This window comes from Pongo abelii, chromosome Y, assembly GCF_028885655.2.
Source record: "Pongo abelii isolate AG06213 chromosome Y, NHGRI_mPonAbe1-v2.0_pri, whole genome shotgun sequence".
In the NCBI taxonomy this organism is placed as follows: domain Eukaryota; kingdom Metazoa; phylum Chordata; class Mammalia; order Primates; family Hominidae; genus Pongo; species Pongo abelii.
The window spans coordinates 48715036-48787124 of record NC_072009.2 but is presented as its reverse complement, the minus strand read 5'-3'; the positions used below and the strand labels follow the sequence as shown (position 1 = coordinate 48787124).

General features: G+C 37.9%; 1 protein-coding gene and 1 pseudogene across 1 annotated transcript; both read right to left on the bottom strand.

The window, feature by feature from the left end:
* Positions 1-34689: 34689 nt before the first annotated feature.
* LOC129053486 (ras-related protein Rab-9A-like) lies at positions 34690-35259 on the bottom strand (annotated as a pseudogene).
* Positions 35260-48158: 12899 nt separating this feature from the next.
* Positions 48159-49205, bottom strand: LOC134760954 (endogenous retrovirus group K member 19 Env polyprotein-like). Its single transcript, XM_063721477.1, has one exon. The coding sequence runs from the start codon at positions 49203-49205 to the stop codon at positions 48159-48161; it is 1047 nt and encodes a 348-aa protein (XP_063577547.1).
* Positions 49206-72089: the final 22884 nt, after the last annotated feature.

Below are 72089 nucleotides of genomic sequence, written 5' to 3'. Positions count from 1 at the left end.
CCTGGTTCACGTCATGTAAGTTTTGCACTGGCTTATGTTTACCAGATCCTGGATTTTGTATTGGTAGGAGTAGAGTGTTCCAGGTTGACTGGCACCAGAATAAGATTCTGTGTTTGAAGAGTCACTTTAAATGTTTGTGAATGCCCGTGTGTCTTCTCAGGGAAATGGGTATTGGTAAACCTCAAGTGTAGTTGCTCCCGGTTTTAGCTTTACTATTACCGATGCCTGATTTACGGCCAGCCCCAGTGGGTTATTCTTAGCCCATACTCCAAAAGTTTTACTAGGTAGCCTAAATAACTGGCTTATGAGACAGTTCTGGTGATTGTTATGTGTATATTCTTTATTCCTCAGCCTGAGTAACGATGAGGGTTAACGCCATGACCTTTGGGTGAGTTAGGTGTAAAGTTATATCCTAGTGTGTCCCAAAAGCAATCTGTGCTTGCAGTTTCTGGAGCAGGTCCCTTCCAAGTAGGGGAACTCCACAATTTGGGAGGTATAGGAATTCATGTTGGAGTTCTTGTCCCCCTATGACACACCTCCTTGGCCAGAAAAATGGCCTCTTTTCTGGGACCTCTGTAGCCCCAATAACATTTGCATCATGTTTAGATAGTGGCTCTATGGGCTGTGTCACTGCTGAGTGTTTAGCGCTAGTGTTCACCATAAAGTCCATCCGTTGCTCCCCTACTTCTTCTGTGATCATGGGCTCCTGGGGTCCTTGGGAGATGGAGTCCAGTCTTGCATTGTCTTCATGTATTTCAGTCTCTGCCAGCCTGATCGAGTTGATGCCTGGCCCCCTTAGGGTGTGGTGGTCCTTGGCTGGCCGTTTTATAGATTTATGTCCACTGTTATTTCTTTTATTGCCCTCTAAACACTTATTTTTCCAGTGTCCCCTCTTTTTGCATTGTGTACATTGATTCCTATCTAGTCTCAGCTGACTTTTGAGTCTCTGCCCTATTTGGCCCCTTCCACATCTGCATCTGCATCTGCGTCTGCTTGTGATGAGAGCATCCCTTTCCATGAGGGCTGCCACTAGCAGATTGGTCTTCTTCCTGAGTCTCCAATCAGCCTCCTTTGTGCCTCCTGGTCACAATTAACGTACACCTTGGTGGCCACTTCTAAAAGCTGGATTGCATTTATTCTTGCAAAACCATCTAGCTTTTGCAGTTTTTACCTGATATCCCCTTGGGCTTGTCCTACCAATGCTGTATTTACCAACTGCTGATTCTTAGTATCCTCAGGGTCAAATGGAGTGTAAAGCCAGAATGCCTCACAGAGTTTCTAATAAAATTTGCTAGGGCTCTCATCAGTTTCCGGAAGCACTTTTGAGATTTTTCCTATATCGACTGTCTGTTTTCTGCCTTCCTTTAGACTTTGCAGGAGTGCTTCTCAGTACCTCTGCAGGTGCTGAAACTGGGTCAAAGCATGTGTGTCCCATTGAGGGTCTTCTTCCGGGAACCAGACCTGAGCATATGCCTGGAATAGCACTTTGGCTTCTAGCCAGTGGAGGGTTGACTGAGCCATCCATCGGTGCTCTTTGGTGTTAAACAGCAGCAAGAGAAGCTGTTCACTATCTGGCCAAGTTGGACTATGTGTCTGGAAAACAGACTGCATCAGATCTAAGAGGGCCCGGGGCTTCTCCGTGTAAGAGGGAATCTGGGGTTGCCAGTTTAGGGGATCAGTGTTTGAAATAGGCTGGTAGATGGAGGTCCATTGCCCCCCTTGAATATGGCCATGTTCTTCATAGTAGAGGGGTCCCCAAGTCTCCTTGAGAGGCATCTGCAGAACCAGGGCATGGCCAGACCAGAGGCAGCTCTCTTGATTATTTCGACAGTCCTCCTTGACCCCTTGAGGCAGGGGCTCTGATTTCTCCCTTTGGGGTGAAACCTGGGGTGTGTCATCTTCTGAACTGACTCCCCAGATGCCATTGGCCTTGGTAAAAGGAGGCAGATAGGGGTATAGGGAGGAGGGATTTCTGTCTCCTCTTGTGGTTTCTGTAAAGCCAGTTTTTCTTGCCCTTCTGGTGGCTTTTCCTTTTTCTCCATAGCTGCTGGTGAAGCTGATTCCTCTTTTACTTTAGGCTCAGCTCGAGCCACAAGTGTTTTGCAACAAGCCATCAGGCAGGACCGCAGCCATCCTGCTGGAGTTTGGAGGATATTTAGCCATGAGTGAAGATAAGAAAATTAGTCTAGATGCCCTGGCTGTCCTCCGACCCCAGTCACCACTCGATGTACATGGCCAATTGTTCCCCTATCTACTGTTCTTTCAGCTGGCCACATGACACTAAAAGAGGGATACTCTATTTCACAAAGAGTCTTGTATCTCTGGGGAGTCAACTTGATCCTATAATTCCCTTCTTAAACTTTTTAACACACATTATAATGGGGTAGGTTTTGACGACTTCCCTCCCATTTCCTCGCAGTTATGGTGCCATGCACTTACACTTTTACTTTTTCTTCAGACTTATTAGACAGGCTCCCTTGCAGGAGTATTTCAGGTGCTGCTTAACTTTAACGGAGGGTTTGTATAAACCCTGCACCACCACAATCACTAAATTGTGGGGTGCCTCACTAAACCATATGTGCTAGTTCCAGAGGACATTTGCCAGTAGTTCTGGTCAGTCCCACACTTCACTCAGGATGTACGTTCTATGCTAAGAGGCCAGCAACCCCACACATATCACCCTACTCTTGCACACGCATTCACACACTTTCCCACTCTCAGTTCCTCTTCATAGGTTGGGGTATAGGTTTCATTTGAATTAGTGAGCAAATCTTGCTTCCTGGGTCAGATAACTAGACACACGCTGGGAGGTGATCAGGCTCCCATACCATCTTTATGGGATGGGTCCTTCCTTGGGCCCGAAACCTTCCCATGGTTCAGCAGCATGCTGTGCGTGGCATAGTCCTGTAACCCCTTAGGTTCCATTGTTCTGGAATAGCTTCATTATTCCTTCTAGAAGTGTTTTTTGGATTTGTGTATTGGGAAAGTCATACTCTCCTGGTATTTTGACTGGGAGAGAACAGGATTTCCTTGAAGCGCTTTTTATCTTTGCCTATTGGAGATTCTCGATTAAAAGCTCCCACAGTCCATCATCTGGGATATACGGAAGACCTAAAAGGATCCAGTAAATTTATCGTACTATCACACTTCAAGTCGTGAAGTCCTGAGAGAAATTGTCTTCCTCTTTCTACGTTTCAGAGTCTGTCTTTGTTTTCTTTTTTTTTTATTTTTTATTTTTTATTTTATTATTATTATACTTTAAGTTTTAGGGTACATGTGCACAATGTGCAGGTTAGTTACATATGTATACATGTGCCATGCTGGTGTGCTGCACCCATTAACTCATCACTTAGCATTAGGTATATGTCCTAAAGCTATCCCTCCTCCTTCCCCCCACCCCACAACAGTCCCCAGAGTGTGATGTTCCCCTTCCTGCGTCCATGTGTTCTCATTGTTCAGTTCCTACCTATGAGTGAGAATATGCAGTGTTTGTCTTTTTGTTCTTGTGATAGTTTACTGAGAATGATGATTTCCAATTTCATCCATGTCTCTACAAAGGACATGAACTCATCATTTTTTATGGCTGCATAGTATTCCATGGTGTATATGTGCCACATTTTCTTAATCCAGTCTGTCATTGTTGGACATTTGGGTTGGTTCCAAGTCTTTGCTATTGTGAATAGTGCCGCAATAAACACACATGTGCATGTGCCTTATAGCAGCATGATTTATAGTCCTTTGGGTATATACCCAGTAATGGGATGGCTGGGTCAAATGGTATTTCTAGTTCTAGATCTCTGAGGAATCACCACACTGACTTCCCCAAGGGTTGAACTAGTTTACAGTACCACCTACAGTGTAAAAGTATTCCTATTTCTCCACATCTTCTCCAGCACCTGTTGTTTCCTGACTTTTTAATGATTGCCATTCTAACTGGTGTGAGATGGTATCTCACTGTGGTTTTGATTTGCATTTCTCTGATGGCCAGTGATGGTGAGCATTTTTTCATGTGTTTTTTGGCTGCATAAATATCTGCTTTTGAGAATTGTCTGTTCATGTACTTTGCCCACTTTTTGATGGGGTTGTTTGTTTTTTTCTTGTAAATTTGTTGGAGTTCATTGGAGATTCTGGATATTAGCCGTTTGTCAGATGAGTAGGTTGTGAAAATTTTCTCCCATTCTGTAGGTTGCCTGTTCACTCTGATGGAAGTTTCTTTTGCTGTGCAGAAGCTCTTTAGTTTAATTACATCCCCTTTCTCAATTTTGGGTTTTGTTGCCATTGCTTTTGGTGTTTTAGACATGAAGTCGTTGCCCATGCCTATGTCCTGAATGGTAACGCCTAGGTTTTCTTCTAGGGTTTTTATGGTTTTAGGTCTAACGTTTGAGTCTTTAATCCATCTTGAATTAATTTTTGTGTAAGGTGTAAGGAAGGGATCCAGTTTCAGCTTTCTACATATGGCTAGCCAGTTTTCTCAGCACCATTTATTAAATAGGGAATCCTTTCCCCATTGCTTGCTTTTCTCAGGTTTGTCAAAGATCAGATAGTTGTAGATATGTGGTGTTATTTCTGAGGGCTCTGTTCTGTTCCATTGATCTATATCTCTGTTTTGGTACCAGTACCATGCTGTTTTAGTTACTGTAGCCTTGTAGTATAGTTTGAAGTCAGGTAGCGTGATGCCTCCAGCTTTGTTCTTTTGGCTTAACATTGACTTGGTGACGCAGGCTCTTTTTTGGTTCCATATGAACTTTAAAGTAGATTTTTCCAGTTCTGTGAAGGAAGTCATTGGTAGCTTGATGGGGATGGCATTGAATCTATAAATTACGTTGGGCAGTATGGCCATTTTCACGATATTGATTCTTCCTACTCATGAGCATGGAATGTTCTTCCATTTGTTGGTATCCTCTTTTATTTCATTGAGCAGTGGTTTGTAGTTCTCCTTGAAGAGGTCTTTCATGTCCCTTGTAAGTTGGATTCCTAGGTATTTCATTCTCTTTGAAGCAATTGTGAATGAGCGTTCACTCATGATTTGGCTCTCTGTTTGTCTGTTATTGGTGTGTATCAGAATGCTTGTGATTTTTGTGCACTGATTTTGTATCCTGAGACTTTGCTGAACTTGCTTATCAGCTTAAGGAGATTTTGGGCTGAGACAATGGGGTTTTCTAGATGTACAATCATGTCATCTGCAAACAGGGACAATTTGGCTTCCTCTTTTCCTAATTGAATACACTTTATTTCCTTCTCCTGCCTAATTGCCGTGGCCAGAACTTCCAACACTATGTTGAATAGGAGTGGTGAGAGAGGGCATCCTTGTCTTGTGCCAGTTTTCAAAGGGAATGCTTCCAGTTTTTGCCCATTCAGTGTGATATTGGCTGTGGATTTGTCATAGATATCTCTTATTATTTTGAGATACATCCCATCAATACCTAATTTATTGAGAGTTTTTAGCATGAAGTGTTGTTGAATTTTGTCAAAGGCCTTTTCTGCATCTGTTGAGATAATCATGTGGTTTTTGTCTTTGGTTCTGTTTATATGCTGGATTACATTTATTGATTTGCATATATTGAGCCAGCCTTGCATCCCAGGGATGAAGCCCACTTGATCATGGTGGGTAAGCTTTTTGATGTGGTGCTGAGTTTGGTTTGCCAGTATTTTATTGAGGATTTTTGCATCAATATTCATCAAGGATATTGGTCTAAAATTCTCTTTTTTGGTTGTGTCTCTGCCCGACTTTGTTGTCAGGATGATGCTGGCCTCATAAAATGAGTTAGGGAGGATTCTCTGTCTTTCTACTGATTGGATTAGTTTCAGAAAGAATGGTGCCAGTCCCTCCTTGTACCTCTGGTAGAATTAGGCTGTGAATCCATCTGGTCCTGGACCCTTTTTGGTTGGTAAGCTATTGATTATTGCCACAATTTCACAGCCTGTTATTGGTCTATTCAGAGAGTTAACTTCTTCCTGGTTTAGTCTTGGGAGGGTGTATGTGTTGAGGAATTTATCCATTTCTTCTAGATTTTCTAGTTTATTTGCATAGAGGTGTTTGTAGTATTCGCTGACAGTAGTTTGCATTTCTGTGGGATTGGTGGTGACATGCTCTTTATCATTTTTTATTGGGTCTATTTGATTCTTCTCTCTTTTCTTCTTTATTGGTCTTGCTAACGGTCTGTCAATTTTGTTGTTCCTTTCAAAAAATCAGCTCCTGGATTCACTAATTTTTTGGAAGGGCTTTTTGTGTCTCTATTTCCTTCAGTTCTGCTCTGATTTTAGTTATTTCTTGCCTTCTGTGAGCTTTTGAATGTGTTTGCTCTTGCTTTTCTAGTTCTTTTAATTGTGATGTTAGGGTGTCAATTTTGGATCTTTCCTGCTTTCTCTTGTGGGCATTTAGTACTATAAATTTCCCTCTGCACACGGCTTTGAATGTGTCCCAGAGATTCTGGTATGTTGTGTCTTTGTTCTCATTGGTTTCAAAAACATCTTTATTTCTGCCTTCATTTCATTATGTACCCAGTATGGCATGTTGCATTCTAACTGGAAATTCTAAAAAGTGAAAGTTATACAAAGGCTTTTAAAGTACCATGGATAACAAATCTAATGCAAATCATGGGAAGATATTATTACAGAGAATGACATGATGTGATTTACCTAGTATAAAATGATTGTATAAAATAAAGTCTTCACCAAAATTATATAATCTCAAAGAAGTCTTTATAATATATGTGAAATAGCCAATGATTGATAGCATATATATAATGTAGGTCAAGGAAGAAAAGATAGAATACCTGCCATACACTTGGGAAGATAATATATTTGGCAATGCTTCCAGAAAATATAAGCAAAATATGTCTTGCCACAATTGCTGAAAAGATATAGTCATAACGCCTTTGTAAGAGGTTTTATTTCTTAAGTAATGAGTGATTTAAAAGAAGTCAAGCACTTCTTTCTAGATCTCTGGAGCAAAGTGAAAATTTGCAAAAGCAACGCTTACGAAAGCAAGAGATTATAAGTGTAAGACAAAATTATTTTCAATATAAACCCAATATCAAGAAAGAAATCATTTCTGAGGTTTGGACTCCAATAATATTAGTTTGAGATCAACATTGGTAGTTTGTTGAAATAGTCAATTGAGGAGTAATGTTGGATATACTCCCAGGAAAGAGACCATTTCTTTGTTTAGTGGGGCTGGACACCCTTCCTAAATAATTAGTGAAAGTAGGGGTTGTTCAGACATTTAGTGGGAACATTTGAGTCAATACCAAAAGCCATGCCCACAGATACTAGGATCTAACACAGAATGAGGTTTTTATTCAAAGACATGGGAGAAAAAATTCATATCTCAACCTCTATCCTGTGTGATCTTCTAGACTGAGGAGAGGATTTTCACATTACCTAAAATATATAACTTACTCAAAATCAGAAACTGGTATAAAATACTAGATATGAACAATTAAGTTCTTAAAAACCTGGAAAGATTAATGTAAAACCGCCCCCCCCAAGAATAACTTTACATTCAAGAACTTAAGATTGCTTTACCACTTCAAAGGCAGCATTGCTAATTCAATGGTGGACATTCCATGCCCTATGGGCTAGTCTAGGAAGACACTTAGGCATCACACTCAAAAATAAAAAGTTAAATCAAGAGTCTTCATAATAAGTAGGCTTAGGTATTGTTTGAGATGAAGAAATAGAATCTAAAGGCAAAAACAGGTGGGTAGCAGGACACAAATAAATGTTTTAAATAGACAATTATTCATCATTGAAAAGTGAAGCACATGCTAAAGGAAATCAAAGAATTTTTTGTTTGTTTCTTAAACAGTAGATTCAGCATAAATGTAGCAAGAATAAGTAGTTTCCTAAGTAGATCTCAAAGTAAGGTTGCCACATTTAGGGGGGAAATACAGGAATTTAAATGTCACATTTTAATTTGAAATTTGACAATTTATTGACAAACAGCTAATAATTATTTTTAGTATAAGTCTGTCCACGCAATATTGAGAATATTACTAAACTATAAGAACATTGAGAATTATACTAAAATGCTTTCTGTTGTTTATTTAAAATGAAAAGGTAACTGGGAAGCCTTCATTTTATCCGGTGACCATATATGAAAGAGAAGTTATGAAAGTCAAGCTCAGAGTAGGAAGTTTTCATCTGCATTTATAAAAAACACCATAAGACAAAAATGTGTAGAAAGGGCAATAGGCAGAATACAAAAATAATCTCTACACAGAATATGATTCCACATACATTATTGGTATTTAAAAATAAGTTTTCAACTCACAAAGACTATGCAAATATCAAAGACTTATCAAAAAACCAAGGGAAAGAAGAATAACAGTTTCCTTCTTTCTTGTTTTAGAAGGAAGGAAAATAAACCTCCGAGTGAAGGAGGTATTACAATATTTTTTTTTTTTTTTTCCCATGGGGCTAATCAATGTTTTACTTTGTTAGAAAAAAGTCAGCTAACTGGGTCCTACTGACTAACTACAGAAAAAGTAGAAATATCATGATTAATGTCAAAAGCAGGAAAATAAATAAATATGAGTAAGAAAATTAAATCAACACAGTTAGGGAAAACAGGTGGTGGGTGGGGAGAGGAAGAGAAAAACTAAGGCAAACACGAGGCAAAGGCAGAGACAAAGAAAATCTAGGGTAGAACAACTGTCTAATCAGATATTGGTTATGTAGATAATAGAGTAACCATATTAGATGTAAACTGTTTAAATTTCTGTGTTAAAATATAAAATACTCATATTAGATTGAGAAAAAAATGATTTTACCTAGAAATAAACACACTGAAATATTGAAAATAAAGCTTTAGAGAAAATTAACAAGTATTTATCAAAAAAGTAAGGCCACTGATATTATACGAGGCAAATGAGATTTTTTAAGAAAAATGCAAGCAATAAAGAGGGGTAATAATATAAAACTTGTAAGGTGACAGACAAAATAAAAAAATCAACATATGAAAAAACTTTTAAAGATAATATAACAGTCAGAAATTTAAATGCCTCAGTAGCACTGACTCAGTATACACCTGAGGCAAATTTTATGAAGATCTATTTAGGTAGACAAATCCCAATTGCAGTGACAGGTGTTTATTATATTACTCACCTAGACTGATGAGTATACAGACATGTAAGAGTTAATAGAAATACTTTGCAATGTTTGTGTACTTACTTTTCTTCAGTTTTTTAATGTGAAGCCAAGTAGTAGAGCACACTTTTAGGATTCTACTAGCTCTGCTAGCAGAGCAAGTATTCATACAGAATAACCCTCTTCCCTTTAACATCAAGTACATCTAACTAGCACTTTGTTTTGCCTTCTCACATGCTCACTAGACATCATGCTCACCCTTCTCTTCCAGATCCACTTTCTGATGATACTGTTTTCTGACTGGGCTTACTTGGATGTCAGCAAAATGCAGGCTTACCAGGATATCAAAGCAAAGAAAGAACAGGAACTACAATATATCCAGTTTCAGTAAAAGAAGTAACTCAATTCTTACACATAAATGTTTGCCGGGGTGTTTCAGCCAATGCATTTACAGCTCTGACAAATTATGAGACAGCTGCTCTGCATTACAGATGAGTATTCCACCAAACTAATGTAGACATTCAAACACCTCACTTTCTGTCTCAAGCTGCTGGGATGTAGCACCTGGAGTACCTTCCAGTGAGTAAATCTTTTTCTTTAGAGCAAATATTGGAAGTTTTATGTTAGCCATTTTAAAAGGCAACACTTTGACAAAATGACCTTTCATTCTTTGGAAATTTGGGGCGCATTCACATTTACTGCTAGAACGTATCTCCCGAGACACTCAATGAAATATGTGATACTCTTTGACACGGACTGGTGACATGCCAGCGTCAAAAGATGAGACCATAAATTTACATATATGCCATCTATTCCCAAATAAGTTGTTCTCTACATAGGAAGTAAAGTGAAATTGGTGTGAAGTTTCAATTCTGACAGCTGACATTTATTAAACTTTGGCTCAAAGGTAGTGTGATTTGCCTCATGACTGACTTTTTAAATTAGCTTTCTCTCCCAAGTCAATGTTCCATTAATTTCCTCAGCCAATAAGAAAATATTTTTCAGTAATGCTAAAATTAGCTCAATCTGCTGACTCTACTACTAAAGAATCTGGATTCAGATTCATTGACAAGAATTCCAGAAGCACTTTTATAATAGGTTTTATTTCAACAAAATACTGATCCAGTTTTTATTATCTTTGAGAATTAAATGTCAGCTCTGCCTTAAGGAGTATTTGGTATATACATTTTTCAGAATTTATATCATAACCAGAGACCCAAATATCTTTCATAGAATTTTGTTCTATATTTTTTTATATTAAGAATTGTTACCTTACCAAAATGACCACCTTTTTAAACCATCTTTCAGTGGTCTGCGTAAACAGTTTCATAGCAATTATCTGAAACCTAATTTAAAATTGGCCACAGACATCTAACCTCCTACTGTTACAGACTTGAAGCTGTAGATAATTTAAATTAGGGTTGGCATTTCATTTTTTCTTTCCTATATCTTAATTTCTTGGAATAATAAAGTTTGATGTTCCACAAGAAAACTACTTGAGTTTAAGTCATTTTCAAAAGAAACTTGCCATCTGCATTATTGTGTTCCAGACATTAGGTGACTATAGGTACTGGGTGTTAGTGATGGTAAACTCTGTGCAGTTCTTTATGAAATAGTATATATAATTGTTAGGTATATCAGTGCTTTTCAAATGGGTTGCTTAATATAGGATCCACTATGTATATTTATGTTAAAAGGTAACTTGTGATTTGGCTGTTTCCTGGATTTTAGAATACCACAATGCAGAAATGTATTCAAAATTAAGAAAAGAAGTAAACTTTTATCTGGATGCTATTAAATTTGAACATCAGGTGCCATATATCAGTAGATATTTTCTTTGTTTTCTTTTTTTTTTTTTTTTTTGGTTACTTCATAAAAACGCCTGTTTGGGATATTTTCTTTTAACTGGGAGAAGCACTCTTCTGTACAGAATGGCTATTCTAAAATAGCTACGTGTTTTATTTTCCTGTTGCATGACAGATTTAACTATTCTTTCCAGCAATGGTGGTGCCTTCAGAGTCTAGTATTCCAGAAGAGTTAGTGTCTCGAGCGTAATTTTACATTTCTAATTCTGGTAGCTATTATCAGAAACTTTTGAAAGTTTTGTTTATGTAGCCTAGTATTTTTATTGTAAACAGAATTAAATTTTGCTATGTAGAAATTTTTGTAACCTAACAGTGAATCCATATTTTCAATCAGTGTCAAAGGCTTCCTATAGTTCTACTAAAGTGTTACAATAAATAATTGTAGATAATAGTCGATATTTGGGTATGCTTAAAGATCTATACTTGTGAAAATTGTAGTGGATGTATTAAGAGAAATGAAATAAAAGTATAGCTTCATTCACTTGCCTTTTTACCATATATAAATTGCTTGCCTTTTTACCATATATAAATCCATATATGAAAATAGTAGTGGATGTTTTAAGAGAAATGAAATAAAAGTATAGCTTCATTCACTTGCCTTTTTACCATATATAAATCCAATCTTTCTTTGTCCTCAGTGTGGTGTCACTTTTGAATAATGTGCATAGTAAAGATTGCACATTGGTATGGAAATCAAGTCTGTGAGTGCTACTTTGTTGATTTCTGGCAAAAATCTCTTCAGCAATTTAAGAAAATATTATAGCCTACTGGGCTGTATTGGACATAAAAGTGCCACTAGCACTTCTGTAGTTTTCTGTAGAAAGTAATAGCTTTTCTGATTAGTTTTGAAACAAATAAATGCCACCTACCTATGAGCTTAACAAGGCTTGAACTTTTGCAAATTGCAAATGATCAAGGCCAGTGTGTAGTTGTTTATTTTTCAAATCAAAGGTATAAAAATAGAAAGATTTACTCAGAAATATATAGAAAACCAGTTCTAATTGTTACTCTCTAGAGTTGCCGAGCTAAATAAGTTACTCAGAATTTTATTATATAATCTGTTTGAACTCCTTGTCTGTCAACATAATTCTGAATTTGGGTTCTCTGCATCTGACCTTTTTTAGTGAGGCCTAGCATTTGTCACTACTGACACATGGCAACTCCTAATTGAGGTGCTGACTCTGGATCATCACCCTTTATTCTGGCATGACAGAAAAACAGTCAGCAGTTCAATTAGTGTGCTATTTGTCACACTGCTTACTGCCTATTGTTTCAGTAGCATTTTGTGCAATTATTTGTCACATGAATAGAGGAAACTGTAAATAATACACAGATGAGATCACAAGTGCCTATAAATTATCCACAGTGATTCTGCCACAAAAGCTAGGACACTCTACAGGTTTGAGTAGAGATTTCTTTTGCAGTTCTACGTGGTAAAAGCTAACTTTTAAAAAATAAAAATAAAATCAATTGTAAAGGAGGAGCCCAGTTTTAAAAAACTAATGAAATACTTGAAGCCCATTCATTAAGTATGAGGACCAAAATTTCCACAATAGATATGCTATCTGAGTATGTTCCTGCTGCTATAACACAGTACCTTGGACTGGGTAACTTATAAAACTGGAAAGAAATCAATTTCTTACAGTTTTAGACATTGGGAAGTCCAAGATCAAGGCACTGATAGGTCCAATGTCTGGTGAAGGTCGGTCTCTTCTTCCAAGAAGGCACCTTGTTGCTGTGTTCTCCAGAGAGGACAAATACAGTGTTCTCTAATGGTGGAAGGGCTAAAAAGCCTAGTTACTTCCATTGAGTTATTTTATAAGGTCTCTAATTGAACTCTTAATCTCCTCCCAAAATCCCCACTTTTTAAGTCTATCACACAGGGGCAGTTAAATTCCAACATATAAATTCTGGAGCGAAACATATATTCAAGCCACAGGTGTCAAATGGAAAGACCAGAGGCAATATTGTACTATTTCTAATGCCTATAAAAATGTATATTTTAATGTTCAGATAGAAAACAGGAATGTGCTTGGAAAAAATGACCTCTTGTTTTAAAGATTACAGCCCCACTCTTTGGCAGGAAAGAACACAGCTTACCCTTCTCAAATGTAAGGCTAGATTTGACCAATATAATTGGTTATACTTATCTAAAAATTCAGTAGAAAAATAAGAAGGCTTTTTAAAAAAGACCAGCTCTTTTTAGTATAATGAAAGAGACATTTTATGACTGGAAAAGGGGGTATCACTTGACTTGCTTATTCTCGGTTCGTATACTATAGTACCAAATACAATTAGGAAAAACAAATACACTGGATTACACACCGATTTTTATTCAGAGTTCTGTCTGATGACAGAGAAACCTTTACCAAGGAGTAAATGTTATGTAACTTCTCATCATATTAAAATTAGAAGCTGGGGAGCAAACCTGGTTACCAAGAGTCATCTGGTTCTTCATGAGAAAAGCCTGATTACATTAATAAAGCAAAGACAAAAATTAAAATGTAAAAATTTTGAAAATCTGTGTTAGATTTATTTGGTATCTTTATAATGTTCTCAACTTATATCCTGGGGAGTTTCTGGCCTAGCTTACAAATTATATTAAGAACAATTTCACAAGTTAAAAACCTCAATCCATTCTTTTTATAGTCAGTAATTCTGACTGATTCAATAACTTCTTACAGGCAACCTCAAATTTCTAACCATTTCTTTTAGCTGACACAATGAGCAATTAACTGTTCACATACAAAACACAATACGTGGGGAAACCAAGTCCGTTCAACTTCGTCACTAGATTGAAGCATGTCTATAGGAAGCCTTCCTGAACCATCTTTCTTGAGCTCTGATTACATGGGGAAAGGGAAGAATTTTGAAATTAGGTATGCATTAATTTTATGATATACATTTCTCTAAGAAGCATTTTTGAAACATATATGTCATTTAAAAGCCTAAAAAAGTCGTGACTTATAAACATGAAATTTAGCAAGCACATCAAAATAAACCATCAGATATGCATTTAACACCATGATACTTCAGACTTATATAAAATATTAATGTCAGTACTAATGTACTTGTTATATGATAATAGTTGTTTTCCTTCTTGTTCCTAAAAAACATGAAAAACCCTACCTTTACAAACGTTGATAAATGAAAATCTATTAAATATTTTGTCTTAAGAAAAAAAAATGTATAATTTTTTTTCAAAACAGTAGTACCTTTAAATGACTCAAAGTTCCATGTGAAATTTAGATTTCACCTTTTTGTCTTCAATGGAAGAGAAAGATTACTCGGATGTGGATTCCTGTTCCAAGAAGTTAAAATAAACCACAGAAGCCCTGTGTGTCCCCCGCCCACAGCGTGTATGCCACTGAACTAATTTTTTATAATGGAAGTCATTGCTGTCATCATTGGAAAACAAATAGGTCATCTAAATGCTGGAAGCGATGAATTTCCCTCAAGCGTCCTGTGCTTTAGACCTGAATTAACCAGGAATCCAGGGAACATCCATATGTTACGGTAATTCAAGGAAGACTTAACAAGTGTGTTAAGTGGACAGAGTAATCCCTCTGATAGGACAAGAATCAGAACACAGAAGGGAAGAAGAGAACCTGAGGAAAAAGGGAGGCACCAAATGCCCCTGGAAGCAGCCTTGGACTGGCAGCCATCTCTGCCCTTGGGCTCTTCTGGTGCCAGCTAGCTGACCCTGACAGCCTCTTCCTTAAAGTCTGTTTTCAAAGCAATGTTCTGAAGCAAAGAACAGTCTACATTTTTTACAGCCTTATTTAAGGATCAGATGAGAATGCACAAAAATTACCTTCAAAAACAATCATATACTATTAAACTCCTAAGCTGCATATTCTATGCAGCCTTTCTCATGGCTTGTAAGACAAGAAGAGGACAGGGGTGACTTTCAGGGCACCTGCCACTCCTCTGACTTTGGACACTAATTGACTCCCTTCCCTGACCTCAATGTATTTACGAAAGGTGTACAATGCAGGAACTTGTACAGAGAAACAACTCATACTTATTACCCTTTTGTGATCCAGATTTTCTAGCTCCCTTTGTTTCCTTGCTAAAATGTAGATTACTCTGCCTTTTTTCTTCTCTGCCTTTGTTCTTTCACTTGCTGTTTCCATATTTTTTTCTTCTTGCTTTTGTTCCTCGATTGGTTTCTGGTCTACACCTAATAGTTCAGAAAATGAAGAGTGGCTGCCCGCATCAGATTGTTCAAATGAATGCGGGACCAGTCTGCAGGAGTCCTTGCCAAGACCCGGGGGGATCCTGCTTGGCTTTTGTTTGACATGTGACCTGCTTCAAGTTGCTGTTCCGTGTTCATCAACTTCAAGCCCCCAATCCCACTCCTTGCCTCTGCATCCCACTTCAATTGGCTGAGATGAATTGTACTCATCTCAGGGTGACTTGTAGTCACCCTCATCGTGACCAACTGCAACTGACATATCTTCCCTCCATGTCACAAGTTCTTGTCCTTTGCACGTATCTCCTTTCTCTTTTTGAAAGCAAAGCCTACATTTCTGCCTCTGCCTTTGATTATAATCCCTCTCCTAACTTTAGGACCCTGACTGAGCCACTGATCCCTATTTCTGTACAGAGCAGTTTTATAACTCTTACTCCCATAAAGGTGTTCAATTCTGTTCTCCCCTGAAGAAACAGAACAGACATCACACCCCTGCACTCCCCCAGCCATTCTAGCCAACTCACTGTTCATTCCCCACTTCCACCAAATGGACGGCAGCCCTTCCTGAGGTTTTCACGATTACTCAGATGTGGATCCTTTCCATATCTTTTCTTCCACTGCTGGTCTCTCTACCTGCCCTCACATCCACAGTTCTGACAGTTTCCTGCCATATACATGTGAAATCCTCACAGCACCAGCTTCGTCCTGGGTAGGATCATCCCAGTTTTTTTTGTTTTTTTTTTTTTCATGCTCTTTCTATCCTCCATCCACCCAGCAACCAGTGCTGGCATGTTCACATTCCCTGTTGTTCAGCTGCAACAGGGGCCTTTCTCACCATCTCCCTGGAATACTTAAACAGCCCAGTCAAGACTCTCCCTGAAGTCAGTCTCTGCCTTCTAGTAACTTGTGGTCATTTGCACCAGGCATTTCCTGAGGGGAATGTGTGTATCTTCTGTGCAGTGTCTCTGCTCTGGTAGAGTTCAACACCATGGTAGTCTGGGCTCCAAAAATCTACCTTTATCTTTCCATATTGATTTCCTATAACACCACCAGCTTTGACCTACAAATATTTCATCTATGTCAACTCACTCACTGGGGCCTGGCCATGGATATGTCTTCCTTGCTTGGTATTTGCCTTTACTGTGTCCTCAGCCTGCAGCCCTCCCACACTGTCATAAAGCCTGATATACTATTCAAAACCCAACTGAAATGCCATATCCTCCTTATTTCTAAAGGGACAAGTAACCAAACCACTCCAGCAGCTTACTTACACAATATCTTGCACCTGCTTCTTGAAAACCTACACATACTTCTTTTGTTCACTTCTATATTTTTCCAATCAAGGCCCATATTTTAGTAAATCGTCTGTTCTCTCTGCATCTTGGCACAGATCCCTACATCTCAAATGTTTCATTAGACATCATTCTCAGAAACAATTATGCTGACCTTTCTCTTACAGTTCTGACTCATAACCTATGTTTTTAAAGCTAGAAATGCTAATAAGAAGAAAAATTCATAGGTTTACCAGAGGACTCTGAACCCTCTTGCTCTGCCTTGTTTTAAACTCATCAGCAGTGACCGAGTTAATTTCATGAATAAGAGAGAAGCAACACAGTTTTTCCTCTCTCTCCACCCCCCATCTCTTCTCAGTCCCTCTCATGAAATTAAAATACCCAAAGAGACACTTGATCATTTCTGCAGTCAGAAAGGCAACTTTCTCTTTGCTAGAACAAGAAATGAAAGTTACTCTAAAATGAGATTGCTTTCTTTTATCGAATAGTAATCTAAAAATAGCGGTGTTGTTTAAGCACCTCTATATTTAGAAATAAAGAGGAAGAACAAACTGCTTTTCTGCTCTGATGTATATTTTGCCCCTGCACGGCAGAATACAGAAACCTCTTTGGACACAAAGGCAGAGGAATAAAGTATGTTTTTTGGGCACCTCATATCAGAGACACCAAATTGCTTCCTTTTCCATTCCATTTGTGCCCAGATGAGGAGGTGAAATGATGAATATAAAAATTTCTCAATCATAACAATGTTACTCACTATGCTCCTTAAAAATTTTAAAGCCAGTATGATAATGTACATTCTCTCTTAGAGGCAGAACCATTGCCAGAAGGGGAAAAATGAGCTAAGGAATAAAAAACAAAGAAAAATTCAGGACCTTCTTGGGGGCAGCGAGGCATCTGCCCTGAGTCCAGAGTTGTGGCTGGGAATTAAGCCTGATAAAGTGTCTAAGTCCTGTGAGGACAAATTGGATTAGTGTCAGCTTTGTACACAGCATTGAAGAAGTGTACAACAAGTTTTGATCTGTGGCTGTGAAAAACTTAAAGTCTTTAAGACGCAGTAAGTAAGAGTGACAGGACTTCTTAGGGAATAGAGAAACTATAGGTTTTTGCTGGAAATAGTCAAGGAGGAGGATAGACTTAGTTGGATTTTAAAGATAGGGAGGGGTTGCAGGCAGAATCAGGGAGAACATTCCAGTAATGACCAGAGAAATAATAGTAACCTGAAACGAGTAAAGCTAACATAAACTTGGGGGAAAATATAAGCAAACAACTGAACTCTAGCAAAGATGGAAAATACGGCTGAAGAAAAAATGTGTTTTCAATTTGGGAGTCCGTTTTGAATACCAATACATAATCCTGTAGCTGAGACACAGCCATATTTTTGAGTGGAATAATGGAATGATGAAAACAATGTTCTAAAAATAGGCTGATAGGTTGTAAGTGTTGTTAGATAGAATCAACATTCCACTGTTTAAAAAGAAAAAAGAAATCTGTGTCTGAAAACCACCTTACTCCCACCCCCACCCATGCCTTTTGTCTCACATTTGAATAGATAGATAGACAGATAGATAGATAGATAGATAAATAGATAGATAGATAGATAGATAGATAGATAGATAGATAAAATGTTATCTAAAAACTAGCACAACTACTCCTAAAGGTGGGAGAATTGCTTATAATATTAATAGGAAAATGTCACATTAAAGACCTACCTATAGAGGTCGAACTGCCCCTCCACATTTCAATAGACATGTCCCATGCTACACTAGTTTAGACTCATGAAACCAGGTCTATGGAATGACTGAAATCACTGCTGTCAGAAGCACTGGGCAGTTTTTCTAGAAGACCTTCTCTAGAGGGTACAAAGAGGCTTGCTACAAAAGGGGATGTCTTTGGAGCTAGAGTCCATGAGTTTTATTGTCTATTTGCCTGCAACTTAAAATAAGAGCAATGACTTCCAGGTTCATTTAGCATCCTCCCACTCTGGCAGTGGTGGTGTTCTAGCCACCCCTTAGATTATAGTTTTCAGTGACTTCACGTGAGTAACCCTTGGCTTAACCTATGGAACAGTTTGGAATAAGTCTGTGTAGTTCAGAGTCAGCAAATACTTGGCCCTCATTTAGGCACTGCACCTCCCCAAATTCATAGCAGACATGGATACTTGATCACAGCATTTTTTCCTACTGACCACACATTCTCAGAATCTTTCTCAGCACCAGTTCCTGGCAGTCACTACCAGTTGATTGGGTTCAATCATGAAATTTATTTGCCATTTGATCTAAATCTTTTTTTTCCATTAGAGAGCTTATTGTATTTAAAGATATTACTGTGCCATACCCCGCTGCCTTTCCACCACAAAAATAAACCCCAAAAACATTTAAACATCCTCAGTTCCTTCAGTTGCTCTTGTCTTTTTTCTAGAGCATTCTCTAGCCTCAGTCCTGCCCTCCCCTCCCCTGTAATGCACACAGGACAGAGTTATTGATGCTTTTACAATAGATTTCCAGAAATGAATCCTTTCCCCAAAGATGATATGATTCCCAGAACTGAGTCATTTCCCCAAAGAGAACATCACCATTCTCTTTGATCTTGTTCTTAATACCACCCAGAATTGCATTAGCTTATTTGACAAACCTACCAGACTTTTACCTCTACTGAGATTGCAGTAAGTTAACACTTGTGTGTTGATATAGATGAACTGTTCCTAATCTAGATTTATTTTGTCCTGTTGTTGAATGTTTGATATTTAAGCCCAAGTACAGAGTTTCATTTCTTATTATCTTAACTTCAATCTTGTTAATTTCACCTAGCTCTTATTGCCATGGAGATGACTTCGAATCCTAACTTCTGCCTTCTAATAAATTAGCTGCCCTTAGTATTATCTTTGAATATAATAAATTGTCTTGATTCAAGTTATTAATTTAAATGTGGATCTAGACAACATTAAGGTTAACCTCAAAGCCTTCCTAGTGAATTTGCACCATACAGTGACATGCAGCATGCAATGTTCTCTGAGTATTGACAACTCAAGTCAGTTATGAGCAATTCCACATTCACCAAATAGTGAGTACTTTTTTGGTTTCTGTCACTCTTGTAGCTCTAGAGATACCACAGTGAATGACACCAATGGTGTATCTGCTGTAGTGAAAGGCACCATGATAGCACGATTTTGTATTTCCACTTAGGCTCCAGGTCTCCAGTTTGTTTGTAGGAGGATACCAAAGTATTTCATAAAATGACATTCTGTTTACCTACCATATCTCCCTTCCAAAAAAAAAGAAAAAAAAAAAAGAGGTAAGTTTGGCATGACTTGTTCTTGTTCTCAGTAAAATCAGGAGTATATGAAAGAATAATAATTGGTTTTTATCTTAGGATTCACATTAAATGAGTTAATGTATAATAAAAGTGCCTGGCATGGCATCTGACTGAAAAGAGGTATTTAACACATGTTTCTGTTGGTGTTTTGGGTCACTCTGAATCTACCCTGTTGTAGCCAAGGAGACGTGCCTTTTTTCCTCTTTCTGAAAATAGGAAACGCTTTCAATGTAGCAGATAATTTGGCAGTTTTCTTGCAATTTCTAAAACATCACTGACCCGAAGTTAGGCAATCCCATTCGTTCATCCAAAATATATAATTCACCAGGAACTCACACATTGGATTTATTGAAATGTCTATTGAAATGTTCAAATATACCTATATCTCAAGGTTCACAGCCTGGCTGACCTTGCTTCTTCCATGTTCGCTGTTTGAAAACTCAATTATTATCTTTTGGGTGTATACTCAGTAATGGCATTGCTGGGTCAAATGGTATTGCTGGTTCTACATCTTTCAGCAAACACCACACTCTCTTCCGCAATGATTGAGAAAATTTACACTCCCATCAACAGTGTCAAAGCCTTCCTATTTCTACATATCCTTGCCAGCCTCTGTTGTTTTCTGACTTTTTAACGGCTGCCATTCTAACTGAGGTAAGATGGTATTTCATTGTGGTTTTGATGTGCATTTCTCTAATGGCCAGTGATGAAGAGAGGTTTTTTGGGTTTGTTGGTAGCATAAATGTCTTATTTTGAGGAATGTCTGTTCATCCTTCACCCACTTTGTGATGAGGTTGTTTGCTTTTTTCTTGTAAATTTAAGTTCCTTGTAGATTCTCGATATTAGACCTTTGTCAGATGGATAGATTGCCAATTTTTTCTCCCTTTCTATACATTGCCTATGGACCATGATGATACTTTCTGCAGCAGTATTTAAAATAGCAAAGACTTGAAACCAACACAAATATCCATCAATGATAGACTAGATAAAGAAAATGTGGCACACATATGCCATGGAATACTAGGCACCAATAAAAAAGGATTAGTTCATGTCCTTGGCAGGAACATAGATGAAGCTGGAAACCATAATCCTCAGCAAACTACCACAGAAACAATAAGCCAAACACTCTGTTTTCACTCATAAGTGGGAGTTGAATAATAACAATATATGGAAACAGGGAGGGGAATATCACACTCTGAGGCCTGTTGGGCAGTGGAGGGCAAGGGGAAGGAGAGCATTAGGGTAAATACCTAATGCATATGAGGCTTAAAATAAAGATGATGTGTTCATAGGTGCAGCAAACCACCATGGCACATGTACTACTATGTAACAAAACTGGAGGTTCATGTATCCCAGGACTTAAAGTAAAATAATAATAAAAACATGTTAAAGACTCCCAAGCCTGTTTTAAAGAACATATCACTCATTTCTCCACATATAGTTAAATATTTATGTCTACTAGTAAAATTCAAAGTGCTGTAACTTCATTTTTTTGTGGTACCTTGACTATGAATGCAATACAGAACCAGAAAAAGATTTACTGATTTTTTACTTTTATTTTATTTTCTAGCAGAGAAAGAGGAAGTTAAGCAGATCAGCAGCCTCCATTATTTCAGTGGGTATGAGGTGCCTCAAACAGTTGGCCCTTTGCTCTTGCTTTCCCCTATCATAGTCTAAAAAGCCTCCTATTTTTCATATATATATGAACATGCTTTAGCTCACTGTAGGTCTTTGTCTTTCCGTTGCTAGGCCCACTGATTTGTGGTCCCATGCTTATGTTCATTATTAGCTTGTTTCCTACTTTTGAAATTTTGTATGTGGACTCTTCAAATTTAAGTTAGTCAGAGAGCTCTTTATATCAACAAGTGGATTTTTTGAGTATTTTCCCTCTCAAAATATGATGTTGCCCTAGCCAACCCGGAGAGCTGCTTTTTCCACCGTAAGTGAGAGTCCTGGCCCCCTCTTATCACCCACTAAGCCCAGTTTCTTGTTGTGGAAGGGTTCTTCATGAGTACCTTAAAAAATCTGCAGTAGCTTTTCACAAAGATGTTGTTGACCACCTGAACACAGACTTCATCATGGAGCCTTTGAAACCACTGAGGCCTCAGCGCTGAAACTTTCAGAAGCTTCTTTGCACTGTTGAGGCTACTTAACACTGAAATCCCCCCATGTCTGTCATTCTTTAATTTCAGGATACTCTGACAACCCTGTTGAACCTGAAGCCCCTTCCTCCACACTCCAGTTCTATCCTGCAAGCACTGAGCACCTACTGTGTGTCAGTTTCTGTGTTAGAGGTTGGAAAGTAGAGAAGTGGAGAAGACCCATCCCATGTTCTTTATCACACTCTCATCCCCAAATTGCTCCAGATGTTTTCACCTTGATGCATTATTGCCTCTGTGCCACATCTTTTCCACAGTGCCTTGAAACCCATTCCCCCAGCAGATTAATTTCCTTTGTCCCCAGCCTCTTCATAGAATGTGCGTTCTACTCATTTGCTGACCCTTACTTAAGTTTCTTTCCTTCTCTCTCATATCTGTGTGTGTTTTTTTTTTACTTTGTCCTATGTTAGATTTTTACTGCCTCTGTAATAAATTATTATAAATTTTGTAGCTTAGTACAAGACAAGTGTATCATCTTACACTTTTGTAGCATAAGAGTCCAACACTGGTCTTTTGTGGGCTAAATTCAAAGTGTGCAAAGGACTGCGTTCCTCTTGGGGGTTCTCAGGGAGAATCTGTTTCTTTGTATTTTCCAGCTTCTAGGGGTCTCCTGCATTCCTTTGTTGTGCCCCCTTTGTCCGTTTTCAAAGCCTTTAACTTCACATTGCATTGGCCATTCTGCTGTCACATTCCTTTTTTTGCTTTCATCTTCTTTTTTAATGCCCTTGTAACAGCATTGCGTCCACCTGGATGATCCAGTGCAGGGCAATCTTCCTATCTTAAGGTCAGCTGTTGACCAACCTTAATTCCTCTTTGCCGAGAGCAATTACATACTCACAAGTTCCATAGATTTGGATGTGAACATCTTAGAAGAAGGACCACTATTCTGCTTGTTCCCCTTAGGCAGGCATTTGCAAATTATCCTAGACCCCTCTCTTGTCCACAATTTTTCAGATTAACCTATTCTCAAATTCTCTGTAGCTTTCTCCTCAACATCTCTGGGCCAACCCTTCCTTGGAGAGGCTTCAAATGCTCTTATGTAACGCAGTGGGAAAATCAAGCAGACCATGAATATGGACTAATGCCAGTACAGGTACTTGGGTCATGGCAGTTGCTTTATTTGTATTATATATGGGAATTCTAAGTAATACTTCTTTTGTAGGTGAAGAGAAGGTGGAGGAAGTCACAGAACTTTATAAAACGTTTGGTATTGGGCTTGGCATGGTGGCTCAGGCCTGTAATCTCAGCACTTTGGGAGGCCAAGTTCTGCAGATTACTTGAGGCCAGGAGTTTGAAATCTGTCTCTACTAAAAATATAAAACTTAGCCTGTCCTCTTAGTGCATGCCTGTAATTCCAGCTACTCAGGAGGATGAGGCAGGAGATTCTCCTGAACCCAGTGGGTAGAGGTTGTAGTGAGCAAAGATCACACCACTAGCTTGAAATCATTGATCTAGACCTGTGATGTCCAGTACCGTTGTGACTAGCCATGTGTGGCTATTATTGTTTAATTAAAATTAAACTAAAAATAGTTTTACAGTCACACTAGCCACATTTATAATACTCACTGGCTCCCATATTGGTCAGCACAAGTGTAGAATATTTGCATCCTTGTGGAAAACCTCGCAGATTGGATAGTGCAGAATCCTGGTGTATGTCTTACTTTTTCCCAATACCCTCAAGTATTTAGTATGAGATTGCAGCTATTCCCTTCCCAAGACAACAGGGTCATTTTCTCTTAGGGTTTTCAGTTCTCTCACTTAACTTGTCAGTTTTTCCTTGGCAGAAATAAATGAAAAATTACAGCCTTTCTTGCTTCTTCAGCTGTTTACAAAATCAAAATCAAATTGGCAGCTCAACTCAAGCATGGGATGTATATAAAGAAAGTGCTGTCTTATCTTCTACCCATCTGGGTAGTTGGTAACAGCCCCCTCAATTGGTCTTTGGGTTCCCTTTTGTCTGTCTTCATGCTGACTTAGCATCATGCTTCTCACCCATTTGTGGCTTTCCCTTTTTATGGGGAAAGCCTACACTACACTTTTATGTGAGTGTAGAGATGCATGTTATCTCCCTTATATGTAAACACACAGTCAAACACACACACACACACACACACACATATTTCTTTTTGCTTTTTTTTCTTGCTGCTGCTGCTGCTGCTTAAATGTTGAAGAAAATAACAAGCCCTTCTCTTGACCACCTCATTTTTCAAATCTAGTGCAGCAAGAATTCATGATATCATTGTCTACTTTATTCAAATTTCAACTCCCCATACTTTCTTCCATTACCTTCTCTGGAGAATTATAGCCAGTTCATCTAGTTTTGCAAAGCTGTTGTATCATTTCTGCTTGTCTTTGTTATCCACTTTTTCTACCTCAATTTGTTTCTCAACTTTCTCCTAAAACAGCCTCAAACATTTTCTTTAGAGGATCATATAGTGAATATTGTTGGCTTGGTGGAACAGCTGGTCTCTGTTGCAGGCGCTTAACCCTGCCGTTGAAGCATGAAAGCAGCCTTAGGTGGTAGAAATAAACTGTACAAGGCTGTATTCGCCCACCTCAAGTAGTATTTTAAACCTACCTCATCATACAAAGATTCTTCTCTCTGCTTTTGCTATCACAGTTATAGCCTTCTAATTCTAAAGTGAAAAGTATCAACTGTTTCTTGATTTCCTTTATAACATGAGCCATTCATTAGCAAGTACATATCAGGTTTCTTCTGATTTCATTGTGTGTATGTGAATCAGCAGAAGGCTCAGTGAGGCTTGATGAGTCTTGGATTCTAATACACCTCAGATATATGTTCCAGATGATTGACTAAGTTCCAGGAAGTTTACTCTAGTTCCACTCCATGTTGAAGAGTTAGTAGTCACCACATCCCAGTGTGCATATGGCCTTCCAGGTTATTCTAGATAACATTAATTGACACACAAAGTGTGTCAGGTACCTTGTGTGCATTAGATTGTGTAATCCTCATAAATGCACCATAAGGGGCTACAAAGTTACCATGGTTTTACAGAGGAGAAAACCAACATTAGGAGATTGAGGGCTGCTTGTGCTCAAATTGCCAGTAAGTATTGGAGCTAGACTTAAACTTAACTTCGTTTGATTACAAAACCCTTGTGTTAAAATATACACTTTGGGGTTACCATGGTGTATATCCATTCATACACCTACCCATCCATCATTCATCTCTATTTCAATTATCTGTGCTAGAAGCCATGAAATCTCTTATATTTTTCCCTAGTTTCTTATAGTTCTATTTCTTTTGCCAATCTTTTTACTTTTTTTTTTTTTTTTTTTTTTTTTTCAAGACAGGGTCTTATTCTGTCCCTTAGGCCACAGTGCAGTGGTGTTATCTCAGCTGCTATTACAGGCATGAGCCACTATGCCTGGCCCAATCTATTAAACTTAGTTGCAAAATCTCTCAATGCCTCAGAATGTATTTCCTTATGGATTATTTCTTCCATCTTTGCCAGAATACAAAACTTCCTTTCTTATAAATTGGTGTTTCAAGAGGCATATCATAGTCCCTTGCATTTGTAAAATCTTACATTTATAGCACACATACTTCAGGTAGAAGTCTGTAGTCTGCAGATCAGTGCAACAGTGTCTCTTTTTTCTAGGTAAGTGACATGAAGTCAAGATGGTTTTAATTACCCCCACAGATGCCTCCTGGAAATTTCCACGGTGAGCTAATTACATCCTTGTTCTTCTCCCCACTCTGTATTGTCCTTAACTTACCACCGACATCTATGAAATCTTCTAGGTGTCAGTTATTGTCCTTAACTTACCATCAACGTCTATGAAATCTTCTAGGTGTCAGTGCTGGTGCTAACTTGTCCAGTTCAAGGCAAGCCCAACTTACTCCACCAGACACTCAGCGTCCCTTGAGCTGAATGTGCCATACTTTCAGATCATGAGAAGTTTGTCTTTGTGATTTCACATTAGAGATTTTCTTATGAAAATATATTGGATTCTATGAGAAATATCATAGTTATATAATTTGTTTATTCCAGAAGCCACATATCTTCACTAGTATACAGGAAATGGTACCAAGCTTACTGGCATCTTCCTCTACAATGTCAGATTTCAGTTAGAAAGCAAAATAAAAGAAGAATTCTACACTTCCTGTTCTTCATTTTTGACTTTCAATATTGACTACGAAAAATATGTACAATTTCACACTTAGTTAGGAGCCCTATAATGAAGAACACGGGGAGCTTCTACTTTGTAATTGTTGGCCACCATGATAATGCAGTTATTAAAAATAAATTTTATCCAGCTGGGAAGGTAGAATCCAAAGTGCAGGCTAAAACTTAAATTTCAACAGAATTTTCATGCCATTAAAATAATATGATGTAATATGATTTTAGAACTGAAAGATATGGATAGATGAGGTAAATGAAATCCATCACAATTAAATGAAGCTTACTCTGGAATCCCACAGATGGATAGACACTAGCCAGGGAATATCCTTGGAGTTGTTTTATTTATCCTTCAATTCAGCATAGACTAGCATGACCTCTGGCATTCCCATGATATTCAGTTCACTATATCACACACCATGAATTGCTGCTGCTTAAGCACTCAAACATATAGTTCACCTGTAGTGGGTTGCTGCCTTGAAATGCCATTCATGAAAGTTGAGGCAATTTTCATGAATTTGTTTTTCATCAGGAACTACTGGGGAAAAAAAAAAACAAACCCTCAGTTACCTTCAGCAGCACTTCCAGGATGGGTTGTGCATGCATGCTTCCCTCCCTAGTGACACCTTGGCAATGCACAGGAAGCTCAAAAGCAGCACCAGAGGTGATGACACTCGCCTTTCTCCTCAAGAATGGTTGAAAAACCAAGCTTGGCCAGAGAACATGTTGCCATTCAGAGTAAACAGATTTTAGAGTTTTCACCTGAGAAGAACGCAGCCATTTTTAATTTATGTTTCTAATAAATTTTGGGCTCATTTGCTCTGTTTCTCTCAATGCCTAAAATTGGCTTTGATGCCCTCTAAGGAGTTAATGGTTTAAGTTAATTGTAACATATAATATTCACTGTGTGATACTTTTCAACTCTTCAGGTCTTGTCACCAAAATATGATAGGATTATCTGCCAGTTGTTGTTGCAACATTATTTTCTCATAAGTTGAGGGCACTGATCATTAAAACTTGTTTTGAGTACTTGTAGCAGTATTGCTTTCTGGGATGCCATTATTTATATATAGATTCTGTGCACTCCACTGGCCTTGTGGTGGACAAAGGAGCACACATAAAAATACTTTGTTGCATAAGTCGATTTTAGTTCTTTCTCCTGCTACCACTCATCTTGTTAAGGCATTTTCGCAATATGCTCCTAATCCTTCAGGATTGATCATCATTGTAAAGGAAAACACTGCTGTGAGCCAGAAAGAGAAAAATGCATTCCTTTAAGGATTCACTTAGCTTTTTCATGGCAACACGAGTGAAGTAAAACATGATTTCACTGTGCAGGCGAATTCCATGAAACAAGCCACCCTCATCCACCCCAGGACTGGGAACAGACTCCTCAGCAAGGAGCCTGTCCTGGTTTCCTGTGGCTATTATAACCCAGTGCCAGAAATGGAGTGGCTTCAGACAGCAAAAATTGACTGTGTCACTTCTGAGGGCCACTGTCTGAAATCAAGGTGTCAGTGGGGCCATGCTCCCTATGCATACAGCAAGACCAGGATCTATTAGGCCTCTGTCCCAGCTTCTGGAAGTTCCTTGGCTTGTGGCAATGTAACTCCAGTCTTTCTGTGGCATTTTTCTTCTTGCGTGCATTTCCAAATTTTCCCTTTTTCTAAATACACCAGTGGTTGGATTAGAGTCCCACCCTATTGCAATGTAAACTCAATAACCACATCTACAACAACCTTCTTTCCAAATGAGGTTACATTCTGAGGTGCTGCCACTTAAGACTTCAACAAAAACATTTTGAGAGGACACATTTCAAGCCATAAGTGAGGTGTCCTTTAAAAACTCTTATTTCAGTCTTACATTGGAGTAAGGTGGCATTCCAAGTGGTGAATTCCCTCTTTTCATGATAGTCAGACAGTCCCACCTTCTGTTCACTTTAGCCATTTCAGCAAAGGTAAAGGACACTCCCAGCTCTGACAGAACTGTGTCCTGCTGTTGACACATACAACTGCTTGCAGCTGTGGCTGAGCATCATCTCCAGCTACTCCCAGGACCCACTTCCATGTAAGCTCCATGCACTGGAAAGAGGCCTCTTGTAGCCATCACAAGTGCCATTTCAACTGTCTCTACTGCTTACATGGTGCTACTTTGCAAAAAGCCCAACTCTCTCAGCTTCCTTCTAGATGTTGAGGCCTGCTGTAAATGGCACCTTTTCTTCACAAGATATATATTTATACACACATTTTGTTTATTAATTGACTGTTTCTGTTCTTTGAGATTTAGATATCAAATTTAAAAATAAAATAGAATGTGAAAACAGATCTCTTATATTTCTCTTGAAAACAACAACAGATGAAAATCAAATTTTATTCCCCCACAAAGAAAGAACCTATGCAGTTTACAAAATGGAATGTCAGCATTCTTCGTGCCATACAAAAATGTTAATCTATTGTTTCTCACACTGTCATCTAAGACAATAATCAGGATCTGAACGAGTTCATAGTTCATGCTGCTGTCAACCTCATAGATGAGAACATGTGGCTGTTGAACAGCATGTACCTGAAAACTGTGGACAAGATCAATGAGGGATTTGTGTCAGCATTCAACACTACAGGCCATATCGTGACATTTTTAGTAAAGATAACTAAAGTTTGGGTTCACAAACTAGAAGAACACGGAACACAGATGCCACGCTCTGAGTCTGTAGACTTCACAGTCAAGTATAAATGTAAGAGTTTTCATTTATGGGGCTACATTTATTTTACTGGGGAATAGGACATATTGTAAAACAGCTAGTCATAAAACTAAGTTTCACACACACAAAAAAGTTTATCTGAATCATATCACTGGTTATTTTACTGTATTTTATAGTTCTGACTTTAAAAGTTTATATGCTCTTTATGATAAAACTAAGCTAATTTTAAATCCAGTTTTGTGTTCATTTCTCCCATCACTAATATACCACATGTTTCTAATTTGAAGACCATTGCATCAAAGAACTGTTTTTTTTATTTTTATAAAATATTATGCCTTAATTATATTACATGTGAGATTTATTATGCTTCATGACATAAGGCAAGAAGATGGAATAAAGCACTTCTTTACTGATGTTTATGATTTACATATAAAGGTATGGTATTTCCTATAATTTTTAACATCTGATGATTAAAAGATGAATTTGATCTTTGTCAGGAAACTGGCCTATCGAAGTAATTTCCTTATTTCCTTTGGCTCCACAGTTTACCTTTCAGACAAACTTTTCCACATCAGAGGTATCTCTGGCAACTGTTTTGGCAAGCAAGTCTTCACAGCCAGCTGAATAGGTATTTAAGAACACAACTCATGACAGTTATTTTGAATGATTGTGAAAATAAGTTGTTCTCATTCTTCCCCTTTTGGCATTCATTGTTGGCTTTATTAGGGAACCGTAAAGAGACCAAGGAAACAGTCTATATCAGGGAAAACTACTTCATAATTGAATCTAAAATGTTTCCATCTACTTTACAAATAACTTAATGTGCCATTAACAAAGATCATAAACTGGCAGGAATTGATTTTTCTGTGATCAAATAGTTTCTCAAGAGGAATGGTCCCACTCCTTTTTTTTTTTTTTTTTTTTTTGAGACAGAGTCTCAGTCTGTCGCACAGGCTGGAGCTCAATGGTGCGATCTTGGCTCAGTGCAACTATTGCCTCCCAGGTTCAAGTGACTCTCCTACCTTAGTCTCCTGAGTTGCTGGAACTATACTTGCCCAACATCATTCCTGGTTAATTTTTGTATTTTCAGTAGAGTGGTAGTTTTGTAATTTTTTGTATTTTTATTAGAGATGTAAGCCCACTACATCTACTACACGTTGGTCAGGCTTGTCTGGAACTCCTGATATCAAGTGATTCATCTGCCTCAGCCTCCCAAAGTTCTGGAATTACAGGAATGAGCCACCAACCCTAGGCCTGATAGGTTGATCTTAATGTAACAACCCCCCAAAAAATTTCATACTCTAGATTTGGTAGACAGATTCAAAATAATACTATTCTGCAGTGGGTAATAAAATGTGGTAGCATGTACATTCACATTAAATTGTTTATACATTCAGAGATGCTATAAAAATGTATAGCAGCAAACACAGCAGTACTTAAGAAGCCAAAAACACACTTGTGCAGTGGTTAGTGTCACATGTCTGCTTCTGCCAGTGGCTAGGAATAGTGGTCCTGCTACAGTGTGAGAATCTGGATCCCTGTTTGTAAAATAGGAGGCTGTGAGCAGTTGCAGGCCACAGTGAAGTGTGCTGTATCTGTCATTTTATATTCTTATATTTCTTTTCCTTCAGACAGTGAACTGTTGATATTTATTCTTGTGAAATGTTGTAAGACAATTTTTAGAGTAGTAGTTAAATAAAAATTCGATTACATTATAATTTGTACTCAGGTTTTTAGATGCTTCAAAGGCCCTGTTTAAGGCAGTGAAAAAGTTAAGCAGACCATGAATATGAACTGATGCCAACACAGGTACTTTGGTTATGGTAGTTGCATTGTTTGCATTATATATTGGAATTCTAAGTAATACTGGATTTTTAGGTGAAGGAAAGGTGGAGGAAGTGACAGAAGTTTTATAAAACGTTTGGAATATGCCTGGGCATGGTTACTCATGCCTGTAATTTCACGACTTTGAGAATCTGAGACCATAAAACAGAAAAGGATGATAATGATTTCTTTTTCCCTATAACAGCTTACTATAAATTCATTAATGTTCACTGAAAAGCAGGTAATACCACCTGTTACAGAAGAGAACTGGAATAATTTTGTTCCAATCTGAATTGTCTTTCAACAAGTAATTATAAGATTTTCCTTGTATCCTTGTGTTAAATTCCTATCATCATTTTTACTTTATTTGAGATCTTCAATATAGATGTTTGTTCAAGATTGTGGTAGTTTAATATCCTTTTTTGTTTGTTTATTTGTTTGTTTGGTAATGGAGTCTTGCCCCGTCACCCAGGCTTAAGTGCAGTGGCATGATCTCAGCTCATTGGAACCTTCGCCTCTCAAGTAAAAGCGATTCTCCTGCCTCAGCCTTCCAGGTTGCTGAAAATATGGATGCCTGCCACCAAGCCTGGCCAACTTTTGTTTTTATAGTAAAGACAAGGTTTTACCATATTGTCCACGCTGCTCTCAAACTCCTGGCCTTGTGATCCACCAGTCTTGGCCTCCCAAACTACTGGGATTACAGGTGTGAACCACTGCATTCCGCCTAATATGTGTGTGTGTGTCTGTATGTGTGTGTATGTGTTAGTGTGTACATATATGTGTGTGTGTGCACCCCATATAGATACACACAGTATATAATATAGTATATATGTATCTATTTGTGTCTGTGTATATATATAAGATGTATTCTCACTCTGTCTACCAGGCTGGAGTGCAGTGGTGTGATTTTGGCTCACTTTAACCTCCACCTCTGGGGACCAAGCAATTCTCTGCCTCAGGCTCCCAAGTGGCTGGGGTTACAGGCACCCACTACGACTCCCGGCTAATTTTTGTGTTTAGTAGAGAAGTGGTTTCACCATATTGGCCAGGCTGTTCTGAAACTCCTATCCTCATGTTCCACTCACTTCAGCCTCCCAAACTGCTGTGATTACTGGCATAAGCCACCGTGCACAGCCCCTGACCTACTATTTAAAGTGAAGCCCACCACAACTGTTTTTGTCTTATTTTCTCTATTGGTAGTGTACAAAGTAATATGATGTCTTAACCTGTTATACAGCACTCAGATTAACTCAAACTAAATACCACAGCTTTGGGAGCAGAAAAAGGTATATACTCATCTAGAAATCTGCAAGTAATTTCAGCAAACACATATTTTTTAACATGGTTTGTTCTGGCCTCTGTGACTGTATAATTCACAGGGCTGTGATGCAAGCCAGCCAAGAGCAGCAGGGTGACTGACAGCGGGCAGTTATGGCTCAGCTGCACAACTTTGGTATCATGAAAATAACTTTTTCTCCAGGCTGTTGAAGGTGAGGTAGAAACCAGTAGTACACTTCCTGTGTGTATATTACTAAAGTTAAATACCATTTTGTGTGTGTGTGTGTGACTCTTCTTTGAAGGAGCTGGAAGGGAAGTGGAGCATTGAGTGGGACTTTCCAGGTGGGCTGCGAGAAAGGCACTGAGGCATATAGGTAGAACTGAAACCTGATAGATAGGAGAAGATTATGAAGAAAGGTAAGTTGGCAAAACTTGGATCTGGTAGGTGATATCCCTTGAAAGTTCTTTAACACAAGAGGAATAGGGTGAGTCTTCTAATCATGCTCCCCTGAGCACATGTATGTTAGCACTAAGTAGGTTATCTGCTTTCGTGCTCCAAGAGTGATCCAGATAAAATACACACTAGAGATTTGTCCTCTTGCTATAGCTGGAAACTTCCTAGAATACTTCCTTTGGCATGGACATAGATACTATCAGTTTCTGTTCTGCCCATGCTGTACCTGTGCTCTTCATATTTTCAGTCACTTCAACATTCCCTGTCTGTCAGTCCAGAGTTCCAGAAACCACTGACTGTCCAGACACCATCTTTCTGTGGGTACCACACTGCTGCATTTTTCTACTTAACACTTTACTACTCTACAAGACATGTATACTGTGAGACAACTTAATGGTGTTGTCATAACATGAAAGTGAAAACTTAAGTTTGTACAGAAACATAAAATGGTTTTCTCTAAGACAACAAACCGTAGGAATGTTTTAACTCTAACTAAGAATTTTTCCCTAAGGATGAAAAGTAACAAAAATATTTGGTCCATTAATGGATTTGTAATTTTTAATCCTCTGCACAGCACATTGTAATTGTTACATCAGTATGCAAAAACACCTTTGCTTTGCTTGTTCTCAAAGTTCACTAGTTAGTCTCCAAAAAAAAAAAAAAAAGAAAAAAACCTGAACTATTTCAATGGAAAACTTTTCATTCATAGCTAGGACCTCACAGGATCTATGACAGAAGGTATGGAGCAACTCCTGCACCACTGGGCCCCATGCGTTTTTCAAACTATGGAGGATGATCTATGGTTCTTTTGTCTAGTAAGGCTCTGCAGCAGATTCTCACTACTCCAGCTGCACATACTCCACCTGCTTTGTTCTCCAACCATCTTCTGTTGTATTTTCTGTAAAATGATTTCAGATGGCAAAATCGACCGCTTTGTTAGGACATTAGCCTTTGAAAAGTTTAGCTTACCAGAATGTTTTTACATTGATTCCCAGTGGGTGGGGTCAAGAAGAGAAATGTTTCAATGTAACTTTTCAAAAACCCTCTCCCCATATGACAGCCAGCTCCCTTCACCCAGCATGTTCTTTGATATCCCCATCATTCCCCAGTTGAGGGTCTCATGCACACGCAGTCTAGGCTTTGGTTAGCCTCCAAAGAATCAGTCACCAACTGCACAGCATATGAATTTCATCTATGAAAGACCACAATTTGCTTCAACAAGTCTAATCACTGGAGCAAGTCTTTTTGGAAGAAAAAAAAATCACTGAGGTAAATAACTAAACAGTATTCAGTGATACAGAAGGCACTAAGTAAATTCATGGCTGAATAAAGTTGTTTTTATTTACCCTCTGACAAGTACAATCCTTAGTATTTTCTCTGAAAGCCATAATGTTAGGTTGTCTCTTATGTTTAAAAGGAATGGTTTTACTGCAACTAGGAGGGTTTCACCAAGTTTAAAGAAAGTAACACAAAATATTAACTAGTCCATTAGTGGAACTGTAATTTTGTATCCTCCACACAGCACATTGTAATTATTAAATCAGTTATCAAATGCACATTTGTCTGTTCTCCAAGTTCAGTAGTTAGCATGTTTCTTAAAACTGAACTTGGTCTATGGAAATGATTTCCATTCATGGACAGCCAGTATGTAACTGGATGTATGACAGACTGTATGAGGCAACTCTTGTACACTGGGCGCCCACCCTTCTCCTGGGGCTGTGGAACATGATCTATGGGGATAGAGGTGCATTCGTGGTACATAAGTGATGAGTAATTACTAGTGAGAGTAATTCTAATGAAATGTAGAATAAAAATATGGAAGGCTAAGTCATTTTGAAGAGAATGAAGAAGTAAATGAAGTAACAATGTATTGCAAATACATTAGATTTTAGTCTTCAATATCTAATACTTTTGCTTTAGGAAATTATTTCCTCGAACCAAGAATGCAATGCTAATTGCATAAAAACTTGTACATATAAAAAGTAGTTTTCCAATTCCCCAGGAGAAATTCAGGTATAACTTCTAGAGTAGTCAAGTTTCTTATTTTAATTATAATTAGTCTTGGTTATCTCATTTCTTAGCTCTCTAACCTACATATGCAAGTCAAAGAAATGTTTTTAGAGAAACATTACAATTTATAAATGTACACAGCCATTACTGAGAAAATATGTTCTTCCATGACTGGCTGTCATGGAAGCCCACCAACTAATAAAGCACAACAATTTTGTGCTTTATTTTATTAGTAGATGATACACTGCTGCAAACCCTAATTATTTTTTTTATCCCCATGGTGATTTTGTGTATATCTGTGAGTTGATTAGAACACATCAACAACCTCTAACAATCCACAGCAAGATAAGTTAGTACTGGGCTTTCAATGAAGATTGACTGTGTCTGTGTGTGTCAACTGATCAGATGTAACATCATCCACAGGAACTCTTCAAACCGATTCCTCAAAGGCTGCTGCCACACTTGTGGCATCTTTTGCACTTGTTTCAAAGTAAGAATAGTTGCTGTCATCCATGCACAAGCTTGAGATTCTCCTGCAGACACCTGCTGTTTGCTTATGTCAGTCTTGTTACTAAGAATCACAAAAGGAAAGCTCTCATTTCTTCCACATTTGCATAATATATGAATTCTTTCTTTCAGTTACTAAGGTTCTGAAATCTTTGTGAACTGTCCACAATAAAAGTAAGCAGACAGCAGACAGAATCTCTGTAAAATGAAGTCCTCAGGCTTTAGAATCAGTCCTGACCTGCCATGCCCCAAATCTGCATTGCACCAAAATGTTTATCCACTTCCAAATCTTATTTAAAAATTTCATACCTATTGTCATAAAGAGCTGGATATCAAACTTGTTAGTTACATATCTGTTTATAAGTGAACTCCTCCCAACTCCACCATCTCCAAGAATTGCTTTAAAAAGTGATGAATTGCCTGCCATCATTAATCTCAAGAGCTTCAAGAACTCTGTAAAATATAAATGCACCATTGCATTTCTTTATACATACCTATTCTTCTACATGATTCTGTGAATATCAGCATTTAGCTGAAGTAAAATGTATAGCGCCAGGGAATACTTAATAATAAGACTTTTGTTTACAAGGCTGAGCATTCATCCATGTGCAGGCTACCATACTAGCAATATTATCTAAAACAGCTGGGAAGGGCTCACTCTTCTCCTTTCTCGGGTCACAGTTGACTGTGAAGCTGGCACTCAAGCCCAAGTCTGACCCCAAAGCTCTTGCTCTGAACTTTTACTCTATGATAAGTCACTCTCTGCTCATAGTAAGCCCCACTATAGTTGGTTAAAGATGGTTAAGAGATCACAGTTTGCATGTTTCTGATATAGCAATATTTATACTTTAAATGGCATGCTCATGACCAATGTAGAGGAGGTTAGTTTAGAGAGCTGGAAATGTTATAGCTATATAAAGGCCAAAAAGAAAAGACTGGTTTGGATGAAACACACCACCGCATTTTAAAAAAGGCTGTCACAGGCTGGGTAAAGTGGTTCATGTTTGTAAGCCCAAAAATTTGGGAAGCAGAGGTGGGTGGATCACTTGAGGTCAGGAGTTCAAGACCAGCCTGATCAATATGGTGAGAAACCCCACCTCTACTAAAAATACACACAAACACAAAAGTTACCTGGGCATGGTGGTGGGTGCCTGTAATCTCAGCTACTCTGAAGGCTGAGGCAGGAAAATTGCTTGAACCCAGGAGGCAGAGGTCACAGTGAGTACAGATTGCACTACTGCACTCCAGCAAGTTGACAGAGAAAGACTCCAACTCAAAAGAAAAAAAAACAAAAGACTGTCAAAGCTTATCTGAGTGTAAACTCTAGATCCCAATAGATGGAGAAAGCGCATGTTTTACACAGATTGGAAGCTTCATCCATATTCCAGAAGCACATTTTCTGTATATTTATAGATAATTATACTGCTTTATCAGGAAGGAGGAGGCCAGAATTTATTTAAATGGTTAACTTATGTCCATAGGAAAGACACAAAAGCATTAGCATGCTCTTATCCAAAAAGCTACTCCATAATTTATAAATCTGGGTTGTTATATTTATATCTAGAAAATAGAGGGTTCAGGGTTTCTCAATCAGAGAGTAAAATTCAATATGCAAGAAAATAGCAGTTTATTATTTGTACAGCTCTGAAGTTTATCTTTTAAATCAAAGGGAAGGGTGAAGATTGGCAAAGACAGGAAGCCCACATGCAGCCCATGATCCCAAATCCACCCCAAGAAAGCCGTCAAGCTCATGTACAGCCAGGAAGCTCTTATCCCTATCCAAGTTAATGAAGTTTGAAATTTTAAAAGCCAGATATTTAGCATGAGAAAGTTATGAAAAATGCCAGAAATATAGCTAAGATTATATAATCAAGGATCTCACTAGCTATTGAATAAAGCATTCTTTTTCCAGTTATGAGGTCAGCAAATTACTATTCATACCAAGAGCAAAGGGATATACATAAGACCTTCTGCCTACATATTACCTGAATTGACTTTTATTGTTAAAGCTAAATACCCTCAAGTATAAACCTGGAGATCCCGTTTTTTGTTTCTGCTTTTTAGAAAGTTAAGAGTGTTTGGGTTGTTTGAACCATGTCGCTCATATACAAAGAAGGTCTGAGTTTATGAAAGTTAGAATCTACCTACCATAATGACAAGTGGAAGCCAGAGTTTATAAAGGCACTGGGCATGCTCATATCTGTGTCAAGTAGTCAGTGATTATGTAACAAAAACTAAATTTTGACCTCTTATTTCTGTAGTAAATGTATAACTCTCTGTTTGAAAAAGTGTTGTTACATGATATAAGCTCTGGCTGTAGACCTGTATGCTCTTCTGTGAATTTTTCAGTTGCCATGGGTGTAAGATCCTTGCTGCATAAAACCTGTGTCCTACTACTGTCTTGAATATAAATGAACTTGCCCTGTCTCAAAAGAGCAAGATAAATGAGCTTGCCTTTTTGATATTTTGATGTATTTTTGTAGTTCTTTGTGTTTGCAGTCTTTCAGTGCAGCTGATTATACTTTTTCCATAGTGAGTACCATTTGTGTTTTCTGGCACCCTTCATTCTCATTCCTAAATATGAATTCTTTGGTTATTTTAAGTCCTGTCCTTAGTAAAATGTTCTTACTTGTAATGAAAATGACTGGTAGGTACAAACAGCATACTTTTCCTTCCAAGAATATCGCATTTACCCATGTGATTTTTGAAGCCTAGCTTGTCCACATTGAATACAGTGTGTAAAGTTAGCTGTAAGTATTCTTTTTTACATTGCATACATACGTAAGTACACACATGTATCTGTATACATAAATATAACATAGGAACACTGACCTACTTTGACTTGTGTATTGACATAGGTGACAAAATGGGACACTTCCTCAAAAAATATATATATTGGAGATGGATAAATGTCTCAAAGGCTTTCATGTATGTGAGAGAAAAAAAAAGGCCAGTGTTCACACAAATTTAAATTTAGCATCTCAGTTCAAAAAACTATAATTCAGAAGATAGCTCCTATGCTTTCTTATTTATATACAAGTATTTTAAAAATTCAAGTGTGTGTGTGTGTATTTGTTCTTTCACAACCAAGAAGCTCACATTAGTGAGCATGTAGTAGTAAACCCAGAACTTATCAGAAAGTTCTAGATCTAGGTCAGGAAAAGAAAAAGTTCTCTTTGTATATAGCCATGAAGCTTGAGTTGATTTTCAGTGATGGTCAAAGGCAGGAGGTATAAAGATAAAAAGAGTGTGTTCCTGTAAAGCAGTTTTCAACATTCATTTAAGAGGGATATAGTTTTATAATCAAACAAGTGGCCAATGTTTCTGTAACACATGGGTTACTTTATATGCAAAATAAACAAGGCATGAGAGTGTTCTTGCAGACATTGGAAATATTCTGCCTAACTGTATCCAATTTATATCAAAATTAGAGCAAAGCTACGTTTGATTTACCTGACACTATGCATCCCTGTTAAAGAAGAATAATTGTAATCAATCCCTGTTAAAGAAGAATAACCAAAATCATACTCATAATAAAACCAAACAACCAGGATTTATGCAACCTGAAGGCTTATGATAATACCCATGCACGTATAGCACAGAATTTATATAGTGAGGAAGAATACACGTATGTTCAATAAAGAAGAGGAAGGCCTGTATTGATATAAATATAAGTTTTATCCATTTAGAGAGGTCAGCAGTGTTATAGAAGAGACTCCATTATCTTTGTAAAATGAGCATAGAACGCTCTATTTTTCACCAAGGTATTCTAAAATTGAGCCAATTGTCATCAAGATTAGTGCAGAGTCAATAGAAAACATAAGAACAAGAGAAGGTATTTCCTAGCTGCACCAAAGAAGTCTAAAATTCAGCATCTACAGGAAACTAACACATCAACAAGCAAAAACAAGTAACTATTAAAAGTACTCAGACGGTCAGGCGCGGTGGCTGGCGCCTGCAATCCCAGCACTTTGGGAGCCTGAGGCAGGCGGATCACGAGGTCAGGAGATTGAGACCATCCTGATTAACACGGTGAAACCCCGTCTCTACTAAAAATACAAAAAATTAGCAGGGCGCGGTGGCGGGCGCCTGTAGTCCCAGCTACTCGGGGGGCTGAGGCAGGAGAATGGCATGAACCCAGGAGGCGGAGCTTGCAGTGAGCCGAGATGGCGCCGCTGCACTCAGGCCTGGGTGAAGGAGCGAGGCTCCGTCTCAAAAAAAAAAAAAAAAAAAAAAAAAAAAGTACTCAAAGACATGAACAGACCTTTCTGTAAACAAGACATAGACATATAAGTGGCCAATAAATATATCATAAAATATTCATCATCATTAATTTTTTATGAATGCCAATCAGAACCACAATAAGATACCAGCTCACACCAGTCAGAATGGCTGTTATTTAAGAGTTAAAAAAAATTTAAAAAAACAGGAGCTAATGTAGCTGCAGATAATAGAAATGCTTCTCCATTGCTGATGAGAATGCTGAAGAGTTCAGCCACTTAAAAAAGCAAACTGAAGATTTCTCAAATAACTGAAAATGAAGCTAACATTCCACACAGAAATTTGATCATTGGTATGTGTCCAGAAATGAAAAATATGTCATCCCAACAAAAAGACACAAGCTTTCAAATCTTTAATGCAGCACTACACTAATTTTCAAAACCATGGAGTCAACCTAAGTGGAGTGGATAAAGAAAACTAGTATTCAGTTCATCAGTGGTAGATGGGGTTAAAAAAAATGTACCTATGCACGAAGGAATACTGTGCAGCAAAAAAGCAGAATGAAATGATGACATTTACAACAACATGGATGCAGACAGAGGCCTTATTTACTGCAGGAACAGAAAAAAAAAATACCATATGTTCTCACTTATAAGCAGAAGATGAGAATTGAAAACACATGCACATAAATATGGAAGGAGCAGACACTGTGGAAATATACAGATTTAAAAAATGAAGTGGATTAAGAAACTACCTATTTGACACCATGCTCATTTGCTGGGTGAGGAAATTCACACTGCATAACCCACTATCGTGCAATATTTCCATGTAACAAACAAGGACATGTGATACTGGTATTCAAAATAAAATAAAAATTTAAAGAAGAAACAAAAAAGATGAGTGCAGACCTGCCCCATTCAGATGTAAATTGAAATTGGCTGGAAAATTTTTATGTGAAATGCACACCCATACCCAAGAAAGAGACTGGTTTGACATAGTGAGCACATTGTTTCTATGGTCAAGGAAAGGAGGTTGTATTTGTGTGTGTGTGTGTGCGTGTGTGTGTGGTGTTACTTTTCTAACTATATATGTTCAAATGTGTGTGTATATATACATGATTAAATATATATAAATTCGAACAAGAAAAAATAAAAATTGGTGCAGCTCAGAAACTTATTTTTTCCATGATTAAATGATATCCCATATTAATACAGTCAAGAAACCCATCAAGATATATAAACTTATTTACTCAAAAGGATTACTTTATAAGCTAAACTTCTAAACAGTGTTACCGTAGCTGAATAAATATATCCATGGGCAAAGAGGGGAGAATTTGGGAGTTTTCACACCAGGCCACAATGCATTCATACCCAGAAATGAAAATCAGCACAGATCGTGCAGCTGAGAGTTTGCATTTTAAACTCAAGAACAAAAAAAAAATAATGTGTATTGTCAGCTCGTATCTATATTCAATAATATATGCACTCACATTGGCAGCAAACACAATGTAATGATATGGGGAATAATAAGGTTTGTAAGTCTCCATTTCCATTAAATTCTAGGTGAGAATGAGAACAAGGTTGATTACATAAATTTTCTTACAGTGGAAGAGAATATATTTTATAAATCCTAGATGCTTGCATCTCACAAAAAAAGGGTAAGGTAAAGTTTATACCTGCAAGTTTTAAGGTATAAAAAATATGTAGGTAGTATACTGCCAACTAATTTCTATACATGTACAATATAGGTGGGCTGACAATAAGAATATGCATTAGTCTTCAGGAAAACTGCACAACATATGCACTCCACACAAATATGTTCACACAAGTTAGCCTTTAAGGTTTATACAACTTGAAGTTTTATATACATATGTAAGAAACAGAGAAGAATTTATAAACCTAAAAGGTCATAACATTATTACAATAATAATACATATAAGATTAATGCAGTAACCAAATCTCCATCTCACATTCAAAGGAGACATTGTGCAATATTTACACAGCTTGGAATTTCATAACTTTGTCTTATAATAATGGCTGTCAGCCTGTATTCTGTCAGAAAACTATATTCATAACAAAAGATTGAGGAGCACAGATAATTACATAACTAGGAAATTTACATCCATCATAACAAAAGAACGGTATTGAGATTTATAAAATGATAAAACCATGTATAATTTCAACATGCAGTAACAGGTTGAGGAGAAGCAAGGAGAAGGAATGGGAAATGGAAAACTTCATCAATCGGCTCCCACTTACAGAAGAATCAATATGAACAAATATCCACACTTGAAATTATGTGCTCATACATAAGACTGAAACCAGGTGGCTGATAGCAGTACTGGATGGTAACACAATAAGGAAAGACATTATTAAAAAGAATAGCAATGGGAGTTTTATACTAGTCATGTCATCCTTCCAATAACCTGTTAGCAAAGTGCAGAGAGAGAAAATGGCTGATTGGAGGACAGGAAAATGATAACCAACTTTCCTTCAACCCCAACATCGGCATACCACAGAGCACTGAGAAGGCTCTTAGGGACCAGGCCTCCAGACTGGTACCTCTACTGAAAGATGCCAGACCTACCCTGGCATAATAATGATGAAAAAACAAAAAACCCAGAAACTAAAATGTGTTTTACGAATATTAAAGTAAAAAAGAACATCAATGCCAAATTTGATCCAGCACAAAAAAAAACACACTGGGAACTAAAAGACAAGTTATTTCAAAATATAGATTCTCAGAAGAAAAGAGTAATAAATAAGAAAACAGAGCTTGCAGGATTTATGAAACAGCATAAAGACAGTTATATTACTCATCACAAAAATAATCAAATAAGAAAAAATATAAAGGTAGAAATAACATTTTTTAAATAATAAGAGAGAGCTTTCTAAATTGGCATAAAAATGTAAATATTTAGACATACAAAGGTCAGCCTTTTCCAGTCAGATTGATTTGTACAAAACGACACTAAAATATTTTGTAGTGAAGCTTTCAAAAGCTTTTAAAGGACAAAAAACTCAAGAGCTAGTCCTGAAACCAGAAACACACACATACACACACACACCCCCTGAAAAAAAAACAACAAAAATAAAATCACCTACAAGAGAGTACTCAACAGCTAGCAGATTTGTCAGTAGAGACACTGCAGTTAAGATGTGAGTGAGATAACATTTAAATATTAATAATAATAGGAAGAAAGAAATCTTGCCTACTAAGAGTAATGCACCCAGGAAAGCTTTTCTCCAAAATAAAGGAAAGATGAAGTTCTCCAAATAAGCAAAATCGGAGGAATTTTATTGTCATAAGACCTATCTTATAAGCCATGATAAGGGAGGACTTCATGCTGGAAGAGAAAAACACAAATGAGCACATGAAAACATAAGAAAGGATAAAGCTCACTGATAAAAGCACTCAGTAAAATGAAGAACATTTTGATACTGTAATGGAGGTGTGTTAATAACGTGTATCTTTAATGTGAAGGTGAAGAGATAAAATGATTGCAAATGATAATGGCTGCCTTAATTTGACAAGGAACACATATTACAAAATTATATATTTTAAAATTAAATAAATATCTGTATAACTGTGTGTATATATATCTAATGTATGCATATATATATCTAATATATAATATGAAATATATATTATATATGCTATATAATATATAGGTATATACACATACATTTTTCTTTGTTTAAATGTATTATGTATTATATATTATGTATGTTATATTTAATCCATTATATATTTTGTATATGTTATATATTATAAATGTTATATGTTATGCAGTATATATTATATGCAATATTATATATGATATGTTATATATTATATTAACAAATATATACTATATATAACATATATACACATTCATACTACATATTTATTTTATTTATGTATTATATATTATATAAAATATATTATTCATACACATATATTTTATATAATATGTTATATATACACATATATACTATATAAAATATATATATAGTATGCAGGTATATATTATATATATGCACAGATACATACTATACATAATAATTATATGTAGCCAGACACAAATATTATATATAAATATTGTATATATAATATATATACATGCATATATATATGCAATCAATTTCAGTGATGTTATTATCAACTTACAACCACCACATAGTGCCTCAAACATTTTTACATGAACTTCAACTACACAGAAAATATAAATGGTTTAGGAAATACCACTACGGGAAAACATCAAACACACACATGCAAAGTCAAATAAGAGAGAAGGAAAAGAAAAAATAATCAGAGGGCACAGCAAGGCACACTTTACAAAGTGGCACTATTAAGTCTTCATCAAGCAATAATTACCTTCAGTGGAAGCTGATGGTAAAATTACACAGTGACAAGGCCTAAGGAGTCTGAGTAAGTAAAAATATTTTAAGTCTGTTTTGTCAGAGACTAGGAATGCAATTTCTTTTTATTCCTTTGCTTAAAACTATTGACAGAGTTAAACAATCTACAGAATGGGAGACCAATTTGCAAACTATGCATCTGGCCAACTTCTAATATTCAGCATCTATAAAGAACTTAGAAAAGTATACAAAAACTAACAAATGAATGAACAACCTTATTAATAGCTGGGCAAAGGACATAAACATACACTTCTCAAAAGAAGTCATACATGTAGCCCACAAACCTGAAAACAAAGTTTAACATCACAGATCATCAAAGAAATGTCAATGAAAACCACAGTGAGGTACCATTTCACACCGGTCCAAATGGCTATTATTAGAAGTAAAAAAAAAAAAAAAAAGACAGATGCTGGTGAGTTTGCAGGGAAAAAAGAAATGATTTTACACTGTTGGTGGGAGTGTAAACTTCTACAATCTTTGTGAAAGAGAGCCCACAGAGACCTATACCATTCAACTCAGCAGTTCGATTACTGAATATGTCTTGAAAAAAATAACACATGTTCTACTATGAAGGCATTTGCATGTATATGTTCAGTACAGCACTATTCAGAAGGACAAAGACATAGAATCAATCTAAATGGCCATTTAGATGGGCATGATAGCTTGGATAAAGGAAATGTTGTACGTATATGCCTTGGAACACTCTGCAGCCATAAAAAAGAAGCAGATTTTGTCCTTTTTGGGAACATTTTTGGAGCAAAATGTCATTCTACTGGACAAACTAACAGAAGAAAAGAAAAGTGAATACATAATGTTCTCACTTATAACTGGAAGCAAAATAATAAGAAGACCTGGACACATGAAATGGAAGAATGCACACTGGGGTCTGGCAGAGGGTGGAGGATGGAAGGAAAGGGAAAAACAGGAACAGCAACTAATCATTACTTGGCTTACAAACTGTGTGATGAAGTAGTCTGTAATGACAAACCACCACGACACACCATGACCTATGTAACAAACATGCACATCTCACACACTTACCCCTGAACTTAATAAGCATTAAGTGTATTGAGTTAACGTTTATATTAAAAGACTGTATTCAACTCAACTTATATTGCCTCGAGATATTTACTTCACCTATAAAAACAAGAAAGCCTGAAAATAAAGCAGCAGACAAAGCCATTTGTGCAAACATAGACCAAAAAAGCAGGTGTAGCTGTATTTAGAGCAGACAAAATAGAGTTCAGGTGAAAAATGGCAACAGGAGACAAAAAAGGACATCACATAATGAAAAAAAGAGTCAACATATAAAGATAATATGACTATTATACATATATATGCAACGTATATTGAAACTTGTAAATAAAGAGAGTGAACATTGTTAGATCTCAAGGTAGAAATAGACCACAATTCAATATTAGTAGAAGAATTCAACACCCCATCATCAGTAAAGCACAAATTAACCAGGGAACTCATCCAACTAAAACTACTCTTCAGCCTAAACAAACCTAGCAGTCATTTACAGAATATTGCATCAATCAGTTGTAGAAGCCCCATATTTTCTCAACTGCATGTGGCATAGTCCTTAAAATAAATTATATTACAACACCAGAAGCCAATTCTAAGAACATCATAAAATAGATATCATAATAAATGTTTCCTCAACATAATCACAACTACATAGAAACTAAACAAATTAAACAATCAATGAGTCAATAAAACAGTGATATGGAAATATTTTTAATAAACACCTATATCAACAAAAAGGACTATGTCAAATAAACAACCTAACATTATCTCCAAAGTTAGCAGAAGAAATAGATTAGAAGAACAATAAAATAATTTTGTTCTACAGTACAAAATATCAAGAAAATTAAGAATAGGTTTACTGAAAGAAAGGCAAAATTGACACATGTTTAGGAAGGGTAACTAATATGCAAGAATACTCAAACAATAAATGTAAAATAAAAAATTAACCATGGATACCGCTGGAATGCCCATAGTCATAGTGACGAAAATTGACAACTGTTGCAATTACCACAATTGTTTTCATGTACAAGCAATTGCACACAAAACACCAATTAGATAACTCAGAAGAAAGAATATGTTTCTTGGAGTATACACATACTAAAATTGAATAAGAAAAAATGGAAAAGCAAAACAGATCTTGAATAAGAGAAGCTGGAAACCATCATCCTCAGCACTAACACAGGGAGAGAAAAACAGACACCGCATGTTCTTGCTCATAAGTGGAATATGAAAGATGAGAACTCATGAACACAGGGTGGGGAACAACACACACTGGGGATTGTCAGGGGATGGGGTGAAAGGGAAGGGGAAGCAAGAGCATTAGAACAAATACCTAATGCATGAAGGGTTTAAACCTACATGACAGGTTCGTAGGTGAAACAAACCACCATAGCACATGTGTACCTACGTAACAAACCTGCAGGCTCAGCACATGTATCCCAGAACTTGTAGCAAAATTAAAAAATAATAATAAAATAAAAATACACCCCAAAATAAAAATAAACTAAGATATGTGATTCATAGTTCTTAAATAAATTTTGGAAAAGGCTTTTGGTATACTGCCAGAAATTAAGAAAGTGAAGGGAAAATAATTTCTGATGAGAGGCCACTTTGTGATTTGGAGAATGTAAACCAAAAAATAGTTCACATAGTTGATGAAGTTACAGTAATAAAATACTCTCCCTTCCCAGTAACTTACACGTTAGGAAAGTTAATCAATGTGCACATTTATAAAAGCAAAACAAGCTTTCAATGACTAATAGATTGATTTATATCCTTTCCCATTCTACCAAGAAGGAATATTTATTTTCTAATTGGCAGATCACACTATTCTCATTAAGAGATATAGTCCTGAAAGGGGGCCTCCCCCTCCACACCTGTGGGTATTTCTCATCAGGTGGAGATGAGAGACTCAGAAAAGAAATAAGACACAGAGACAAATTATAGAGAAAGAACAGTGGGCCCAGGAGACTGGAGCTCAACATGTGAGGACCTGCACCGGCGATGGTCTCTGAGTTCCCTCAATATTTATTAACCACTATTTTTACTATCTTGGCAAGGGGAGTGCAGCAGGGCAACAGGCAGATGGTGGGGAGAAAGTCAGCAGGGAAACATGTGAGCAAGGGAATCTGTATCATGAACAAGTTGAAGGAAAGGTACTGTGTCTGGATGTGCCCACAGGCTAGATTTATGCTTCACTTTACACAAACATCTCAGTTTAGCAAAGAGTAATAGAGCAGTATTGCTACTAGCATATACTGCCATCAGCCACAGGGTGGTTTTCTCTTATCTCAGAATAGAACAAATGGTTGGCTTTACATCTAGACATTCCATTCTCAGGGATGAGCAGGAGAAAGAAGCCTTCTTCTTATCTCAACCGCAAAGAGGCCTCCCTCTTTCACAACTTCTCCTCAGCACAGACCCTTCAAAGGTGTTGGGCTGTGGGATGTAAGGTCTTTCCTTTCCCCCAAGGCCATATCTCTGGCTGTCTCAGGGGGGAAACCTTGGAGCAATACCCAGGCTTTCTTGATAGATGTCCCTTCAGCTTTCCGCAGTGCATTGTGTTCCTGGTTAATAGACAATGGAGAATGACAATGACTTTTACCAGGCATACTGCCTGCAAACATATTGTTCACAAGGCACATCCTGCACAGTCCTAAATCCATTAAACCTTGGTTCAATACAGCACATGTTTCTGTGAGCACAGGGTTGGGGCTAAAGTTACAGATTAATAGCATCTCAAAGCAGAACAGTTTTTCTTAGTACAGATCAAAATAGTGTTTCTTATGACTTCCTTCTCTACACAGACATTGTGACATCTGACCTCTCTTACTTTTCCCCACATTTCATCTTTTCTTTTTGACAAAACTGCCATCATCTTCCTGGCCCACTCTTGATGGTCACTGTCTCTTTGGAGCTGCTGGGTACACCTTCAGACTAACAACAGACAGAACTGGCACACAGGGATTAATACAAGATTTACAATAGTGGAACTTCTGATGGTTTTAACCCAAGTGACTGGATTAAGATTTGTGAGGCCATCAGTAGTTTCCATGATTGCCTCAGTTCCTGGCACCACATTTAAATCAGCTTTTGATGCCTCAAAAATTTGAAGTGAAAATGAATCTTTTGGATTTGCTTAGGACTCCTTTTATACATCCCATGATCAGTCCATGGACACAGGGTTCCACACACCCTCTCTTGCTCTCACTAGTAGAATATGATGTTGCCAATTAAAACTTAAATCAACGGAAATACACAGTCTACAATTATCTCAGGTTATAGTTTGGGAATCTGGATTAATAACTATTTTTCCTACAACTAGCATATAAGGGGACTTTACATGACTTTCCAAAGGAATTGTTAGACTGGAATTTAGGTCGATAGTATAAGATGGCCTACAGTCACTTGCTGTTATAGTTTGATTTCCAGACCAAATTCTAAAGCAGTGAGAGGCCACAGTAAGTTCTGAGTGTTCAGGACCAATAACAGGACTAACTAATTTTGAATGAGGTGATGAGATTCCCTTTTCACCCCATTCCCAAGGGTAGAGAGACTCTAACCTTTTGTTCTTATTTTTATCTAAACCTTCTGTTAAGTCACTGTTGAAAGCCGGACTCACTTGTGCACTGGGACACGATTGAGTTTGCCCTGTGCAATTGTGGTAGAATTGACCTCAAGGTGCCCAATCTATAATAGTTCCGAATTCATTGTTTTGTAGTATTACCACACTAACAGCCACACATTCTACCCAAACTAAAACTTCCTTGCCTTCTGATCCTTTGGGAATTTCCTTGGGGCAAGTCTTACCCTTAGGCCTAGCTTTTAATGACCTTTGATAAGAAGGGTCCTGCAAATAATTTACCTGTGGCCTGAGTGACATTCCACTTACCATGTGATAAGTAAATCTACTGGTGGCACTGACAGTAGGTACTTCTACCAACCAATTTTGGGTTGCAGGCATTAAGCATCCTGGTGCACTCCCTAGGCAAATAGGAGGATAACGATACCCAACAGAAATATTCATCATCATTCCTTCTTCCTCTGGTTGGGCAGGGCAATGATCATCTGTTTTCCATGCACTATTATTAACATATACTTCAATAGGATTATCCACCCATGGAACTACCCGAATTAAGGGTGGGAAAGGCACATAGTCCCAGTAAGTATAATTAATTGCACCTGCTCCTGCAGACATAGGGAGACTTACCAGTGTTGATACAATCGTCAAAGCTGCAAGCAGCATATTCTCTGTAGTTCGTGTCACCTTTGTGTTATCTAGGCTTTTGTCAGCTAACTGTGTCAGCTTCTTTAACTGTGCCCAAGTCGGCAGCTTCGCTTTCTTGGTGGATGGCAACTTCTCTTCTGATATCCCCATTTTGTTTCTCATGTAAGGGAAGTTTGTTCCATATAGTTTAACTCCTTCCTTCATGTCCTTTAACATTTTTGTGATGAAAGTTTCATATCTAGCAATAGCCACCACAGGTGCTCCTGCTGAAGCCCCTTCCCCAGCCGGTACTGGTTGTAAAATTACCCAGAACTGCCATGCTTCAAGATCTCCCTGTTTTATAGCTTCATCAGTGACCACGTGCTGTGTGCTACTTTGTCCCCTAAGTGGTGCTCCTGGATTAAGTCTCATAGTGGGTGGTTGAGGATACAGCGCCATGCCCTGTGGTGCTGACGGATTACACACCATCGCTGTGGGTTTCTGGTATGATGCCATGCTATTGGGCATGGGACACACCACTTGAGCACTGTGGCCAACCTCTGGAGGCAGCTGATACTGAGGGTCAGCTGGAGGCCACTCTTGATAAGCTACCACCGGTTTGTTTGTTTGTTTTTTTCTACTGGCTGATATTGTGGATATTGTATCTGGATTGGCATTGCCAAGATAGAGACTCCATCCTTTTCTATTTGATATTCTCTCAGGGCTTGTACTTGTTTAACATGCATTTGAGAATGTAATGTTACAGGTATTGGAACAGTGGGAGGAGAAGTTGGCCATCCTGGCTTAGGCTCTGATGACCCCAATAACTCTGGACCTTTCCCCCCAATTTTGATGATTCAGGATCTGCTACCTCCTGTAATTGATTGTAGTCAATATTTTGTATTGACTGAGCCATTACAGACTCTGACACATATTTACAATGTGAACTTTCCATTCCTTTCTTGAATTCTGTCCCTGCCTCTTCTTCACAATCCATTAAACAGCTTTCAGAGACCTCAGAAACTGAAATGCTATCTTCTCCTGTTTGAAACAGTTCTCAAGCTGCATTAATAATGCCCCAATCATTCCATACTGTAAGTGGGATGATTTTACATTCCCTATTTGCTTGTTTTAATTCTTTGCCAGTTTTATCCCAATCTTTTAGATATAAACCTCCTTGTTTTGGAAACCATGGGTAGAATTGTTCTATTGTTTCAAATAGCATAATTAGATTTTCTGTAAAGGCTCTAACTTTCCCTCTTCTTAAAAAAATTTAGTAAAGCTGAGATAAGAGGCATATTTACTTTCAGTTTGTCTCATTGTTACCTTGGGTTCCTCAGAGCACACGAGCTTACCGCAAGGCTGACCATGGATGTACAGAGGAATCTCTCATCAACTTGTCTCCAATGATCACGATCTATCATATCTTCACCTTAGAGAAAGGAACCCACGTTTGGTGCCAGATGAAGGGGTACCACTCCACACCTGTGGATATTCTTCATCAGGTGGAGATGAGAGACTGAGAAAAGAAATAAGACACAGAGACAAAGTATAGAGAAATAACAGTGGGCCCAGAAGACCAGTGCTCAACATGCGAGGACCCACAATGGTGCTGGTCTCTGAGTTCCCTCAGTATTCATTGATCACTATTTTTAGTATCTTGGTGAGGGGAGTGGGGCAGGGCAACAGGCAGATGGTGGAGAGGTCAGCAGGGAAACCTGTGAGCAAAGGAATCTGTATCATGAATAAGTTGAAGGAAAGGTACTGTGTCTGGATGTGCACATAGGCTAGATTTATGTTTCACTTTACACAAACACCTCAGTGTAGCAAAGAGTAACAGAGCAGTATTGCTGCCATCATATCTCACTTCCAGCCACAGGGCAGTTTTCTCCTATCTCAGAAGAGAACGAATGGTTTGCTTTACACCTAGACATTCCATTCACAGGGCTGAGCAAGAGACAGAAATCTTCCTTTTATATCAACTGCAAAGAGGCCTCCCTCTTTCACTACTCCTCCTCAGCACAGACCCTTCATGGGTGTTGGGCTGGGGGATGTACGGTCTTTCCTTTCCCATGAGACCATGTATCAGGCTGTCTTGAGGGTGAAACCTTGGACAGTACCTCAGATTTCTTGGCAGAGGTCCCTTCAGCTTTCTGCAGTGCATTGTGTCCCTGGTTAATATACCTGGAGAATGGCAATGATTTTTACCAGGCATAGTGCCTGCAAACATATTGTTCACAAGGCACATCCGGCACAGCCCTAAATCCATTCAACTTTGGTTCTATACAGCACATGTTTCTGTGAGCACAGGGTTTGGGCTAAAGTTACAGATTAACAGTATCTCAAAGCAGAAAAATTTTTCCTTGTACGGGTCAAAATGGAGTTTCTTATGTCTTCCTTTTCTACATAGACACGGTACAATTTGATCTCTTTTTCCTTTCCTCACATAGTCCCAGTTCCCCTTTGTCACTCTGCTGCAGCCATGGTGATCTTGCCACGTTTTCTACCAAGGTAAGCAAGCTTATGACAGGATTCTTTATATTTTTTCATCCTCCTGAATAATTACAGTCTAATTATCTTATTCTTTCATTTAGATGTTGACAGTCACCTTGTAAGAAAATTATTTTATAATTTTTTATGTACAATCAAAACGTACTTGGTAATATTGAATCCTGCCTATACTATACAGAATTGATAACCTCATTCAAGAGCAAAGCAAAAACTAAAGAAAATAAAGCAAAACCCACACTATAACATAACTGCATAACATTTAGGAATCCTAAATAGTAGATTAACTTATTTTACTTAACATTATTAACAGATAAAGTTATAAATCTTCTGAATAAAAATAAACTCATGTTAAAATACAATTAGTGCTTCATAAATAACAAGGAATTAAAAATTGTCTAGACCCTGGAAAGCAATAATTTTTTATGTCAACCAAGAAAACACTTAATCAAGAAAGACAAGTTGAAATCGCTAGGAAACTTTTTTTGGTCTTCCCATTCAACTATCCTGGCACAGATGATGTTTCAAAAGTTAAATTCCACATTCCCAAAGTGAGGCCGGGATTTCTAATATAGGAAGGCATGAAGAATAACTAGTGTGCTAATTTCTAGTGTTTGTTCCACCTTTAGGTGTTACATAGATTATTGATGAAACACACTTATCTCTATTTTGTCTAATGCAGAACTTATTCATGATTAAAAAGGTTAAGAACATGTAACAAACATTTAAGTCCTGGAGCAAAGGATACAGTTGACTTACAAAACAGATAACCTGTAAAATAAAGCAAAAGATAAAGAGATCTTTATTTCAAAAAAATCTTGACATTTAACAGCATTTAAATAAAATGAAGTATTTAAAAAAATACATAACTGTAACAGAAGATATTTTCAAAAATGTGCAAAACTCTAAGCATTAATTAAGAAATGTAAGAAGAAAGTGAAGGCTAATGCAGAATTTTAAACTATCTCTCTACATATCAAAGGAGAGTGTTAATACAGTCCCAGTTTTAAAAACTGATCATTTTTATATTACATTCTATCAAAACACTGATAGAATTCAAGTTAAACCTTAAATAATGAAGAGATCACCTTGGAGAAATGAAGAATAACTTACTATCAGAGTTAGCATATTATAATATTTTAAATATAGTGTTCTAAATGAAAACACAAAAAATCCCACAGAAGTATGGCTAATGTGAAGTAAAAACACTAACTGAAAGTGTCCTAGACTTCTGAGACAGAAACTTTAACCTGTAATTTTAAGTATGACCAAACAAGAAAATATTTTATAATATTTTTATTAAGAAATGACAGATGAAAGATAACAGAACAACATGGGAATATCAGTGAGACTGGAGTAGGAGTTTTTAAAAAAGTAAAAAAGTTTAAGCAGAAACTCAGTTATATGTAAGAAAACCCAACTCCCCCTGAGAAAGAGAAAGAGAAAAAGCTGTAGTTCTTTAAAAATTAACTGCCTGTTTTTCTGTGGGTAGTGAACTTTATCTCTCCTCCTTTTCAAGGCATAGTGAAAACCCTGTTTCTCTAGCTGTGGAGCTACAAAGTCACCAGACAGATAAATTCAAGTTGTGAAACTTGTTTTTTCTTGAAAAGTAAGAAATGTAATTCATGTCTCAATTAGCTAAATAACTCTTTCTTGCTTGCTTCTGTAATATGCTTTCCCTTGCACAGATCTCCTCCTGCCCCACAAAATGCTTAAAATGTAACTTAACTCTTTGTTCAGGGATCATTCCTTTAGATGTTAGTCCTACTGGGGTGGTGCAACCAAAAAATAAATATCCTCTTCAATGCCATCCATCTGTCTGATTCCTTATTCAATCCCGCTACATTTCCAGGGGCTCATCTGTGATTGGAGATGACAGATTTACTGTATCTTTTGCCCGCAGGACTAGAGCCCAGGGGCAGGGGAAGACCCAGAATCCAAGGTGCACCATAAGGGAGCTTATCCTGGCTTGAGACCATCTCTCCCTGCATCTTGGTCATCTGCCTGGTGGTGCAATGGAACGAGGGACAGGGCTGCAGGGTGTTACCAGCACTTCAGGAGACCGTGGTAAGGAGCAAGGTGCCAAGGCAAGAAAGTCCATCCCATAAGAATGAAGGAGAGCATAATCACCTCCTGGGGACCAACCTCTAATCCAACCCAGAGCAGCCAGGGGTGGCAGGAGTGGCCTGCCAATTTGGATGTACCTCATGTCCCCAGCAACATAGTGAGAGTGGTTCACTGATCTGGAGACAGAGACTGGGGGTGTGAGGGTATGTGTGAACCTACCCCAGTGAGGAGTCCTTGGGCAGGGGAGGTATGTGAAAGTGTGTGAAAAAGATGGTCTTGGGAGAGGTCATCACAAGGAGTAATGTGGGGAGGCACACATGACTTAGTGTGGGCTGTGTGCTCTGAGGCACATTCCTGGCTAAGCAGCTTCCAAAACTCCTGTAATAGGACACTGCCTTGTGGATTCAAGAGTGAAAGTCAGAGTGAAAGTGCACCACGGGGGAGGAAATAGGAGGCAAAGCATAGAAACCAACTCCTTTGGAATGTGTGATAAACAATTTTTAAAAAGGATTTAGAGGTGATTATGGGATGAAACTCTATGCTGAAAAATTAAGGCCATACTGTGGAATAGATTGTCCTGCTTTCAATGTGGCGTGGCCCTCTGAAGGTAAAATAGACAGGGAATTAAATGGTATTTTGCTTAAGTTAGTCACAAGTTTGAGAACAACCAAGATACCCAGATCAGTTTCCCTATATAGACTATTGGCTCAATGTGGCAGAAACTCACCCCAAGTGTCTACAGCCCTGCCTAGAGGGATATTACAAGGCATTAGTGGCTCAGGCAGCCCAAGCAAAGAAAGAAAGAAAAATCAAAAATGGGAACAAAGAGATGGCTCAATTTATAGCTGCTGCACTAGCAGAAAGTAACCATGGATTTGCTAAAGGGCATGGCCAAGGCAGAGGCCGAAGAAGAGGGCAGACAAGACTGGAAGAGAAAAGCCAGTCTCAGTTGGACAGGAACCAGTGTGCAAGGTGCAGGCAAATGGGCCATTGGAAAGACGAGTGCCCTGAAAACAAAAAGGATGGAGATGATGGTCAATAGTCGAACACCCGAGTGTGGCATTTGGTTGCTTGTCATGATGTTTCAAATGCAGATCCTGATCTGGTCAGCTTAGCGGGGCCCTTTTGAGGATTGAGACAGACTGGGTTCAATCATTTTAGGTCCCAGGGACCCTATGGTCTCTATGGAAGTAGGGGGCCACTTAATGGATTTTTTGGTCAATACTTGTGCTGACTTCTCTGTGGTAACTCACCCAATTAGTGCCCCCCACAAGAACTGTGCTACTATCATAGGGGATACTGGGACCAAATAAAAGAGACCTATCTGAAAATCCAGATGTGTTATTGGGGGACAAGAAGTGCAGCATGAGTTTCAATATATGCCAAATTGTCCAGTGCCCTTGTTGGGGAAAGACTTACTCCAGAAACTGCAGGCACAAATTTTCTTTACACCTAAAGGAAATATGACCCTTGATACAGGGAAGCCAAAGGCAATGGTATTGACCCAACTGTCTTAGGAACTGAGTAATGGCGGCTCTATGAACAGTGTACCAGGAGGCTGCTGGAGCCAGATACGTAGGGAATGCTTTTCAAAATACGTAGGGAATGCTTTTCAAGATACCAGATGTCTGGGCTGTGGACAACCCCCCTGAACTTTGCTGCAATCAGATTCCCAGTGGCAGTAGGACTTAAAGCTCATGCTGCCCTGGTACGAATCAGTCAGTACCTCCTACCCAGAGAGGCAATTGAAGGCATAACAAAACATCTAAATCAGCTCTATGATCATGGGATTATAGTGAAATGCAAGTCCTTCTGGAATAATCCTCTGCTTCCCGTGCACAAGCCAAATGGTGAACACAGGCCAGTGCAGGACCTCTGGGATGTAAACAAGGCCACTGTCACTATCCATGCCAAAGTACCCAACCCATGCACAATGTTAGGACAGATTTCTGCTGAGGTTGCATGGTTTACTTATCTGGACTTAAAGGATACTTTCTTTTGGTTGAGGCTTGTTCCCCAAATTTAGCCTATATTTGCCTTCCAGTGGGGGCAATCACAATATACCTGGACAAGGCTGCTGCAAGGGTTTAATAATTCTCCTACGATTTTTGAGGAGGCCTTGGCTACAGATCTTGAGGCTACCAAAGAAAAAGAGAGCCCTTCCTATGGAAAAATGAACAAGAAAAGGCCTTCAAGGATATAAAGGAAGCTCTCATCCAGGCCCCAGCACTAGTGTTGCCAGATGTAAAAAGCCCTTCTTTTGTATGTAGATGAATGAAAGGGAATGGCAGTCAGAGTTTTAACTCAGTTATTGGGATCTTGGCATTGTCCCATAGCATACTTATCCAAAAGACTTGACTTGGTGGCCTTAGGTTGGCCACACTGACTCAGGACGTTGGCAGCTACTGCAATTTTTATAGAAGATGCCAACAAGCTAGGCTTGGTCAGAAATTAATATTTCAGGTGCCACACATTGTAGTCTCCTTAATGGAGCAAGAGGATGTCATTGGCTGCCCAACTCTAGAATGGTAAAGTATCAAGGCTTCTGTATGAAAATCCCCAGATAACGCTAGAGATTGTAAATACCTTGAACCCAGGTACCCTGCTGCCTGTGGAGGAACCCGATCGGAAGGACGGTGGTTGCCTCACTGCTGGCAGAATCTTCCCCACTGTTGCATAAATAAGGTGGATGAAGTGTTCTAGAGCCAGGAAGATTTCAGAGATATCCCCTCAGAGAGCCCAGAGGTTGAATACTTCACTGATGGTAGCAGTTCCATAACAGATCGGGTGCGATATGCAAGGTATGCAGTAGTGACCCAACACTTGGTGGTTGAGGCTCAAGCGTTACCTTCTGGGACTTCCACTCAGAAGGCTGAATTAATAGCCTTAACCAGAGCACTATTATAAGCCAAGGGGAAAAAATTAAACATACGTAGTGACTCAAAATATGCTTCTGTAACCCTGTATGCCCATGGGGCAATATACAAAGAGAGAAGGCTTTTGACTACTGAAGGAAAAAAATCAAAAATAAAGAGGAAACTTCAATTATTAGAAACCATATGAGCTCTAGAGAAGGTGGCTGTGATTCATTGCAAAGGACACAAATCGGGAACAGCTATGAGGTGCAGGACAATAGAAAGGCAGACGGAGAGGCTAGGCAGGCAGCAATGGGCAAGGTTTTACCTGAAGAAAGGAATCTAGCAATGCATCTGTTTATAGAGCCCCCTTTGCCAGAAGTACCCAATTATTCTTCAAGTGAAAAAGCTGATTTGGTTAGGAAACAGAGAAATTTGTTGAAGGTGGATAGTGGCTGTTCTCTGATGGGAGGCAGGCTGCCCCAGAGACAATAGCCACTAGGTTTGTGAAGCAGATCCATCAATGAACCTACATTGGAAGGACAGCCCTAGATACTTTGATAGGTCAACACTTCTATGTATCACAGCTCTCTGCCATCACCCATGCTGTTTGTGAACAATGTCTATCCTGTGCCCAGAATAATACAAGGACCTACTCAACCCCCGGAAATTCAGGAAATGGGAGCTGTGCCTTGTGAGAACCTGCTTGTAGATTTTGCCAAGTTACCTCGAGCAGAAGGTTACTGGTATATGCTAGTGTTTGTTTCCACCTTCTGGGGGTGGGTTGAGGCTTTCCCCACCAGAACTGAAAAGGCATGAGAGGTGACAAAGGTGCTACTAAAAGACATCATACCAAGGTTTGGGTTGCCTTTAACCCTAGGATTAGACAATGGTCCTGCATTTTTGGCTGAAGTAGCACAACAGCTTAATCAACCTTTAAAGATCAAATGGAAACTGTCCATAGCCTACCAACCACAGATTTCAGGGAAGGCGAAACAGCTAAACTGGACACTCAAAAAGCTACTAAAAAAGTTTTGCCAAGAAACTCCCTTAAGATGGAATCAGGTCTTGCTCATGGTCCTCCTCCAGGTCAGGTGTACACCTGCAAAACAAACAGGGTATTCACCCTATGAAATATTGTTTGGAAGGCCACCTCCAATCATTAATCAAATTAGAGGGGATTTAAAGGGGTTAAGAGAGCTAACCCTCAGAAGACAGATGCAGGCTTTAGGAGTGGCAATGCAGGAGGGGTAAGGCTGGGTAAGGGAAAGTATCCCTATAAATCTATCAGACCCAGTGCATCCACATAAGCCGGGTGGCTCTGTCTGGGTTAAAAGGTGGAATCCAACAACACTGAGGCCCTATGGGATGGGTTCCATATATTGTAATCATGTCAATTCCTACTGCTGTTAAAGTTGCAGGTGTCACACCTTCAATTCACCATAGCTGGCTGAAACCAGTGGCAGCAGTGACTCCTGATGACAACAAGTGGATTAGCCAAGACCCATTATCGCCCCACCTGAATAGTCCTACAGTGAATCCCAACCACTGATAAGAAGTTCAACTGCCCTGCTGTGACCACACCAGAGGCTGGTCAGTCTATGCACGGCTAAAGCTTGAGGATCCCACAAGATCTGTTCTAGTCATATCCCGCAAGATGACTAGTCTACACACAGCCAAAGCCAAGAGGACCATCTTTGGATAAGTAAATGTGGATACAATTTATAACCCTAGTTATAATTCTGTCAATACTGATTGTTCTGTTGTTATGTTATGACTGCAAGTGCTGCAAACCTCTATTCCCAGAGGAAGATTTGCCATGCCCATGTGTAGTGTAAGCATGTTTCTATTACACACACTGATGTTACCATTTCTGCCTATATGAAGAGGGGAGAAATCTCTAGAAAGATGCCCACATGGTGTATGTACTACCTGGGTGAGGAATACCATAATTAAAACTCTACAGTAACATACCTGCTATGAACATACGGGAAAAAAGTTAGGAACATGCACATACAACTGGACAAACTATTCAGTCTGTGACCAAGGAAATAATCAGCTATATGCATGTATGTATGTTATGACCCTAAGCGCTTAACCTATGAATTCTGGTTCAAGGTACATATTAAATCAGAGGGATAAAAAGAAGGAGAGCTTATAGACTGAACCATAAATGGTCTCCTTTATGGTCTTATAAAAGACTCTCCTGTAAAGTGCCTATTTTCTTGTAGTTTGTTGCCTGCCATGCTGTGTATGTTCATCATCTTAAAAAACCAGAAGCAGTCTGCAGTGGTGTGACACAAGAAAAGTTAAACAGCAGCAGTCCTAAACATCTGGATGGAGAACCACAAATCAGGTGCCCAGACTGTAACATTCAGTGGTCTATGGTAACACAGCTCCAACCCTTATATTCAGGAGGGACTACTCTGCTAACTCACATGTCAACCAAACCAAATTGTGAGACAAGAACATGCAATCCTTTAAATTTTACTATCTTAAAGCCAGAGCTACCTTTTTGGTCTAAAGGACAGAGAGCACTACTACAAATTCATAGAAAAGGAGCAGGCCTTGGAGTTCCACTACTAACTGTCAAAAAAGCTAGAAGGACTCAAATACATCCAACTCCACAATTCTGGGTCCATGAGTCATTCTGTAAGCCTTTTGATCAGTCAGTGCCTGAGCTTCTCCCAACAACCAAAAACTTGTTTGCTCAACTAGCTGAATACATAGCTGGCAGCTTAGAAATTTCTCATGCTATGTATGTGAAGGAACTAATATGGAGGACCAGTGGCCATGGGAGGAAAAGGAATTAATGGCACAAGATAACTTCACTTCACCTAACCCTGCCAGTAAACCAACAGCCTCAGCCAGTGTTTGGTTGTTACAAACCTCCATAATTGGAAAGTACCATATCACATGATGGGGAAAGGCTTTCACAGAGACAGTAGAAAAAACAACCTGCCTAGGGCAACAACAAAGCTCTATAAACACCCAGAACGACTCCTGCTTACCAGATCCAAACCCTTTCTCTTGATTCTCTTCTCTAAGTCACTCTTGGGATCAGCTAGAGGCTCCAAATGCTTTGAAGGCACCCTCTGGACTATATTGGATCTTGGATCATGTGCATATCGGCAATTGCCAGCTAAATGGACAGGGACTTGTGTGTTAGGAACAATCAAGCCATCCTTCTTTCTAATTCCTCTAAAGCAAGGAGAACTCTTAGCATATCCAGTTCATGATGAAAATAAAAGAAGAGCTAGAAGACACATAATCACAGAAATAGACACAAATATCAAAACGGGTGTGGATATTGGAAACTGGAAAGATAATGTATGGACTCCTGAAAGAATCATTGAATATTATGGGCCAGCTACCTGGGTGGAAGACATGTCATGGGGTTACCGCATCCCAATCTATATGCTCAACCGCATATAGGTTGCATAAGGTTGCAAGCAGTTCTTGAAATTATAACCAATGAAATGTCAAGTGCACTAGAACTATTAGCAATACAAGCAACACGAATGAGAAATGCTATACATCAAAATAGATTGGCTTAGCCAAAGATGCTAAGATTGGCTTAGCATCTTTCTAGAGATTTCTCCCCTCTTAGTATAGGCAGAAATGTTGACAACATCTTAGCTTTAAGAGGAGTAGTATGTGGAAAATTTAATTTAATGAACTGTTGCCTAGAAATTGATAATAATGACCAAATTGTCATGGAAATCACAGCTAGAATGCACAAATTGGCCCATGTTCCAGTTCAGACTTCGTCTGGGTAGTCCCTGGATTCCTTGGTTGGAGGATATTTCTCAAACTTTGGAGAATTCAAAACCCTCATTGGTGGGTTCTTGCCTTTTCTTGGCCTTGGCATCTGCCTCATCCTCCCTTGCATTTTGCTCCTGTTTATTAGTACTATTGAGTCAACTACAGAGGCAATAGTAACCCAAGACACTGCCACACAGTTGATGGCATAAAGAAAATATCAGCCACTGCCAGTATAAAAAGAAGTTCAGCTCCACCAAGAGGTGGCAAATAGTGGTGCTTTCTATTAACATGTTTTTTATAAGAAGCACCAAAAGGGGGAAATGGAACATGAATTAAAATAAATTAAAGAATGTGTAAGCAGAAACTCAGCTGCATGTAAGGAAAGCCAATTCCCCCTGAGAAAGAGAAAGAGCTTGAGTCCTTTAAAAATTAACTGCCTGTTTTTCTGTGGCTAGTAAGCCTAATCTCTCCTCCTTTGCCAGGTATTGTGAAGACCCTGTTTCTCTAGTTGCGCAGCTGCAAGCTCACTAGACAGATAAACTCAAGGCATAAAACATGTTTTTCCTTGAAAAGTAAGAAATGATGTAATGCATGTCTCAATTAATTGAATAACTATCTTTGTTTCTTGCTTCTGTAATATGCTTTCCCTTGCACAGATCTCCCCCTGCCCCACAAAATGCTTAAAAGGTAACTTAACTCTTTCTTCAGGGCTCAGTCCTTTGGATGTTAATCTGACTGGGCTGGTGCACCTAAATAATAAGTATCCTCCTCAACCCCATCAGTCTCTCTGATTCCTTAAAAAATCCCACTACAAGACAAATTTAAAAGTAAAATGTGGAAAATTTAGTGATAAGGAGCACAATGACTTGGATTTTAAAAAAATAGTAAATAACTTTAACAACAGATTGAACAGGTGAAGATTCAGTAAATCTGAAGATATAAAAATTGAAACAGCCCAAAATGAGATGTTTTTTGGGCTGTTTTTTGGGTTTTTTCACCTAAAGAGTATGTACCATTAAATTTACCAATTCATGAAATGTGAGTGCCACATAAGTGCCAAAGAAGAGGCAGAAAAAAATACATAAAAATATGAATGGGCCTAGCATGGTGGCTTACACTTGTAACCCCAGAGGTCAGGAGTTCAAGACCAGCCTGGCCAATATGGTGAAACCCTGTCTCTAATAAAAATACAAAATTAGCTGGCTGTGGTGGTGCTTGCCTGTAATTCCAGCTCCTTGGGAGGCTTTTGTACTTTTCGGTATTCTACAATTTATAATACCTCAGATTATGTCTGCATACACTGGGTGTCCATTTAAATAGATTTGTAATGGTCTTATGTAATATTTTTCTACTTGAATTGTAATAGTAATAGTTGTGTTTGCCAGTGTGGTAACAATAATGGCAATTTTCTTTAGAGATTTAATTCTTCCTATGGCTTCAAATTACTATCTAATGTCCTTTTGTTTTAACTTGATGGTCTTCCTCCCAGCAACCCTTGTGCAGAATTGTTAGTAACAAATTTCATTAGCTTTTTCTTATCTGGGCATTTTGGCTGGAAGATCATTTTGCAGATACAGATTTCTTGTTTGACAGCTTTTTTCTATTTAAACATTCTCATCCTACTGCTTTCTGACTTCTGCGGTTTGTGCTGAACAGTCATCTGTTAATTTTAAGCAAAACTCCCTTCCAAATAACAAATTATTTTCTATTCCTGTTTTTACAATTCTGCTTTTCTTGGCTCTTCACTGACAATAAAGTTTCTTGATGTGGCTATCTTTGACTATTTTCTGATATTAGATTTTTGCCCTTCTGGAACTTGAACTTGTAGATTCATTTTTTTTTTCTCATGTTTGGGGAATTTTCAGCCGTGTGTGTGTGTGTGTTTGTGTGTGTATGTATAAATGTATGTATATACATATGTGTATATGTGTGTGTGTGTGTGTGTGTGTATATATATATATATATATATATATATATATATAGAGAGAGAGAGAGAGAGAGAGAGAGAGATTAAATACAGCTTAGCCAGGAATGTGCCTTCCCCTGTCACAGCCTACTGCAGCTGCAAACTCATTTTATCAGCTCTATGCAATGTCCTAGGTCTAATTTCCCCCACACTTGCCTCACAGCACACAGCCTACAGTAAGGAATCTATGCCTCCCCATGTCACTCTCTGCATTGCCTTTCCCAAGACCATCTCTTTCACACACTTTCACAACACTACCCTTTCCCAGGACTCCTTATCAGACAAAAAGAGCCTCCCTCATGTACCAGGTGAGCCTATTTAGGCTACCACATTCACACACATACACACACCATTTCTACCCCAGGACACTTACCAGATGAAACAAGCCTGTCTTGTATCCTGGGTAGTTTCGCACCCACCCACACACTCCCCATTTATGTCTCCACATCTACAGAACCCCTTTCACTTTGTTACTGGGGACATGAGGTTCATCCAAACTGGCAGGCCACTTCTGCCATACCCAGTCACACTGGGTTAGATTTGTGGTCAGTCCCCAGGAGGTGATCAAACTTCCCTTCATCCTTACGGGATGAGCTTCTTGTCTTGGGCCCTTCCTCCTTGCTGTGGTTCCTGGCATCATCCTGCAGCCCCGTCCCCTGTTCTGTTGCAATGTCAGGCAGGTCTATGGGACATGGGGAGAGACAGTCTCCATCTGGGTGAAGCTCCAATACAACACATCTTGGATACCAGGTCTCCCACAGCCCTGAGGCTCTAGTCCTGCAGACAAAGGAGACAGTAAAGCATTAGTCTCCAATCCCAGATGAGCCCTCAGAAATGTAGTGGGATTTTTTAAAGAATCAGAGAGACCGATGGCAATGGGGTTGAGGAGTATATTAATTATTTGGGTGCACTGGCCCAATTTGGATTAACATCCAAATAACTGAACCCTGAACAAAGAGTTAAGTTACCTTTTAAGCATTTTGTGGGACAAGGGGAGGTCTGTGCAGGGGAATCATATTACAGAAGCAAGAAACAAAAACATTTATTCAATTAATTGAGACATGCATTACATCATTTCTTAATTTTCAAGGTAAAACATGTTTTACCACTGGATTTTATCTGTCTAGTGACTTTGCAGCAGCACAGCTAGAGAAACAGGGTCTTCACAATGCCTGGGAAAGGAGAAGAGGTAAGGCTCACTAGCCACAGTGAAACAGGCAGTTAATTAAAAAAAAAAAACAAAACTCCAGCTCAGTTCTCAGTGTGCTCACCGTCCTGCTGGCACTCAAAACTGCCTGCCTCATCATAGCTGGCATGGCTCAGTGTGTGTAGTGGCCAGAGCCCACACTCACTTATTTACCCCAAGCCAATGTTTGCTATGCTTGATCTTGGCAGGTATGAAATCCAGGCTGGTAATGCAAGCTGAGTGCAGCCTACTGGGCAGAGTGGATAGAAAAAGCTTAGCAAGCCCAAGCAAAACTTGGACGAAGACACCACTGGCCACAGATATGTATGTTTGGCAAAATGATTCCCAAAGTATTCCATGACAAAAAAAAAAAAAATAACTAATTTTCTTTAACTACCTTACTTCATTTGAAACTTAGACTGCTGATAATTCAGTTTCTTATATTTTGGTACATTTCTACCCTTTTCTGGAAATTATTATATTTGGAGACTTTTTAAAAATCAACTTTAAGAGAGTGGTTTTTACATTGAACCATCTCATCTCTTACTTACATAAAGTTCTATGAGAATATATATCTGAAATATATGGCTTTGGGCTTCAGCTTAGCATTACTTTAATAGATTATAGAACTTGCCTAGAGAACTAGATTTCTGAACACTGGATTTTGACATTTTGTACTCAGATAATTTATTGTTGTGAGAATTATTTGCTGCGCATTGTAGGATGTTGAGCTGCACTTCCGACCTCTCCACTAGTGCCATGGTAACCTCCTTTTCCCATGGCTAAAACATGCAAATATATTTGTATCTTGTAGATGAAAAATACTTTAAAATTTACTAGTCTGTACAGCTCTTATTAAGAAATAAGAAACCATTTGAAAAGAAAGGTTGGTGGAAATTTAACAGAAGTCCTGATTTTTCACCAACTCTTTCCTATCAAAGCTTCTTGCCTCTTTCTATCTCCATCTTATAAGTTGGGCAAATAATAATTTTCTTTTTCTAGAATAGTGTTCAAAACTCAGGTGAAATGGGTATTGAAGAGCTAATACTTGAAGACCAGTTTAGAGTAAGAAAAGAGTTATTGGTCTTTCAAACTCCTGAGGAATGTGTCACATTTATTGTAAAATAGATGCTAATCTCATTTAAGTAAGTTCTAAATTTTGTCACTAAAACTATTGATCATGGCATCATGAATGTTTGTTAGCAAATCTAATTAAACCTTGTATGTGGTGTCTTTGAGAAATCATCTGGAGTTTTTTGTTGATCTATTTTCTCTTAAAAAGTTTTTTGTCTTAGAAAGCTTAACATCATTAATCAGTAGAGAAATGCAAATCAAAATCACAACGAGATACCACCTCAGGCCCGTCAGAATGGTGACTATTAAAATGTCAATAAATAACAGAAGCTGACAAGGCTGTGGGGAAACAGGTAGATTTCTAAACTGTTGGTGGGAAAGTACGTTAGTACAGACACTGTGGAAGACAGTGTGGTAATTTTTCAAGGATCTAGAAATACCATTGACTGAGCAATGCTATTACTGGCTACATACTCTCAAAACACAAATCATTCTATTAGAAAGATACAGGCATGTGTATGTTTACTGCAGTACAATTTACAATACCAAAGGCATAGAATCAACTTAAATGCCCACTTTGCTCGGAGAGCATTATAGGCTAGATAAAGAAAATGTGGTACATGTACACCATGAAATACTTAGCAGCTTTAAAAAGCAATTAGATCATGTCTCTTGCAAGGACATGGATAAAGCCAGAACCATCCTCCTCAGCAAAGTAACACAGGAACAGAAAGCCAAACGGTACATTTTCTCACACATGAATCAGAGCTGAATATTGAGAACACATGACACATAAATACAAAACACACACAGTGGGGCCTGCCAGGGAGTGGAGGATGGGAGAGAATCAGGAGAAATAGCTAATGCATGTGGGACTTAATACCTAGGTGATAGAGTGATAGGTGCAGCAAATCAACATGGCAAATATTTACTTACAAAATGAACCTGCATGTCCTCCACATGTACCCTCAAACTTAAAGTAAAAATAAATTTAAAATAACAAAACTAAAAATGAAAAGCCTTTCATCTCTAAAGAGGTTATAGTAACTTTAAAATGTATGAGTCATTGTATTTAACAGGTTTTGTAAAGTAATTGCAAAGCAGAGTTGTGATAAATGGCTACAAAAAGTCAATAAGTAGTAAATCTCAGTTGTTACTTGATTGGATCTCTTTTTTCTTTTCTTTTCTTTTCTATACTTTCTTTTCTATTTTAAAAAATAGAATGTCAGACTGTTTCCCAGGGTGAGGTGTAGTGGTGCGATCTTGGTGCTCTACAATTTTCTGACGCCAAGGTATAGGTGATTCTTCTTTCTCAGACACCCAATTAGCTGAGTCTATTGGTGTGCACCTCCACACCAGGCTAATTTTTTGTGTTAGCAGAGATGGGGTTTCACCATTTTGGCCAGGCTGGTCTCAAACTCTTGACCTAACATAATCCGTCTTAGCCTCCCAAAGTTTGAAATAACAGTCTTGTGCCACCAAACCTGTCCCTAGATTAAAATTCCAAATGATAAAAAAAAAATCTTGCAGATCTTCATTTTTATTTCATATATCATGATGGTATTTTTATTGCCTTATAAGTCAAAAATATATAATTTTAATGCATTTCTCCTATGTGTAATACATTTATTTCAGTTTATACATGATGAAAAAGTAAATTTATTTATAAGATTTTTGTGTGTAATATTCTCAGCTTTTAAACATTATTTTAAATATCTATTCTGAGACACTGATAACACTGAGTATACTCATTTTTTAAAATTTTGATTTTCTTTTGTAAAAAAATCAACATTGTTTCAAACTATTATGAGATGTTTAACTTTGTCTAATAAATTTTAAACATTATTTTAAGTTTACTTGGTATCTATTAGCATGTCTACTTCATTTGAATAGACACGTTTATCTAACCTATGTATTGTACTAATAATATGTGATGCCTTTTTCCAAGTTATTAAGATTTAATTGATTATATCATCTTTCCTGCATTCAAAATTGACCTGCAATATATAAGAAGTGAAGAACTGTCTGCTGAGCAGGCTGTTTCCATCTGAAGTTTACCTACTACCATCAAATCTGGTTTTGATCTACTTTGTAACATTAGCTATTGGCTGTTTAAGAAATCTCAAACAGAAAGTAGACTGAAATATATTATATAGGCACAGTAAAAACTGCCAGGTGTTTTCATTATAAACCTGTTTTTGTTCATTTACAGTACTTTAGTTTGAAATTCTATTTCATTGTTTAGGAAAAAATTAACTCTTTTTTTGATCAGAGAGCTTAATATTATGTAAAACTCAGGTATATAATTAATGCAATTTTTGTTAGAGGACATTAATTGAAAAAAAAATTAGATGTGTCTTTTAAATGCTCCCCTAGAGTTGATTTTGCTAACTCACCACGGTAAGTTTTATTTAATCATGTGTGAAATAAAGCCAAAATTTTAGAGTAACATGAAGCCAAATGAATTGCTATAAAAAGTGTATATTTAAAATGTACACATTGAAAATATTTTTATAAGCCAAGCATTAAAGTTCCTTTTAATTTTAGTGGAATTTTAAGAAAGGTATTGCTTTGAAGATCAGAAAATGGGAAGAGAGCAGGTGAGTGTACTTTATTAAGCTCCAAATGCTCATGTGAGTCTCAGAAAGTGGATAGCTATTTTCAGATCTTACACAGAACTGAAACTCTGAGTGGGAGACAGTGCAAGTAAAATAACAGATTACAACATAAAATTTATTTTATTTTAAAGGACAAACAAGAGTTAAAAATATAATTAACAACAGCATTCAATATAAATCTTTAATTAGTAATGTGAACTTATCTTTGCTTATGTCTTTTCCTTTGTGAGGACTTTTTCATCATATAGTAGAGGTTTCTAGCTAAACTCACTTCTTAAAAACAATCAGATCTTTATTTTTTATTTTTTCTACAGAATCTATGGAGAGAGAAGACTTTGCCTGCAATTTTTTTTAGTTAAAGTTAAATCTAGCTACTGTATTTATGTAGTAAAAATTTACATTTCAAATGATATTTTAAAAGTACTTGTTTATTTAATTAGCCAATGTTTCATGTTTTTAATACATGCTTTCAAATATAAAAGAGAGTTTGTACTAAAATTATAAATTTTCTATCAATTTTATATTTTCATATTTCTGGCCCAGAGATTATTTTTGCATATTCAATTTTTTTTCACACAAAATAGAACATAGAATATCCAGTATTGTTAACTTTGTTTGATACTAGTAACATACCTGTCAGTACATAAAAGTCTATCTAATTCTTCTATTTTCTTTTTTGCTACATAACTTGCCATTGAATGTCCTATAATTTATATAACCCACCCCTAAGATGCATTAATGTTTAATTTTCTTTCAGTTGGCATGGGTAGAGAGTGATTTATAGTTCTCAAAGTGATTTTAAAAACACCATGTCACTGACTTCATCTCACAATAAAACTGAATTGGTTTTCTGTTCTTCTGTTCGTCTGCCGAGAATGATGGTTTCCAGCTTCATCCATGTCCCTACAAAGGATGTGAACTCATCCATTTTTTATGGCTGCATGGTATTCCATGGTGTAATATTTTCTTTATCCAGTCTCTCATTGATGGCATTTGGGTTGGTTCCAAGTCTTTCCTATTGTGAATAGTGCCACAATAAACATATGTGTTTTTATAGTAGAATGTATTCTACACATAGTAGAATGATTTATAATCCTTTGGGTATATACCCAGTAATGAGATTGCTGGGTCAAATGGTAGTGCTGATTCTAGATCCTTGAGGAATCGCCACTGTTTCCACAATGCTTGAATTAATTTACACTCCCACTGACAGTGTAAAAGTGTTCATATTTCTCCACATCCTCTCCAGCATCTGTTGTTTCCTGAATTTTTAATCACCATTCTAACTGGTGTGAGAGCGTATCTCCTTGTGGTTTTGCATTTCTCTAATGACTAGTGATGATAAACTTTTTTTCATACATTTGTTGGATTCATAAATGTCTTCTTTTGAGAAGTGTCTATTCATATCCTTAGACTACTGGTTGATGGAGTTGTTTGTTTATTCTTGTAAATTTGTTTAAGTTTTTTGTAGATGCTGGATATTAGCCCCTTGTAAGATGGATAAGATTGCAAAAATTTTCTCCCATTTTGTAGTTTGCCTGTTCACTCTGATGATAGTTTCTTTTTCTGTGCAGTAGATCTTTAGTTCAGTTAGATCCCATTTGACCTCTCTTATTTCCTTGAACGGTGTAGTTCTTCTTGAAGAAGTGCTTGACATCCCTTGTAAGCTGTATTCCTAGGTATTTTATTCTCTTTCTAGCCATTGTGAATGGGGAATTCACTCACGATTTGGTTCTCTGTTATTGGTGTATAGGAATGCTGATGATTTTTGCACATTAATTGTGTGTGCTGAGACTGTGGAAGTTGCTTATCAGCTTAAGGAGATTTTGGGCTCAGATGTTAGGATGTTCTAAATGTATAATCATGTAATCTGCAAACAGAAAATTTGGCTTCTCCTTTTCCTATTGGAATACGTTTTATTTGTTTCTAATGCCTGATTGCCCTGGTCCGAACTTTCTTTTTTTTTTTTTTTCTTTTATTATTATTATTATTATTATTATACTTTAGGTTTTATGGTACATGTGCGCAATGTGTAGGTAAGTTACATATGTATACATGTGCCATGCTGGTGTGCTGCACCCACCAACTCGTCATCTAGCATTAGGTATATCTCCCAATGCTATCCCTCCCCCCTCCCTCCACCCCACAACAGTCCCCGAAGTGTGATGTTCCCCTTCCTGTGTCCATGTGTTCTCATTGTTCAATTCCCACCTATGAGTGAGAATATGCGGTGTTTGGTTTTTTGTTCTTGCGATAGTTTACTGAGAATGATGATTTCCAATTTCATCCATGTCCCTACAAAGGACATGAACTCATCCTTTTTTATGGCTGTGTAGTATTCCATGGTGTATATGTGCCACATTTTCTTAATCCAGTCTATCATTGTTGGACATTTGGGTTGGTTCCAAGTCTTTGCTATTGTGAATAATGCGGCAATAAACAGAGAAATGCAAATCAAAACCACAATGAGATACCATCTCACACCAGTTAGAATGGCAATCATTAAAAAGTCAGGAAACAACAGGTGCTGGAGAGGATGTGGAGAAATAGGAACACTTTTACACTGTTGGTGGGACTGTAAACTAGTTGAACCCTTGTGGAAGTCAGTGTGGCGATTCCTCAGGGATGTAGAACTAGAAATTTCATTCGACCCAGCCATCCCATTACTGGGTATATACCCAAAGAACTATAAATCATGCTGCTATAAAGACACATGCACACGTATGTTTATTGCCGAACTTTCAATACTACTTTGAATATGAGTGGTGGGAGGGGCCATCCTTGTCTTGTGCCGGTTGTTAAAGAAAATGCTTCCAGTTTTTGCCCATTCAGTATGATATTGGCTGTGGGTTTGTCATAAATAGCTCTTATTATTTTGAGATACATTCCATCAATACCTAGATTGTTGAGAGTTTTTTAGCATTAAGTGGTGTTGAACTTTATCGAAGTCCTTTTCTGCATCTATTGAGATAATCATGTGATTTTTGTTATTGGTTCTGCTTATGTGATGGATTCCGTTTATTGATTTGCATATGTCGAACTAGCCTTGTGTACCAGGTATGAAGCAGACTTGATCATGGTGGATAAACTTTTTGATGTGCTGCTGGATTCAATTTGCCCTTATTTTATTGAGGATTTTTTCATTGATGTTCACGGGGGATATTGACCTGAACTTTTCTTTTTGTATGTGTGTCTCTGCCAGGGTTTAGTATAAGGGTGATGCTGGTATCATAAAGTGAGTTAGAAAGGATTTCCTCTATTTTTAATGTTTGTAATAGTTTCAGAAGGAATGGTACCAGCTCCTGTTTGTACCTCTGGTAGAATTCGGTTGTGAAACCATCTTGTCCTGGAATTTTTCTGGTTGGTAGTCTGACTTAATAACAAGTTCTGACTCAATTTCAGAACTTGTTATTGGTCTAGGCAGGAATTCGACTTCTTCCTGGTTTAGACTTGGGAGGGTGTATGTGTCCAGGAATTTATCCATTTCTTCTAGATTTTCTGATTTATTTGCATACAGGGGCCTATGTTATTCTCTAATGGTGGTTTGAATTTCTGTAGGATCAGTAGTGATATTCTCTTTATCTTTTTTATTGTGCTATTTGATTCTACCCTCTTTTCTTATTTATTTGTTTGTTTATTTATTTATATTTTATTTTTTATTTTTTGAGATGGAGTCTTGCTCTGTTGCCCAGGCTGGAGTGCAGTGGCACAATCTCGGCTCACTGCAAGCTCCGCCTCCCAGTTTCAGGCCATTCTCCTGCCTCAGCCTCCCGAGTAGCTGGGACTACAGGCACCTGCAGCCATGCCCAGCTAATTTTTTGTATTTTTAGCAGAGACGGGTTTCACTGTGTTAACCACGATGGTCTCTATCTCCTGACCTCATGATTCACCCACCTCAGCCTCCCAAAGTGCTGGGATTACAGGTGTGAGCCACCATTCTTCTTTATTGGTTTGGCTAGTGGTCTATCAATTTTGTTGATCTTTTCAGAAAACTAGCTCCTACATTCATTGATTGTTTGAAGGTTTTTTGTGCCTTTATCTGCTTCAGTGTTTGCTCTGATCTTAGTTGTTTCTTGTCTTCTGCTAGCTTTTGAATTTGTTTGCTCTTGGTTCTCTAGCTCTAATAATATGGATGTTATTGTGTTGATTTTAGATGGTTCCTGGTTTCTCTTGCGGGCATTTAGTGCCATAAACTTCTCTCTAAACATTGCTTTAAATGTGTCTCAGAGATTCTGGTACACTGTGTCTTTGTTCTTATTAATTTCAAGGAACTTATTTATTTCTTCCTTAATTTTCTTATTTACCCAATATTCATTCAGGAGCAGCTTGCTCATATTCCATGGAGTTACGCAGCTCTGAGTGAGTTTCTTAATCCTGAGTTCTAGTTTGATTGCACTGTGGTCTGAGAGACTGTTTGTTCTGATTTCCATGCTTTTGCATCCGCTCTGGAGTGTTTTACTTCCAATCATGTGGTCAGTTTTAGAATAAGTGCAAAGAGGTGATGGGAAAAATGTATAGACCATTGATTTGTGGTGGAGAGCTCTGCAGATGTCTCCTAGGTCCCTTTGTTCCAGAACTGAGTTAAAGTCCTGAATAACCTAGCTAATTTTCTGTCTCATTGATCTGTGTAATATTGACAGTGGGGTTTTAAAGTCTCCCACTATTATTGTGTGGAAGTCTAAGTCTCTTTGTATGTCTCTAATAATTTGTTTTATGAATCTGGGTGCTCCTGTATTGGGTGCATATATGTTTATGATAGTTAGCTCTTCTTGTTGCACTGAAACATTATGCAAAGTCCTTCTTTGCCTCTTTTGATCTTTTTTGGTTTAAAGTCTGTTTTATCAGAGACTAGGATTGCCACCCTTCCTTTTCTTTTTGCTTTCCATTTGCTTGGTAAATCTTCCTTCTTCCTTTCATTTTGAGCCTGTGTGTGTCTTTGCATGTGAGATAAGTCTCCTGAATACGGAAGACCAGTGAGTCCTGACTCTGTGCAATTTGCCAGTCTGTGTCTTTTAATTGGGTAAGTTAGCCTGTTTACATTCATGGTTAATAATGTTATGTGTGAACTTGACCCTGTTATTATGATGCCAGTGGGTTATTTTGCCCATTAGTTGAAGCAATTTCTTTATAGTGTCAATGATCTTCACAATTTAGTATTTTGAAGTGGCTGGTTGTTCCTTTCCATGTTTAGTGCTTCCTTCAGGAGCTCTTGTAAGGCAGGCCTGGTGGTGACAAAATCTCTCAGCATTTGCTTATATGTAAATGATTCTATTTCACCTTTGCTTATGAAACTTAGTTTGGCTGGATATCAACTTCTGGGTTGAACATTTTTTCATTAAGAATGTTGAGTATGGGCCCCCA

What these genes read in the sequence shown, in the direction of transcription:
- LOC134760954 (XM_063721477.1), bottom strand. Translation starts at nt 49,205, where the DNA reads ATGGCATCATACCAGAAACCCACAGCGATGGTGTGTAATCCGTCAGCA.